Source organism: Myodes glareolus, chromosome X (genome assembly GCF_982192425.1).
Source record: "Myodes glareolus chromosome X, mMyoGla1.1, whole genome shotgun sequence".
Lineage (NCBI taxonomy): Eukaryota > Metazoa > Chordata > Mammalia > Rodentia > Cricetidae > Myodes > Myodes glareolus.
The window spans coordinates 38,238,797-38,310,885 of record NC_142053.1 but is presented as its reverse complement, the minus strand read 5'-3'; positions in this window follow the sequence as shown (position 1 = coordinate 38,310,885).

Here is a 72,089-nt window from a genome sequence, read left to right as displayed (position 1 = left end):
GTTTAGAAGTTCAACATCACTGATGAGTGCTTCCCTGCCTTGTCATAGCATGGAAGGGGCAAAGGGACATGGTAGCATATATACATGAGAAGAAGCATAGGAAACACTTTAAATGAGACAATTCTTATAATAACTCATGGGAACAGAGTTAACTCACTCCTTATCTAGGAATGTTGTTGAATTGAGGACTGACTTTGGAGGGTCACTTTCAAACTATAGCTTGCCCCTAACAAGGCAGCCATCTAGGAGAGAATCATGGGAATTAACATGTGATTTGTCAAGATGATAGAAGCTTATGGTGTCTGATAAAAATCTGGAAGAAGCTTAGTTGGAGATCTGGGATTGTTCCACTTCTCCAGTGGCTTTCGGTCTTTAGAAAGATGATCTCTAGTGCAGCATGGAACTTCCCAGATTACACAAGAGTGAATAAAATTTCTTACACATCTTTCTAATTTCACTTTCTAAGATTCTGTCTACATATAACTGCCTTTTAATTGTTCAAGGTGCCCACTTCCGTTTGTACTGTGATTTCCGTTTCTTGCCATATTTTAAAATATGAAAACAATGTTAAGTGGTAAATATTCTCCTTCATGCACATTAGAAAATTAAAGTTCTAAAGATGAAGTTCCACAAATTGTTGAGTCTAGATTTATGTGAAAGCAGTTATCTTTTTAAAAAAATCATTTTCTGGAGATGTTTAAGTAGTTCTCTTTCTTCCTATGTACTGAAATGGTAAGTATAAATATTCTGATTGGTGATAGGTCCACCTCACCAGCATATATTAATAACTTCTGTTCTTTTGTAAGATTGGGCTATTGTGAATCAATCTCTAAAAGTTGGAGAAATTGACAGAACCAAGGTTCATAAAGTTGAGTTCCAGACCTTGGATTGTGAGGACCACACTGGGGTGCAAACACATTCAAAGTGCCTAGCTGCAAAATAATCTTCCATCCTCCTCTAAGCTGACTTGACTGCAAGCTCACTCAAGTGTTTCCACTTTGTTTTCAAGCTGTTTAATAAATAGTAAACAACTCCAATATCTTAGCTAGTTAGCCAGTTGGAGATGCAGAATGGCATGGGGTGTTGATTAAAATGAGGCGGGTACTTTAAAAACCCAGAGCCAATTGACCTTAACTGTGTTTCTTCCTGCTTTTATATGTCATTTTGGAATCTGCAGGTAAGTGATTTGCTGGCCTTGGCTCTGGAAAGGTTTTATATATTGTTCCTGTGGTCATAATTCTCACCCATTTTCCTTTCATGCTTCTCAGGTAGGGGAATAATTACTGCTTAGGGCTCTTGCTTTTGGAGGTATGATTATGTGATTCACTGAAAAGCCTGGTTTGTCTGTCCTTTCTACTTCCTTCCTCCCTTTCCACTTTTAACGTCTCTTTGTTTAGAATAAAAATCAATTTTTGAATTGATTTCAAATTGCATTTGAATTTGGAAAATTAAAACAGATGAACAGCAAAATAGCATTATTTTTAGAGCTCATAAGACAAAGCTTAGCTAACTTGGGGTTTTGACTATTGGTTCTTATAACAAATGGCTCCTTTAAGATGGCACCAAAGTCAATACTAATGGTTATTATGATTAAGTACAGTTCCCTTGGCGTCCGTTTCCTGCTCTTTGGCTTCCCTCCCCTCACCAGTGCATAAACATGGTTTCTGTAAAGTCAAATGTCCCTGAGATACAAACAGGCCAAGGAGAGAAAGGTTTTTTTTTTAATCTATAATTCCACCTTCATTTCTCTGGGGGTTTTTGTGTTTGTTTGTTTGATTGGTTGGTTGGTGTTTTTTTTTTTTTGTATTTAACAAGTCAATATTCTGGCTTCACTGTGGCCCCACTGAACATGGCTCATGTTCCCCCTGAAAACATCTTCCTTAACTTAACTTATTTCTTTCCCAACCACCACTTCACCTGGGTCTACTGCCATACAAGGTTGGAGCTAAATCTGGTCATTGATAAAATTAAATGCCCACCCTAAAGGGTTACATTTGGTTTGATGCATTATGTATCCTGGACACGATCATCACTGAGTAGACTAAAGATAGGTTTGGAGGTACTTATGATATTCACTTTAGAGAGAAAGCAGGGGTGCTATTAGGAGAGTCTCAAGTAATTGAAATATATTTCTTATTTGTACAAGACTCTTCCATTATTTACTTTACTCATCAATTTGATAAAACACTTAACAGAAGCAACCTAAGGAAGGACAGGTTTGTTTGGGCTCATGCTCTGAGAACGGATACAGTTCATCATGGTAGGAAGGCCAAGGTGGGAGCATGAAACAGCTGGTCATATTTCATCTTCAATCAGAATGCAGAAAGAGATGGATGCTGCTGCTCTGTCTTTTTCTCCAAGTTTTCCTTTTTAATTCAGTCTGAGAACCCCCCTCCCACAAGTTGGTGGAGTGGTCCCACCCACATTCAGGGTGAGTCTTCCCTTCTCAGCTAAGGCTCTTTGTAAATACTCCCACAGACACACCTGGAGGCTTAAATGCTACATGATTCCAAATGAAGTCAAGGTGACAGTGGGGATTAGCATTGTGACTGTTTACATTGCCATGTAGTTTTGCATCTCTTATTTTACATTCTTCTCCAAACAGCATTGCAAATTAGGGAATACAAAGAAATATGAACAAACGAGGTAACTTAACGCTCAAAGAGGTTAACAATTTGTTTAGCAACACGCAGCTAGTAAATGACCTTGCTGAAACTGCACCCAGATTACCTGATTGACTTGAAATTTTCTGTGTTTTCTCTTCTGGTGTGGTAACATTATTATTTATCAGTCCAATTATTGGAGTAGCAACTGGGTCTGGCCCCGTGGTAAATACATCAGTATGGGAAACGAATGTCTCTCTATCTATACTAAATATGGTAAGATGAGTGAACATATATGTTAGGGAGTTGCAAATCCTTGGGGATTCTATGAAAAGAAGATGAGGGGAGGAATTCACAGCGATTCTCTAATAATGTTTCTTGAGGAGCTGATGTTTAGATTGAGGTCCATAAACTAGGAAGGAGAGTAGTAGCAGGGTTGTTATGAGGCGACTGGATCCTATAGAGCATTTGCAGAAGGCTTTGAGATGCGTACTAAGAATGCTGGTTGTTGCTTGGCCCTTTCTAAATTTTGGCCCTCAAAGTCATATTCGGTTTGTGCAGATAATGATAATGCCTGAGGGAAGCCTCAGCAGGAATTGTTAATGTATTGTGTCAGCCATATACACACACTTCGTCCCATGGTGAGGTAGTTTCCCGGTTATAATAAGGCCCTTAAAAAGTTAGACTCATTTTTCTAGGTAGCTTTATAAAGGTTCATGGTTGAAGAAGTGTTTCTTTGTCACTGTTATTACTTTGGGACACTTTAAGAACTAACCACTCCCACCCCACCCTTTTTGGACCTCCCCCGCAGCCATCTTCTCTCTGGTGCGTGTGTGTGTGTGTGTGTGTGTGTGTCTTTGTTTTCTCTATGTTTGTCTATGTTTCCCTTTCTTTAAGTAATAAATGTCTAGCTTTATGTATAGCCTTATGTCCATTTACTCTGCCGTCCACTGCATCCAGCCGCCTGACTCTGCCGCTCACCCAGGGACCCTGCACTGCTTTGGCGGCGGCAGCCTCTGTCCGGCTCGCATGCTGCCCGGGACATCCCATCATGGTATTATTTTTAAAAAAGAACAATAGTCACCATGCTCTGCTTTCAGCTTCACTGGACACTTTCACAAATATGGTGTCTCAAATATAAATCTAGTAGACTGAAACAAACCTATCCCCACTTCTGGACACACAGTTTATAGGGGACACACTGACAAGGAGCCATCAGATTGTTATCATAATCCCGTCCTCTGTGGACATTGTAATCTACATGCACAGACAAGAATAGAAATTTGTCTCAGAACTGGAAAAGAAATAACACCTGGGATTTCTTCAAATATTTCATGCTGATGTGGAGAAAGATCATAAGCTGTAAGCATCCAGGAAAAGAGATGACACTTTCTCAATGGTCAGAAAACGCAAAGGGCTAGAAAGAGAGCAGGAGTTTTTCCTTCAGAGAATGCACATAAGGGAACCCTTCATGAGGGTAGCATTGCTATAGCCCGAATATAGCTCGTTGGATTTTCAAGTGCAGGCTCTGTGTTGCTGCATCTGCAGACTGACTCACAGCCTCCAGTGGTGCAGGGAGACTGATGCACAGCTGCAGCAGCTTTTGTGCTGATAATGCCCCGAGGCAAGGAATGGGAACTGCTCTTGTTTTCTTTTTCACTGAGCCTCCTAAGGCTGTCTGGTGCATTTTTAGATCTGTATTTTCCCTTTCAAGGATGCCCTTAGAATTCAGTTGCAATCATGTTCACTTACATACAAAGCCTTGTGGTGGTAGTGGAAAGACAGACAGATAGACAGATAGCTAGACAGTCACACACACACACACACACACACAGAGAGAGAGAGAGAGAGAGAGAGAGAGACAGACAGACAGACAGACAGACAGACAGACAGACAGACACAGAGACAGAGGGACAGAGACAGACAGAGAGACAGAGAGAGACAGAGGGAATAAAGTGGAAGAATGATGTAGTTGGGTTTTACACAAATTACTTTATTATTGCAAACATTTCTTAAGAATGGCACAAACATTGCCCTCAGTAATAGATTTTGCATGAGCTTAAGAGTGGAGTTGGAATGAACATACATTTGGGTATGAAGAGGGGAGCTTGAGACAACATGGTGACAACAAGTGAAGAAACTTAGAGTACAGCTACCAGTACTACACAATAGGTTTAGAGCTGTCCACCGAAGCTATGGAGGTACTTAAGAAGCAGAAGGCATGTGTATGCTCCGATAAACCATCTGGCACAGTTACAAAGGCACAGTACACAATAAAAACGTTGTCAAAGGATCTCTCAGAATGCCCTGTGATGTAGTGTCTGTTCTTTGTCTTGATCATATGGTACAGTGAAGTCAGGGTTCCTATTGCAGGTCCTTAGTCTTATTGATGAAAGTATTTGAAAACAGACTCAAAAGGAAACTCAACAACCATTCTATTAGTGTTTGAGAAAAAGTGCCCTGGGGAGGCAAACTGTCAATCCTGGCGGTTTCTGGGAGAGGGGGACAGAGAAGAAGGAAGTCCTGCATTCTGAGTGAGGTCAGCAATGGATGTCTGCAAAGAGGTATAGAAAGATGTTGGCCTTCAGAAAAAACAGGAAGAAAGTAAGAATGCTCAACAAGCATGCTTTGAATGTTGACCTGAAAAAGAGATAGGAAGTAGAAAAAGAAAGGTTATGCTTCTAAATTAGAGCTAAGAAAAGCTGACATGCTTAATGGTGAAGATCTGTAAGCAATTGCCTAGAGGAACAGTGGGATGTATAAATGCATTATCCCACTAATGAAATAATCATTCCTCCCATATCCTTAACATCCTTTCAGGCGGATCAACTTTCCTGAGGGGTGGTCTCTTGAACAAGTGATTAACTCTTAAGGAAAGAGACAATTATATATATATTTCTAATATTTGGGGCAGATTAACATGCCATGTCTCCACTTGGGGCCAGATACAGAACACACATCCTATTCTTCTGACCAAGAGGAACTATCCCTTAATGCATTTCAACAGAGCCCTGATATATCCAGCTTTTATGTGGTTAATGGTAAGTGGGATTCAAAGCTCCATCTTCAATGGTCTTCAAGGCTGCTAATGTCTACATAGGTGCCTAACATCTGCAGGAAGACTAGGAAGACTTCTAGGGATGAGGTCAAAGGGTAGGCTTTTCATCTTTAGAGCTGTTAAACAGCAGAAGGGGCTGCCTCATGAGGTGTTGAGCTTCTTCCTAATGGGAATGTTTCAAGGTAGAATACCTTCCCGTTTGAGTGCAACCATCGACACATTCTGTTTCCTGTTCTCCTAGTTAGGATTTGGGAGTTTTTGGCTTTAGACATTTCAACTGATTTTACGTTTGAATGGGCATGTAAGCCACCCATGGTCTTAGCTCAGGCCTGAACAGCACCTTGGATGCACTCACTAGACTAAGGCCCCATGCTCAGGCATGCGGCAGGATGTGTGCCTGGCTAAGAAGAGAGGGTGCTAAAGACTTCACAGACTTGGCTGCTTGAGGGTTGCTCTCAGAAAGTGGTTTCAGACATCTCTCTTCATAGACAGGTGTCAGCCAAATGTGTCGCTGCACCCTGGGAGGTGCTTTTATGCGTGAAGCTCAGGGAAGCAGTAGAACTAAAAGCATTGCCTAAGGGAATGTACCAGAGGTTTGGTTCTGCAAATCTTCCCATTCAGCTAAAGAGAAAGGTCTGATCGAAAGTGGCAGAGGAAAATTAAAAATAAAATTCAAAAGGGGGAAGCAGCCTTAACCATAGCAACCTTCCACCCACTCCATTAAGGCTACAGCCCAGCCCCAACCCTCCAGCGGGGAGTCTGAAGCTCAGGGAACTACTCTGACACTCGCCTAAAGGCTTCGAAACTGAATCTGGGGACCCTTCCCTGGTACCAGCATTGAGTTCCCCAGGCTTGGAAAGATTCTTCTTAATGGTCTCAGAGGACGAGGGCTCTACTGAAAGCAAAAACCACTTCCAAGCCCCTCACAAATCAGGAATGAAATTCATGGAGCTGGACTGAGTTCCATTGAGCAGATGATAAGCTATTACTTAAAGTTCACAGAGGTCTCAGGGGGCGTGGTGAAGAGTGCAGAGAAGCCAAAGAGCTCTGCCTCTTCATGATGTAGTTCATGGCCTAGGTCTAGCTCCCGAGCAGATAGAAAGGAATTATCACAATGATTCATATTCATGGCAGATCCAATTTAGCTTTCCATTGCAAAATTGCCAACAGGAGCCCCAGGGGACTCACTTGGGAGCTAAGATGGGGAATTAAACTCTGAAATCAAGGTCCCAGCTAGGCATGTGACATTTATCAAGAAACTGGTATCCATCTAACTTAAGATGAGGTGTGACCTGACTCATCTCACCAATTTCTACATTCATGGCTCTACCCGGAGTTGAAAATTTGGTTTTCTTCATGCCCCACCTCTTTGGGAGACTGAGTTTAGTATGTGGGTTACTATATGAGATAGGGTAGTTTCTTGTTTGCCTTCAGAAATTTATTTCCATCAATAATGTCCTTGGCAGCCCTTAGCTCAAGGCTTGAACTAGATATGGTCTGGTTTGACTCCAATTCCCCTGACAGGCAATCTTAAAGGACACCAGGATGCCCATGCTCATCATGGGGTTGTTCGACACCAGTGAGGCCTTATCTGCTCAGCTGAGTTCAACTTTCTGTTTTCTTCAAAATAAAGGCCCTTGACATGGTAACCACCTAGGACTAGGTGAGGCTTGCATAGCTCTCTGAACAGAGAATTTCAAGATTTCCTGTGCCTGGAAGACAAACCTGAGCGCAGATGTGATTTTGCTATCTTTTCCTAGGAATTCGAAACCGGAGACTTCTATGTCCCCGATACTCACTCCCACCCCCAGCACCTTCATCATTCTGGGCTCTCCTTCCTTTCTTCTTTTTTTCCCCTTGTTGAAATACGTTTCTAATCTTCCAGGCCTCTCAAATGCATCAGTGTTTCCTGCTTCAGTGTTCCCGGTGGAGTCACTCATTCTGTATTTAATGTATTCCGCACTTTAAATGGGCCTGTTAATTACTCCCTCCTCACACTGAATTTACTAATTTATTGATCAAATTTCTTTTTGTGCATGTGGATTTTATTTTGTATGTGCAAAGAATTTATTTGGATCAATTTTATTGACCCCCCACTCCCACCCCCGCCTCCTGGGATACTTTTCCAAACTTTAATTAAGTCTCTGGGAAGTCTCTTTGCTTAAAGAGGAGCAAGCCTTTAGCTTCCTCCTTTTGTGTGCATTGATAGCATATACGGACTCCAGTCTAAGGGGAGGCGAGCTACTTTCTCCAGGCAGGAGTATATTTTGCAGGGCTATTTGAGTGGAGACCTGAAGCAGGGCCTGTCAAAGGTGTGCTTCTGAGCGGAAGCAGGAGCTCACTTAGTAGAATGTTTAGGGAGAGCCTAGAATGGTGAAGATGCTGGAGATAGAAGGCTGTATCAGAACCATGAGAGCTGTCTGTCTATTCCTTTACTGTACCAAGACAAGACTGCCCATCATCTACATACCAGAATGACCATCTCTACCTCGAAGAAAGTGCCACTATGTAAATAAAGCCATATGGCAATGCCACCATCCACTCTAGGACCTGATCCACTGAACATGCAGGATGCTCTAAGATGATCCTATCCCCACATAGGTACACATGAGATGCTGTATACCGGAAAACAAAACAAAACAAAACTGCATTCCCCAGATCAGTAACTTCAGCATCCCCTAGGACCTTGTTAGAAAAACAAATCCTAAATCTACCCAGTCCTACTGTAAAGTGGGACCCAGCGCTCTCGATGTTACCAAACCCTCCAGGGGATTTTGATGCTTGCTCGAGTGTGAGAACCACAGCTCCAGTTCTGGGCTAGACTATTGAAATTTCGTGCCAATTAGTTCTTGCTGTTGGGAGGCATCCTGTGTTTCGTATGGCACTTAATAGCCTACTAGCCTCTGCTGTCTGGATGCCAGAGGCACCTCTGAGTTGCGACAACCACAAATATCTCCAGACGTTGTCAGATGTTTCAAGGAGGGATAAAATCATCCCTGATTAAAAGCTACACTACTAGAAGTCCCATTTTTAGACTTGTACTTCTTGTTTCCCTTGGAGACTGCACATGTTAGGTAAATATAAGAGTTAGCACCACAGTCTCTAGCTTGTGGCTTTGTATTGGTTTATGCTTCTGTATTTGCTGTCCCATACAGCCTGTTTGGGCTAGGTCGATACTAAGTCCCATACTTGATTTGTTTCGGCAGCCCTTTTAAAGCCCAAGAATTTATGCCTCATTTCTCGACCTATGCACAAAGCTTAAGTTTTCCAGCAGACTATGTTTTCCATATCTCTCAGAGACTCGAGGTCACACCCAGGCTATGAAAGAAGTGGGTGGGAGTATTTGGGAAGCTATCTTGAAGGAGGGAAAGGAGAGACGGAACAGTTTCTGCTTGTTTCCCTATCTTTGCTGAGAATGACTGAGTGTCACAGTCAGGAGAGGCAGGTGAAAGTTACTCTTGGTGCCTGGCATAATTGGCTTAGGCTAAATGAATTGGCCTTCAGACACAAGTTTCTACTGAATAACCTGCTTCTATGTATACCTACTGCCTTCTGGTCCTTTTCTGTTCCAGAGGAAGACTGCATACTCAAATGACGATCTCTGGTTCTCAGAAAGCAGCACTATATAAATAAAGCCAGGATGCAGATTTAGGGAGGCCCTGGGCATATGGCAGTGCCATTGTCAGCTCTTGTACCTGATCCACTGGGAGTGGCTGTCATGGAAACCTCCCTCTCTCTGCCAGAAAAAATCTTATTTTTTTTTTCGTCATGCCAATCTGAAGGATGAAGTGTCTGATCCCAGGCAGTAGTGCCCTTAAACCTACAGGGCGTTTGCCCCTCACCCAGGCCAGGTGGCCAATTAAGAGGCTGCCAGCTGGAAGGCTTTCCATAGTGCCCTTCTCGATAGGCCCTAAAGCATTATTGGAATAAACCAGCAATATACCGCCAGTTGATTCAGGTTTCCATACACAACTTCACAGAACTGGTGACATGTAAATTGGTTCTGCTCCTTCCCAAGTTGACAACATCCTCTAGTGCAAATTAAAAAGAAAAAGCAAACAAACACGACCACCACCAACTTTACAGTCACAGTCAGCTGAAATTCTGACGCCCAATAATGTATGGCACAGTGCTGATAATGGCAACAAAAGATTTATTAACTACACTTTAAAACCTTTTAGTATGACTCTCCAGAAACTGCGATTCAGAAATGTGCAAACGCACAATGGAGAGCAAGAACGAAGAAAAGTGGGCGATGTGTGGCTGAAATAGCTTCAGCTGGTGGAAGTAAATTAATAAACGACTCTACGGTTACTAATAGAAAATCAGCTTGCTGTTTTTATCGTGGTTAAATTATTGTTAAACAAATACTTCAAAACATGCCCAAAGCATCCCCGAGTCTCAGGCCTTCCCTGCACCAGCCTGCAGAGAGCACATAGAAATAAATTGTGTTCGTTGGCTCAGAGAATTAAATCTGCCAGGCCCCTCCTATCTTCTACCTGCCTGCACCACGGTTTGCTGGGTGAGCATCTGTGTTCTCAAATACACTGTTTACTACCTAGTCCCTCCCTTCTCCCTATGCTTTCTTTAGACTTTAGTCTGGTTCCCATAGAAGCTGCCAGTAAGTATTTCTCCATGCTTCCAGCTTTAGAAATGCATCTGTGGCAGCAATGCATCTCAATTCCCAAATCAGGTGTGCATAAAATGTAGCTTTCTTAATTTTCTTTCAGTGGTTGTGGGAAAAGATCATGCTGACTTAGGATTTTTAATTAAGTCTTAGCTATGTATAAGATGCACAATACAGGAAGGAGGTAGAGGAGCCCCAGGGAAGAGGTAGGACCTACTTGCTCCTTACACCCCAGATACTTATACTGAAAACAAAGGTTGCTTTTCATACATACATAAAACCTGACACACCTTTGTCGTTAATCATCTTGTCATACCAGGGTAAGAGCATCCTTGTGACCTTTGGGTAGAAAAGGTGAGACTTCATAACACCCACCAGTGAGTAACTAGTAGACTTGTCAGCAAACTCCTTAAAGGCTGTTTCAAAGAGGTACTGGTATTTTCCATTTGAAATGGAGGTCATTTTGTTTGTGGTGAAACATTAGGGTTTCTTTCATTTTAATGGTAATGCTTCTTTTTAAATTATTGACATATGATATATATATGTTTGCATATGTTATACTCAAAGATATGTTTTCTTTTAGTGTGTTTGTGTGTGTGTGTGTGTGTGTGTGTGTGTGTGTGTGACCATGGAGGTGAGGATAGGATGTCAGATTTCCTGGAGTTATACATGATTGTGAGCCACCTGGTGTGGGTGCTGGGATCTGAACTCAGGGCATCTGCAAGAGTGGCAAGTGCTCTAAATTATTGAGCTCTCTCTCCATCCACTAGTGGGGGAATCTAATTTTCTCTTAATAGTGTATTCTCTGTGATCCCTGATATTTACTTAGAGCTATACATTCTTTACCTTTACATGAACTTACCTACAAATATGCTTTACTAAGGATTGTCTTGTCCAACGTCACTGTAAGAGACACTCGGAGGAGGTGGGCGTGGTGGGAGGCAGGAAGGAAGGGCCTCCCTACCTGGTGATGTAAATTACAATGACAAGCAAGGTGAGAATGGTTAATACGGCTTGGCTAGTATCAGCTCAGTTGTTTCATAGCTCAAATAGTCTTGCAATTAACTGCCCATGTGTTACATTATATCTATTTCTCTGAGTTAGAGATGCCAAGCATGAGCTTGCTTTCTCTTTTACCCTAAAGATAACACAAAGCTTTGGCCTTCTGTTCTGTCCAGGCTGGACTCAAACTTATAGCAGTCCTCCTGCCTCAGTCTCACCATATTTTCCAGCATAGACTTTAAGATCTTAAGATGTATCTGTTTTGATGTGGGAGGCAGGGAAGGAGTGCAGGTAGCATAAATACTGAAAGGAATGACAGATATTCACCCTTGATGCTCAGGCCGCAGTACGTTCTTCACCTTTTAGAGTAAGTGCTGGAGTATAGCTGGAGGACACTTTCGTGGAGGCTGAGTAACAGACGCCAGGGCATTGGAACTCACAGGTTCATTCATAATGTGAAGGGCAGTAGGCCATCTAAGGACTGTTTCATGGCAGAATGCACTTACTTAGTCCTTGCTTCATGTTGTATATTTTACTTTTGTTCCCACTTTGGCACAGCATTGAGGGTGGCAAAGAATATGCATTTGAAATTTGCTTTTTACAGCTTTGGGTGCATGTTGAAAAATTTTTCCCATAAAGTGAAAGCATGGTCGTCTGGTTTCGTGGGAAGAGGAATTCACCCGGGAAGAATGTGCTCCAGGAGCATTTGTTAAAAGCAACAGTAATAGCATTGTCCTGACAGTAGAGGAATGCCTTGGGCCATCCTGAAAAAGGCACATTCCCAAAAGACAGGCATTTCCCACTGCCAGGAAACAGTTAATAAAATCAATTTGCAGGTGGGGGAAGGCCCATCAATTCCAGTCATGTTCAATATCACATTTGGAGTAGCTTCCCTGCATTATAAGCAGAACAAAGCAGGTAGCTTACATATACTGACAAAACACTGTCATGGAAATTTCCAGTGTAAATTAAGCCTTTTTGACTTTTTCCAGCAGCTCTCTCATTTCCCTATGCGTACTTTAAATTCAGCACATTGGCTAAAACTGGACATAAGGCCTTCCAGTCTGTAGGGCTCCTGCTATTTTCTGGGGACCAGAATAGAAGAAGCATCCTCTTCCCACTGAGGCTCCAGGGTGTGCATCTAGCAGGTGGGGCCTAGGTACGGAATGGAGGACTGACATCTATAAGGTAATGATCTGTATGCCTGTATGAGAAACTGTGTGAGCAGCGCTGGCACTTGGAGCATGTCCCTGTGAAGAGTTTCAGTTGTCTGACAGAGATGTATGTTCAGGAGTAAAATACTTCTTAAAAATCAAATAAATGTATAAAAATGGCAGCTCTACAGGTCTTACTTTGTCTGCATTGAAAATAACTTCATAAAATTTGACATTGAATTTATAGCTCTAAATTGATTACACATACCCAATTATATTTATAAGGTTGCCACTAAGAAGATGAATTCTGCCACAAATCACATAAATTTATAGATGTCAAATACACAGTTTCCTTCTTTTTTCCTTTTTATTTTATTTTTGAGACGATAATATACATTTCTCCCTGCCCTTTCCTCCTTCCAAACCTTTCCTTGTACTCCTCTCCACTTTTTAAAATTCATAGTCTCTTTTTTTACTAATTTTTATTGCATACATATAATGCTCATATATACATACATATGTATATATATTCAATATAAACTGCAGTTCATATAATTTACTTGTATGCATATTTTCAGGGTTGGCTCTTTGGCACTGGAAAACCATCTGGTGTGTTCTTTCTTCTTAATACAAAAGTCTAAATACAGTGGCTTGCTTGTTTTAAGCTTCTCTGTATCTAATTGAAATTCTTCCACCCAAGAAAAAATTATCCTGTCGACTTAAGAATGACATTTACCACCAAGATATTTAGGCTTGGAAGCTTGGAGGGCAACTGGATTCATGTCAAAATTCTGAAAGGGTGTCTTGGATCCTGTTTATGATTCTTTTACGTGTGAGTCCTTTACTTCAAGAGGTAAGAGATCACTGAGACATTACACTCCCTGGGTGTATATATACATTATAAAGTTATATACATTATGGATTAACTCTGCAGCTTTTGTTCCTCCTGATAAGATCTTATAATATATTGATGCATTGTTCCTTGCCCTAAAGAACTTGGAAGCAGATGGGATCCAGAGGTATGCTGATACCTTTGCACATTCATATTCTTGAGACTGTTCCTGTCTTAAGGATACTTAATTTTGTGTTGGGGAGCTTTATCTTATTTAAAAACTCAGTTTGGGGAGACGGTTATGAGTGGCTGTTCTCCAAGCCAAAGAGCCACCATCTTGTGGAGTTCAACTGTGTTCTCCTGATAAAGGATCATCTCAACTGGACTGTTTACATGGATGGAGGGATAGAGAAGGTCACAAGACCCTCACCTGAGTGTCCAGCTACTTACTACCATCTGTTGTATAGATCTCTGCCTCAATCGCATGTGACCTCAGGGAGAACCAAAAGTATATAAGCCAGGGAAGACTAGGAAAGGGAGAGCTCCTCTGTCTTACAGGTGGAAGCCCTCATGTTTGCCAGGGAAAGGCTTTGTAGGTGTGGCCTGTTGCAGGCAAGGAGCATCCACGCTCTCATAACTACCCTACCCATGCTCTGGAAGGAAGCCCAATAAACTCATTTGTTCGACAGAGTAAACTTTGGCAGAACTGTGCCCTGGTGTGTTGCTGGGACCTTAGGAGAAACAGTAGATACTATTTATTTCTCCCTCCAGGAAGGAATTTAGCAACAGGGGTGTTTTCATAATTTCCCTTGGTTTCCTAAATGGCTTTCAACTGCTGTATTGAGCATTTTAGTCCCTGTAATCTCCACTGATAGAAAAGATTAATCAATAATGCCTCATGAGTGAGATAAGGTACAAAGCTCCGTAGAAATACATTTTGTCCTTTTCACTTGCTTTTAGCCTCATAAGTTACTCTTTCTTTTTGTGTAGTGTAATGGAAGCCTGGCTGCTTGAATAGTTACTGTACCTCCCTCAATTTTAGGCATTGTTGTTTCTTTGATGTGCAAATTAACCTAACTTTGGCCAATGGAAGTCTTTTCTAATTTTATTTCCACATCCCTCTAACATGATCTGTTAATAACAGGAAGTTTTATTGTTGTTTGGTATAACAAGACTTTCTAGGTTCACCTTGTACCTTTCTGCCCCAGGCATAGAATCTCCCATTTTTCCAATGAGCCTTGACTCCTTTATAGTGGAAACATATTAACAGAGACCAGAAATTGGACACTAGAGGGCACTGTGGGGAGGAATATCACTCCTGGATCATTTCAGTGAACAGAGGTAGAAATATCTGTGATTTTTCTTGTATCTATTGTTATTTCCATTTTACTTCTAATGGAGCAGAATTCTTTTTCTAAATTTTGTATTTATAGCATGGTAAATATGAAAGTCCTTGCTTATTTGGTTTAAAAAGCTATGGGATAAAGCTCAAGATTTTCTATATAGTTCTTTTTTTTCTTAGCTGTACTCCATTAACAATGTACAGTCATTTATTCAAAACGTCTCCCTCTGCATGGCTAAATAAGTATTTATCTGATGGATAGCTTCATTCAACTACTTGCTTTCTATTTGCAAAACTTGTCTGTTAGCACATAGTCTTTTATAATTTTTCAACCCTGGAGACTTTATTGTAGCACACTGTTTTGTTTTGTTTTGTTTTGTTATTTTTTTCTGGTAGAGACAGGATTGAAAGGAGACAAGAGGTTGATTTACCTAGAGATGATGCAAACATTCAGATGCTTACTTGCCAACGCAAGTTTCATATATGATGGGAAAAGATTAATGCATATGAATTCTGACTGAACGGACTATGTCTGATTCCTATTATTTAATTTCCAGTAATTTTAGAATATCATTTGAATTCAGTCAATTATTTTTAAGTCTACTTATTTCTCTTCTTAAAATTTTAGTTTATTGCTCAAATCCTTTTCTTTACATTGCAGCATTCATTTATGCTACATGCCATTGACTAAGGGTCACAGTTTTGAGAACTAAAGTTTAGAGTTTGTAGAATTGTTTTCTAACTTGTATATTTGAATGGAATGACATGGACAGTCTTTAATTTTTTTCTTGGGATGTATAGAAAATTAGAATTGTGTGTAGTTCAGAGAAACAATGACTACATAATGTGGAAGGATTTGCTACAAACTTTTTGATTTGTGGCTCGTGAGTTGGGTTTTCCTTTGTATGTATTCACTAACGACTTTATTGGAATCACATAGATTTCTATTGTAGAATTTTACTTTCTCGGGGGCGTTTGGATGAATGCATTCTTGCTATATGAACTCAGATTTCTAAAAGCCAATTAAAAACATTAGGAAATATAATCCAATTATTTAAATAATAAAGCATAGCAATTACTGGAAGCATATATCTTTAAAAGTTGCCCAGAGACTTCATGTTGATTTTTTTCCTGTAAATTTGAAATGTTTCCAGATGATTTTTCTTCCAGAATTTATAGGGTAATGCTTTTAGAATTATAACAATTTCCACTGAGATCCCATCATTTAGGTCTCATTTACATAAAGCTCTAAGTATTTTCATTTCATTGAAGAAATTCAAACGCTCGTGCAGGTGTAAATATGCCAGACTCTGCTTCTAACTTTGCTACCTATAGGTATTGTACACAGTTGTGTTCTTTAATATTAAACAATTGGAAACATTTCTTATTTTCCTATTGAATGTGCTTTTCAAATACTTATTAAATTTAAAGGCACTCAGTACTAAATTCCAACACAAATGACACATTTTGAAACACGTTTCCAGAAATTAGTATTTTCTACAAAATAGGAGCTTTAAAATGGACTGAATCATGACTATGAACAGATTTCACCTGTATGCTGCAGTTCATGACTGCCGTTTCTGGCACTTCCTGTCTCAGGAAAGAGGGTCACAATTTCTTGGCCCTGAGACTGAGGAAAACCTCTAGGAAGCACAACTTATCTTGACACAAAAGAATACTTGCAAATCTTAAAGTTGTAACAGGAAATATCCCCAACAAAATCATACTGGCAGGCTGTATTCCTACCAGAATTCACAAAACCCTTTGAAACAGAAACAAAGCAAACGAACTAGTAAGTAGCCACAGTCAGCCCATATTTTCTCGTGCTTCGTTGTCCTTCATTGTACTCAGCGCCTTTTGTTCCGAGGAGGGTTGCTGTTTCCTTGACTTCGAAAGTCGGGAGCTCAGGGTGCTTCTTTTGTGAAGACTCAAGGGCTCTTCCATCTTGTAGCTGTCTTGTTGATAAGATTATAAAGTGTCAAAGGCATTGCTTCTTTTATTTCCATAAGTAATCGGAAAAGGGTTCTTTGGCTTTATAATGTGAGCTAAGTCACTTTGTCTTTACGGGAGACTACTGTACTTCTAAGGGCTTCTGTAAGCTTTGGAGACTTACGGGCTGGAATGATTTGCTAGCTAAATCTGTTTATTGCTCTGCTACATACCACTCGTGAGTCAATAAGCAAAGAGTCACTTAATCGAATGAAGGAAAGGGAGAACCCTATTTTTTAAAAAAAGAATCTTCGCTCAACCTATAGAGGATTTTTTTTTTTCGAGACAGGGTTTCTCTGTAGCTTTGGGGCTTGTTCTGGAACTAGCTCTTGTAGAACAGGCTGACCTCAAACTCACAGAGATACATCTGCCTCTGCCTCCTGAGTGCTGGGATGAAAGGCATGTGCTACCACCACCCAGCTCATAGTGTATTTTCCTTAAAAAAATGTTATGATAGACAAAGCTTAAAGGGAGTGAAAGCTGTAGGCGGGAATCACATCTGCAGGTGTTTACTGGCTCCAGAGATTTCTGTATGAAAAGTTTTAGAATGACTCCCACGGTGTGTGTGTGTGTGTGTGTGTGTGTGTGTGTGTGTGTGTGTGTGGTGCATGATGTGTATCCACATACATACATACATACAGAGTGGAATGCTATTAAGCTTTGGAAAGTAAGAAACCCTGTTACTTACAAAAGTATGCTTGAAACTGGAAGTCATGTATTACGTGAAATAATTTAACAATACAGGCACAGAAACACAAGCACCTCATGAGATCCTACTCATGGATAGAATCTGAAAGCGTACTGATCACATAGATATTTAGAGTAGGGAGAAGATGGATTAGGGAAAACATGACCAGTCAGTGCTAAGTAAAGTAGAGTGATATATGTAATGATATTTCGTTTGTATTTTAATAAATTAAGCTTGCCTGAAGATCAGAGAGTAAAACAGCCACACTGATCAGCTTTACAGACCAGGCAGTGGCAACACACACCTTTTATCCCAGTAGGCACACTAGTTTGCCATAGAAACTGGGCAGTAGTGGTGCACGCCTTTACTCCCAGTGCTAGAGAGGACTATAAAACAGAGGAGACAACTCTCAGTATCAGTCTCATTTTGAGATTCCTGGAGGCAGGATTGCCATTTTGGACTGAGGTAGATGTAAGAGCCAGTGGCTGGCTATTTTGCTTTTATGACATTCAGGTTGAATCCTAATTTTTGTCTTTATTAAACACTCTACATATATAGTTAATGGTAATTCATTTTATATTTCAAAATAGCTAGATAAGAGGATTTTAAATGCTTCACCATAAAGAACTGACGAATGAGTGAGGTGATGGAAATGCTTAACTTCACTGATCTCATCATGCCATGATATATAAAAAATATGTATTAAAACATCATATTTTACTTCATATATACACATGAGTATATATATAATGTTTTTATATCAGTTAAACTATTTTTAAAAGAAGAAAGGATAACCTTTTATCCAATTAGCTATTTTAGGGGAGGACTCAGGAAGATTCTTGTGTCTAGATTTAGAAACTGCCTTTAGAATTTGATTGCTTCAAAAGAAGCAAATTTATGGACTTCATTGGCTATTTAGAATAATTTGTGTTTTAGTTGTGTGTGTGCATACATATGCACATGCCACCGCAGACATGTAGAGATCAGAAGACAATTCATGGGAATTGATTCTCTTCTTGTACCATGTGGGAAGAATTGAACTCAAACTGTCAGGCTTGGTGGCAAAAGGCTTTACTGGCTAGCTTAGTCATTTTTCAGTCCCTAACTGGCTTTTTTTCTTAGAGGAGGTGACAGAAAAGGAAAGAGATTTTTTCTGGCCATTTGTAATTTTTAAAGAAAATAAATCAGGGTTTCTACTTCACTTACCAAATGAGGGAGGATGTGCATTGAGACATTTCTGACTTATAGGGGCTAACTCTTTTCCTCTCACCTTTCTCCACTCTTCTCTCTCTTATCCCCTCCCCATCCTCCTCCCTCTGGTTATTGCCAGACCATACCTATAGAGATAAGACAGAAAAATGCCAATCCATGAGATGACAACAGGCACAAAAGATAAACAGAAAAAAGAGAGAGAGAGGACTTCGTTTTTACTTCAAGTTTTAAAAAAATAGTACTAGGGATGAAGTACGGAGTCTTGTCTGTTGGAGGAAGGTCGCTTGTTGGTTCCCAGCTGCTCAGTCCTGAAATAATCACACAGAAAGTATATTATTTAAATCACTGCTTGGGCCATTAGAGTTAGCTTCTTATTGGCTAATTCTTGCATATTAATTTAACCCATTTCTATTATTCTGTGTATCGCCATGTGGCTGTGGCTTACCAGCTTAAGTATCAGCGTCTGTCTGGGGGAGGGGGGCTACATGGCTTCTCCTTAACTCCGCCCTTCTCTTTCCCTGAATTCAGTTTAGTTTTCCCCGTCTACCTCCATTCCCTGTGCAAGCCCAAGAGAGTTTCTTTATTAACCAAAGATATTCACAGCACACAGAGGGGACTCCCGCTCACCTGTTGATATCACTATGCTATAACCACAGCACTTATGTTTTGTGGTCATACTTTGGAAAAATGGTACATTTTAGATTCGTAGCAGAGGGAGGGGAACAGTACAAATCATGTGGAGTAAGAGAAGAGCATGCAGGCTGAGTGATAGACAAGAAGTGAGTCCCAGGAGAAGTTTGTGGGAATATAGACACCTACTTGGCAATGGACCTCAGCAGTTCATGGTAAATCACTTATCACTTAAAAGATATTTTAATACCAGATAGTATTATATCCTAGAATACCAATGATAAGCTGAAAGTTAATGGCATAAAAAAGCCCAAACTATCCAACCTCAAGGCAGTGACATTGTGCCTACACATCCAAAAATATTTAGGTGACCTTGAATATTTAAATTCAAGGGCATTTAGACAAGTGAATTTGTTGGCTGACTAATGTACATTTTATAATTGTCTTAGTTAAGGTTTCTATTGCTGTGATAAGATGCTGTGACCAAAGGAAACTTGGGGAGGAATGGTTTGTTTCATCTTACACTTCCAAGTAACAGTCCGCCACTAATGCTCTCTCCTGGCTTGTTCAGCCTGCTTTCTTAAAGTATCCTGGACCACCAGACCAAGGGTAGCACCACCCACAGTAAACTGAGCCCTCTTACATCCTACATTCTAGTTAAGAAAACACTCTAGAGGCTTGCCTACAGGCTAATCTTAGGGAGACATTTTCTCCATTGAGAGTCCTTCTTCCCCAGTGACTCTAGCTTGTGGTCAAGTTGACATAAGACTGGGCAGCACAATAATTTTCTCAAAAACCCTCAGAAGACCATTCCTATCAGTAAGTCTGTATTTTATTCTTTATTCTAAAATATGAACATAAACACTATTTTACCAGATACATTTCAAAATTTGAGAGAGTCTTTTGGAAATCTAAAGTAACATTTGTGAACATATTACTTGTTCTAAAAAATAAAAAAGAAAGAAAGAATAAAGGCAAAAAGCCAGTATCACAGGGCGGGTGTAGCAGAACAAAATTGAGAAAGCTGCTTTAGAAACTCCTGGCCCACCATGTGGAGAGTGGCATTCAGACAGGCTTAATAGTCCAAAATTCTATTAAAGTCACAAGCATGCACCCTGTGTTTAGTAATTATGGAGTACACTTATGCTAATGAGCCCAGATTTACAGATTAGCAATGCATTTTAACGATTTAATTATAACCCTAAACTGATATATATGGTGCAGAATCGTACACTGGAAGGCTGTTAGTGAATAGAGCTGCTTTGTTTTCTTATTATTTCTAAAGGTGTGCGTTCGCGGATGGGGGAAAGGGAGATTTATATGAGTTCCAGGAATGCTTATGTAATAGATCCCTGGTTTGTAATAAACTAAGTAGAGCAGAAAAACTGCAGCACTGTACAGTCAGCAGAAGGGATTTCCAAGAAGTATACAGTCTATGAACAGATAAACTGAGCAAGGGGCCACCTACTTGCAAATGTCACCCCCCTACTAAGAAACCATCAATGAAGGATTTCACTGAAATTAGTATTTAAACAGTTAACACACAGTAAGCCACTAGGAGTCAAAGAAATTCACTTACATCACTTGCTTATTTAGCACCCACTGTCATGTAGTTGAGAGCAGAGTCTCCAGAGGAGATGGAAAGAAAACTTGACAGGTGTTTAGCAGAGAGGAAAAGATAAAGAGTTGACAATATGAAGCCAGCCGTTTAGGCCTTCCTTGGACTTGGAAATTACAGCAGAAGGGCATTGGGGCCAGGAGAGAGAGGATTACAGACAAACTCTACCTCCTTCCTTCCAAATTTAGCCCTAGTTAGTCTATCATTCACTCCACCAGGAAACCTGGAGCTAGGGAGATAAGCCACTACATTTTTATAACACTTTCTAGCTTTGTAATGAGCTCTGCTCATTATCACTTTTGATTTTCACAAGACCCTGTGAAGTTAGCATAGTCAGGTTTTATTCTATCCACTTGGCAAATATCCTCCTGCGTTTTTATCCTCTTCTCTTTTGTGGCAGATCATTCTTAAGCATGGAAAATGCTCAAAGACTAGGTAAGTATTTACAGAAATAAGCTACCAACTTGAAACAAAAAGGATATTTACTGTTCTACCTCGATTACGTTTAAAATTTTCCCCACTAAGGTATAATAGGCATGCAAAACATAATCACACATACTGAACATACACATGCACACATGAACTTACTTTCAAAATCATCATGCAGTTAAGGTGTATTTAACACTAAAGAAGTACCTTCTCATCCCTTTGTAATCCCTTTTTCTCTGTCATCGCTACTCTAATTCTTTTGTTTTTCTCCTAATTTGTATAACATGTTATTTTTATGATTTCTTAAGGGAAAAACTAAGGTCATTGATCTTTAAATGTCTCTCTTTTTCCATCTAGTTAAAATGCTATGTAAGGTTCCTTTTGAATTCATCCTGATCCATGAGTTACTTAGAAAGGAAGTGTCTTGAATGATTTCCAGATTTTAGGGATTTTTTTTGTAGATAATTTAGTTAATTTTCCACTACAGTAGTCCTTCTTTATTCATGGTTTTGCTTTTTGAAACTTCGTTTAATCCTGGCCAAACACAGTTGGAAGATATTGCATTAAAATCACACAAATAAGTTTTAAGATTCACACCATTATTTGTAATGTGATAAAACCCCTCACAAGGCTACTTTGAATGTAAACTGTCTCTTTGTTTAGCATATTTACACTATACATATGCTACTTAAACTGTTAATGAAGACTGACTCAGTTATCAGATCAACTGTAACTGTATCATAATGCTTGTGTTTATGTAATACTTATTTGAACCTAAAGCATGAGACTAATGATCCCAACAATTTGAATATACTAAAACAGTAACCATAAGGTACTCCCTTTAAGTGAAAACACACACACATACACACATGGTTTGCTGTTCAAAGCTTTAAGAATCTAACTTGGATCATTGGTGTAGTAGTTCCTTCTGTTTGTGTGTTGCTTTCATTGGATAATAAATAAAGAAACTGCCTTGGCCTAGTTGATAGGACAGAACTTAGGTAGGTGGAGTAGACAGAACTGAATGCTGGGAAGAAGGGCAGAGTGGCAGACACCATGGATCTCCTGCCTGAGACGGATGCTGGTTAGAATCTTGCCGGTAAGCCACAGTTACGTGGTAATACACAGATTAATAGAAATGGGTTAAATTAAGGTGTAAGAATTAGCCAATAAGAAGTTGGAAATGACGGGCCAAGCAGTGTTTAAATGAATACAGTTTCTGTGTGATTATTTTGGATGTAAGCTAGCCAGGTGATTAGGACGACAAGCAGCCTGCTCCTCCTGTTAACAGATCACAGAATGCATGCCCAGAGGAAATAGGGTTCTAGTGTACTGATTCATCATTTAGTTGCATTATAGAGAAAGACTATGCTTTCTATTACTTGAATCCATTGAAATATATTGAAATTTGCTAATTATCCATAATATGGTCTTGCTTGGTAAGTATTCTATGTGCACCTCAAAATAATTTGTGCTTTGCTATTGAATGATGTGCTATGTAAATATCAGCTAGATCATATTAGTCTACAGTTATGATGGTTAGTGTTCAACTTGGCAGGGAATTCCTAGACAAGCCTCCAGGTATACACATGAAAGATTATCTTGGGTAGGAAGACTTATCCTACGGCAGGCAGTACTATTTCCAGGGCTTGGGTTCAGGCATAAATAAAAAGGTGATTGTGAGATGAGCCCTGGCATCCATTCCTGTTTTCTGACACTGTAGACACTGTGTGACCAGCTGCTTCCAACTCCTCCCCTGTCATGGTGACTTCCCTGTCATCATGGACTATACCTTCAAACTGTGAGTCAAATTCAACTCTTTAGTTCTTAAGTTGTCTTTGTGAAGTATTTTTGTTGCAGTACTAAGAAAAGTGACAAGACAGTAGTGTTGTTGAAATATATCTGAGTTTTCTGTGCAGTGCTTTTTGTAAGTTATAGAAAGGTGCTCAGAAATTATGGATTTGCCCATTTTCCCTTGTTATGCTATCAATTTTTCTTTTTGTACATTGATACTGTAATACTGGTTCACATATGTTTTTGTTTATAAATCAGCTTGATGATGTGAATTCTTTGTCATTATAAAATGACTGTATTCATGGTAATATGCAATCTAACTTTTTGATATTAATGTGACTAGTGTTGTCATGATATATATTTTCCTATTTTTATACTTCTAACATTTTTATTTTGATACATGATGTATATTCTCTAATAGGCAGTATAGCACTAGGGCTTTTCTATTTGATCTGAAAATCTGTCATTTAATTCATATGTTTACATAATTTACATGTAATGCAAGTATTGATATGGTTAGGTTTAAATAAGTCTGTCATCTGAAATTCACTTTTCATATTTGTCTCATTTTTTTCAGTCCTCATTTCTCATTTTTCTGTGTTCATTTAAATTAATTGAATATCCTTATAATTTAATTTTATTTCTTTTGGTGGCCTGTTGCTGGCTCTTTGTTTCATCATGGAAATCACTTTAGCACTTATAGTAACAGTCTTTAACTTTTCAGGTACAGGGTAAAGAAATTTCACAATAATTTATTACCCCTTCTCTTGTCCCATACTTTGTCTATTCATTGTCTCATACATTTTGCTTGCAAATAAACCTATGATTACGTTTTGATATTTTTATTAGTCCATTATCTTTTAATGTGACATTAAAGTTAAGACAAATGTCTCACATATTTCCATATGTAGTTGTCATTTCTACCGATGCTGATTCATTTGTGTAAGTCCAGGATTCCACATGCCATCAATTCCCTTTTTCTTCTGGTGGTAAAGTCTGCAAGCCACAAATGAAGCCTCCTGAGAAGGAAAGGGGGGAAATAATTGCCAATGCCTCATCTAAAACAATGTGCTTCGTTTTCAGGGATCACTGATTTTTAGGGCTAAGATTCTATATTTGCTCAGGAAGTATGGAAGTGTCTGAGTTGTGTTTAGGAGCACCAAATATAACCACCTTCGTGATGCACAGAAAATAGCGTTGGATGCTTATGATGGAAGAAATAACAAATAGGTATATAGTAACAAGGTACAAGTTTGCCTTCTACTCCAATAATTGGCCTGGAAGAGTTCATCAATCAAACATAATCTCTCCGGGAGCTGTTCATCAGATTGCAATGTGGTAAACCAATCCCAGGAAGTATAATGCAAAGATTTATATTAATTGACCCACTGTGGTAAGTATATATAAAATCTTGGGTATATGGTATTATAAAGAAGAGGACAGAAAAAATGGGGAAAAGACCGATAACATCTTACATACTACTGCAATAGTCTAAATTAGAACTAATGAAGTTTTAATATGGCAGTGGCTATGAAGAATATGGAAATTATTCTGATGAAGATAAAATTAAAATAACTTAGAGACTAACTGAATAAATCTTTTATAAAGCAATCATCTTTAGAAAAGCATAGGCTTCCACTGTGTTTATTTACATTCATTAAAATTAAACCACCTCTCTGGCTTTCTATACATAGTTACTCCCAATTTCAGTTATGCCATCTTCCATGGTAATAGGATTACCAATTTCCTGTTCAAGTTACCCTCATCAACAAAGAAGAACTGCTTTATTGTTAGATGTAGTCTTAGAAGGCAAATTGAGTGACACTTTCTAAGATTCTTTGTGAAAAGAAAATTGGCATAACCCCTTCATTCCCTTTTATTGTCTTCTCCTTCCTATTCAATTGTGGGTAAATGTGAGGGTATCGAGCACTTGATGAAAAAGAGCCAAATGCGAGTTTCAGATTACTCACTTCCAGACTTTCTGTAATAAAGAATTCAGCTACATTGTTTAAACTGCAAATAGTTGGGGTCTATCTTCTAACCTAACAGCTTTAAGTATTGTGTCTAGCTTGCTGCATATTAAGAACAGTCAATAGAACCTCCCATGTGAAACTCAAAATATCAGCCTGGGAAAAGAGAACAATGATCCCCCATAAGTACAGATCTCAACTTCAAAAAACCTTGGAAAGAAACATTTTTTCCTGTTTAATATAGAAGAGTTCCTTGAAATCCTCCAAGATGAACATATAGAAAGTGTTAAATGGTTTGGTGAAGTAATATATTAATATTAGTAGAAACAGGGACTTTATAGTGAGTTACTTAGATAACTTCTATAACCTAATATTTGATGTAATGGGATAAATAACATTTGGGGAAAATTATTCCCTAGACACTTGATGAATATATTAATTTTTGCACATATGGTAGGTAGTACAATGTACCCTATTCCCCAGATGCCTGCATACTAATATCCAATAATCTGTACGAAATTGTTATGTCACGAAACAAGTTTTAGTGATATGAGTGAGTTGAAGACTTTGAGATGTAGAGATGATCTGGTGAGACCTCACATAATTAATTACAAGGGTCTTGATAAGGCAGAAGTGAGAACAGCAGAGTAAGTGAAGGAGGCACGGTAAGAGAACCTGAGATTACTAGAGAAATAAAGGCTTGACGGTTTTGTTTTGTTTTGTTTTTAACTTCTGGCCTTGCAGAAGAGTGAAGTGATGTGAGCCTAAGAGGCCAAAGAAATAGTACAAGTGGCCTCAAGAAGCTGGAAGAAACAAGAACAAAAGTTTCCAGAAGAAGTATAATCCATCCAGTACATTGGTTTTAGGATCTAGAAATTTCCAAATTATGTGATAGTAGATGTCAGTTATTTCAAGTAATAGATTAATGGTAAGAAGTTAAAGGAGCAAAAGCAAGTTAAATTTATCATATGAAAATGATCCTAAGACTAATGATGTAAGTAGTGTATATTTATTATAGGTTTTGCAGACCAAATGTTTGGATATAGTTTTAAAAGGTCCTGAACAAATTTCCTTTAGGTCTTCTGCTGCCATGTGAAAAGTAGCATTCAGATAGACTTAATAGTCCAAAAGTCTACTAAAATCACAAGCATCCAGACCCTATTTAGTAATGACGAACTGTACTTATGCTAATAATCCAAGATTTACAGATTATCAATGCATTTTAATGCTTTAGCTATAGTCTCAAAATAACATATGACATATAAAACTGCATGCCTCAATGTTCTTACAAAGCCACAACAAAGATGTCAGCCACTTGCTGGGAGTGCGAGTCCACACCTGTAATCCTAATACTCAGTAGGAAAACAAATTATTTAAGGCCAGCCTCAGCTATAATAAAGAGTTTGAAGGCAGCCTCAACTACCTAAGATCTCTCGAGTGCTCTTCTTCAGAGTCTTGATTAGCAAGGACCTACTTACAAAGTCATTCACATCCCTGAAAGACTGTATCTCCTACACTCAGGCTTACTGTTCCTTTCTGGTTATAGACTAGATGCTGCTTTTAGTAGCTAGAGGCTAGTGCAGATCCTTGTCATGTGATCTTCTCCACAGACCCTTTTCAGGCAGTGTTTTCATGGTAATGATATCTTATCCACGTTGCTCCATATAACTAGAATGTAGCCAAATCACGAGACAGCCGTCAGTTTTGTTATCTTTGATTTAGATCCAAGTTAGAGGTCACCCGCACACTCAAGTAGAACGGATTTTTCAGGATGTGAACATGAAAACTACCCTATGTTCTGTTCGCCGTCCTTGGTATTTAAAAAGCATAATAATTAATTAGTCCTGTCAGCTGGCGTCTAGTGAGATTTGGAATCAAGCAGTGCTTTGAGCTTGGCAGAGATCGGAAAATAAAGTCCATGAGAACATACATATGTTCTTCAGAATACATGTACTAGAATGTTTGTAGTAATCCTATTTATGAGATCTAATAATAGAAATATAACAATTTTTTCTCAATAGAATTGCTAAATGAATTATACTACTTTGTTTGAATGTAAAATCAGCAGAAGAATTAACATTGCAAAATTGTGTTTAACTATTTGAATGAACATCTAAAATGTAAGACTGATGAGCATAAGAAATTAGAGTGTATAGTACTTGTTTCAGTTAGGGTTTTATTCTTCTGAAGAGATACTATGACCATGATGATAATGGACCATGCTAACTATTATAAGGAAAAACATTGCATTGGACTGGCTTTCAGGTTTAGAGGTTTAGTCCATTATCATTATGGCAGGAAGTATGGAAGTATGCAGTCAGACACGGTGCTGGTGAAGGAGCCTATATTTTGACATTTAGATAGGTAGGCAGCAGGAAGAGAGACTGGCATTGGACCTGACTTGAGCATTTGGAAACTCAAAGCCCACCCCCAGTGACACATTTCCCTCAAGAAGGCTACACCTACTCCAACAAGGCCACACCTCCTAATAGTTCCACTCCCTATGACCCTTTGGGGGTCATTTTCATTCAATTTGCAAACAGAAGGAAGAACAGATAAAAGTCAGTCAATGCTGGTATAAGTTAACATAGTAATTGTCTTTGGGTGATAGAGATTGAATAGGAACTGGTGAACTCTGGAGGGTGGGATGCTAGTAATGTCTTATTTTTGATCTGAGAATCGGTTATATGGACATGTTTAGTTTGTGAAAATGCAGTGAAGGATACTTATGATTTGTGCATTATCTGTTCTCAATATTTCATGTTATAGTTGAAAGCTTTTAAGTACCAGCATTCCCCCAAATAAAACAAAACAAAGAAAGGCTTTGGCTGGCTTAATGGGATCCAGTGAGCTGTCTATTGTTGGCCTAAAGGCAACAAACACTGTAGTTGAGTGGTTCTGCTGGATAATCCATTCAAGAAAGGGAACTGAAATTCCATCCAGAAGCTGCCTGGGGTTGGCACTTGGCATATTGTCAGCCTATATTTAGTATCCAGTGGAGGTGGCCTTGAAAGCAATGCTGTTTATGCTTTCCTCCTTTTTAACAAGGACACTTTTGAAAAAGTAAACCATGCGTGGATGGAAAAAGCTGGACCCCCTTTTACTCATCAGGACCTAAAAGACTAGAAGTATAGAATCAAGGAGTATTCTGTGTCTATGTGAAACCCATCTTGCCTAAATTCCTGAGGGGCTTGCCTTTTTGTGGGCTGGCCATAATCTGTCAGCTGATGGTAGGGGGAAGCAGCAGGGTCTAAAATGGAAGAAAAACCCACAAACACTCTCAGAGTCAATTAGGTGCCCCAGTGGAGCATTCTGGTGTGTGGCTTCAAGTCACTGACTTCATTTTGGCCTTCATGGACCTTTTATTTACTTTTAGGATACCACTTCCCACTGAAGTCCAGAGGAAACAGCAAGCAAATGGCACAAAGCCAGAGCCCTCCACTAGTGAGCTCTTTATCTTCCTTCTACAGAGGCTCAGTGCAGAAGCAGCAACTCGGGCTGTCCCTTAAACAGCTTCATTGTCAAATGCTCAATAGAATTCTCCTTCTGAACAAAGGAAGATACATTTCTTTATCTTGCTAATTAATGCTTAGACTTAAAAAAAAAATGTGTTCAGTCTGCAGCCTAGAGGATGAGCTATCTGAAAAAAAGAAAAAGAGTATTTTCTTTTAGAAAGAAAAAAAAGTTGCTGTCGTCTCTGCTGTATGGATTTTCACATCAGCCAGGGAGCTTGATAAATAGAGATTCAGAAAAAAAAAATTCCACGGGGTGTCGTCTCCTTCAGTCCAGACATTCAGGCTCCATTTCCCATTATCTAGCAGTCCAGTGGGTTGAAATGGAGCAAATGCATATCTTTGTGAGCTACACTAAATCTGTGTTGCGCCAACCACTGTTTAATACGTGCAATGCTTTCTGCCTTCACAGTTATGCACTTTCAAGTCCTGTGCCAAAAGACCAATCATCAAAATATAGTGTGCTGATGGTGAGCAGAAACAAGCACAGAACGCATTCGAACTTTCCATCTCCCAGATCAATTCTAAATTGACCTTGCTGGCTTAGGGAACTTGGTACGTGGACCCGCCAAAGCGTGTATTCCTGAGTAACTCTTTTCTCCTCCCTCTCTTTTCCACCTCCCCCACCACACTCTGTCCGCTGCTTTCTTGCCTGTGCTAGTGTCTTTCCACTGCATTCTGACACATCTCAGCTTAGGATCATTTGACTATCTCACAAGACAAAGAAGGCTAATATTATAGCATAATGAAAAGCATAGAATTTAGTCTAGCAAAAAAAAAAAAGCCTGGGATCTCTGTCACATGCAATTGTGAAGCATCTAGAGCAGTGCTTCTGAGCTTTCCAGAAACTGTGATCCCTTTAGTACAGATCCTCATGTTTTGGTGACCCCACAACCATAACATTATGCTCGTTGCTACTTTATAACTGTAATTTTGCTACGGTTTTGATGCAATGTAAGTATCTGACATGCAGGAGATCTGATACGTGACCCCCAAAGAGGTCATGACCCACAGGTTGAGAACCACTTGTCTAGAGCACGAAGAAAATACTGACTTGAATTCTTTATCTTTATAAGAAGAACTTTGAGAGAGATTGTGAACATAAAGTAATAAATACAAAAGAAAAGAAACCATAAAGCAGAACAAATTTTTCTATTCTGTTCCCTTGGAAAATAGACTTTAGTCTGTTTGAAGTAGGGCCTGTCTTCTGTAGACACTTTGCTTCTGAGACCTAAGATGGTCCCTAGAGTCAACAAATACAGGCTGTATCGACAGGCATTATGCCTTGCCCGGGATTTCAGATCTACCTCCACCTTTAGGTTCAAATTTCTTTTCACCAGATTGCCTTGTCAATCTGACCCGTTGCTGGTTAGATATTAGCAGAGATTCCCCTGTACGCAGCTTTGGTTTAAGCTCTCATGTTGGTTTCCCTCCCAAAAGCCATCTGCTTTGAGGCATGGAGCTTTATGCTCAAGCCCAATAGCTATGACTAACTCCAAAGAGGAAAGTTGAGAGGAACGAGGCACTCTGAAGGAGAAAATACAGCCTATTACCCATAGAATCACCTCAGAGCCTAAACACTCTTGGTCCACCACAGAGGTGCTCTTCTGTGTTTACTAACTGCCTTGGGTCAAGTTTCTCTCTGTAGTTGCTCATAAAATGTTTTGGTTGCTCCAGAAGACTTTTTTAAAAAATGTAATAAAATTTCTTTATTGATACTTTGGGAAGTTCACATCATGTACCCTAATTTTACTTACCACCCAGTCCCCCCATATCCTTCCCTTACCCCTCAGTGCCCCCCCAAAATTTTCAAAATTCAAAACAAAGCAAACAAACAAACCAAACCAAGAACAAACCAAACCAAAAATGCCTCCTAGTTTCTCTTTTGTTCCCACCCTCTAAAACAACTCTTCATTCACCCTCGTGGCATTGGGAGCTGTGCTGTGTCACATAGTGTACATTTTTGTCTAATAATTTTTACTAGCAAATATCTATTTGTTAGTCTGGTTCAAGGTCTCTGATTTCTGGTACATCATCATCACTAAATCCTTACTGAAACTCCTCTGGGATATTTCACAGTCTCCCTGAGGCATGGAAATCCTGTCAGTATTGTTCCACAGGACTAGTCCCTTCAAAAGTTCCAGCAGGTCTTACACGGAGTAGCTGTTAGCGTGGGCCTGGATGGTAGCTGAGTTGGTAAGTCTGGGTCACTGGGGCCACCCACCTCAAGGGAAGGGGCGGAGTCAGCTCCCCTAAGCCCATGCCATTAGGGTGGTTCTCCTTTACCCGTAGTGAGGGGATGGGGCCATCTTTCCCAAATAGAGGCCAGTTCTCCCATGAAGGTTGAGGCCAGTTCTCTCCTGAGTGCTGAGGCCATCTCTCCTGCTGCGATGTCCAGGAAGAGGCAGGGCAAGCTTTCCCAGAGCCAGCAAAGGGCAAGGCCAGCCCAGCATGGCCATGATGGTTCCCATGGTCCCCTGAGGTGACAAGGGTCACAGACAACACTGACCCCTGCTGCAGCTGGACGATGGACCAAGACATCAACAGAGACCCTGGCTGCAGGAGAGACATGCAGAAGATTCTTATTCTACTGCATGCAGATCACTATAACAAACCCTCAGATGCTAAATGACATGTCTATGCTTGTTGGGGTGTCTGGGAGATTCAAGATCAAAGGAACAGAAGATTTAGTGTCTAGCGAGGGCCTGATTTCCTGGTACATAGACTACCATCTTGCTGTGTTCTCATGTGGTGTAAGGAGAGTAAAATCGAGGGGAGAGGAGGACAAAGAAGAGAAAAGGGACAGTTAGGAGACAATAGAGGAGACAGTTTTTCCTTTCCAATAAGAAGAAATAAAGCCCTGGCTTTCCCATCTGCCTTCATTGTGAAGTGATCACCCTGGCACCCTCTCTCCTGTACTTACGTACCCAGCAGACTCACTTCGATTTCTGTTTATGGTGTAATGCCATTCCTGCAAGTTGCATTCTCAGTTCCTGCCTCTGACAAGCATTCAGGGGAGGAGGGCATGGCTCCTTGACCTCTCAGTCAGCTGACACCACTCCCACGAGGCCTTCTTCTGTCAGACATAGTCTAGCTACTCCCACTCAGATTTCTTTGCTCCACAGGCCCAGCCTCCTACTGGAATTCTCCTTAATATGTTCTTTTAAAAACAGTTTTCTAAATCAATAAAATTACCTAGACTCTCTCTATGTCATTAGTCAACATTATTTTTCTCCCCTCTGTACTCACCCTTGCTATTTGGAGTCTCGAGTCATGTTCTGTAAACAGAATTTGGAAGGACTTTAGGGAGATGATTTTAGGGTGCTGGCCCTAACCTAACATCATATAAACATCAGCTCATTAAAGTTAACCAATGTCTCAATGATGTGGTACCGTGAATTCTATTTGCACAGGTAAGGAAACTGGTATCCAGAAAGGTGAAGTATCCCATCTAAGCTTTAAGTGACAGGACCAACCATGAAAGCCAATGCAGCCTGACACTTGATTCCACCTCTTGCCTAACTTTTACTGAGGCTGTTTGGAAGAATCTGACCTGGGTGGCTCTATCTTTTTCCCCATTCTCCCGAGGCAGTTTCTGAAGTTCTGAGCAAGTAAATGGCACTGTCACGTTCCTCCAGGGATTTCTTGGTATTTGTTGTAGGTAGAGATCTTTGTCTATTTTGCCTCATTTGGAGGAATATACGAACTTGGAAAAGTTATCAGAAAGATGAACTTCTGAGTGGGCATCTTCAGGCTCTGTGATTTTTGGGTCAGAGATGGCCTCTGACCTTAAGAATATTCTTTTCCCTGCAAATAATAAGACAGAGAACCAGAGCCTAGCCTAGCCAAGTGTCAGCTGTATTTTAAAGACTTCCATTTTGGAGGAGGCATTTATGAAGTGACATAGGAGGACTGTATTGCTGCTTCCTCTCATACTTCTTAGCTCTCTGCCACTTGGTAATGCTCTAAATTCCCAGGGGTCACTTCTGGGCTCTCTCATGAGATGTCTGTCCTGTCAAATCTTCTATTTCCTGGTGGTTCTACTAGAATGCCCATTGTATTCCCTTGTGACTCTAAGTTTTGTCATTTTCTCACTTGCTTTCTCAATTTCTTTTCAACTCCAAAGACCACATCTGTTATGCAGTCTAGCATGGTACCTCACTTTAATTAGATGTCCCATACATTCTGTTAAGTTGAAGCGAAGTTAAATGGATGAATGCACTTTGAAATTTCAGATTTTTGACACAGGTCACATGGAGTCTGCATTTGACACATGGTAGGTAGACTTTAGGTACAAAAATATTGATTCTTCTTTCTTTATTATACTTTCCTGGTCCCTTCATTTTTCCACTCCAGACCAGAGCATCCTGATATGAGGTAGAGAGTTGGGCTAGAAAAGATAAAGAAATGCTAAAGTGAAACCCTGGCACCGAAGCAATGTGCTTTGAATTGGCTCTATACATTAATAACAGCAGCCAGTGAAAGGGCATTCTTCAGAATGAAAGGAAAGTCCTGAGATTAATAGCACTTGGGTTCCTGATGGATACTACTCTCTCTATTTGGGCCTTGGCAAACAAACACTCTCTGGATTTGTCTGTGATCATGAGTCTGCAGAGATCACATCACAAGAAAAAACACCGAGGAGCTGTCTTTACCCAAGTGGCTGGAACTCCTAAAGATTAGAGTTCATAGTAGTTAGAGACACCCTGAGGATTGCCAAAGTTAAAGATTAAACCTCTGCCAACTGCATGTTAGTCTCCAGGTCCTCAGGGGACTGATAGGCTGCATGGCTAAGCCTACACCTTGATTTTTGTTTATATCTACAGGATGAAAGCCTAGCAGGGAAAAGCCTACTAGAAGAATTGCTGCTTGGGCCCAAACATGCATATTTATTAAACATTTGAAAGCCCCAAAATGCAGTGGCAGTGAGAAGGGCAACTGGAATCTGGCTGTTGACATTATGGACTCTTGAATTGGACACATAAACATTGCTTCGTCCACTCTGAAGAAGCACGAGGGGATTTCTAGTTGGCATTTGCTTTAGAGGTTGAATTGGACAAACTGGCTCACATAGTGTTTGATGAAATGCATGTAATTCAGAGCACTTCTTTATTTCTTTATGCACCACACTGGGCTTAATTTGATGGACAATAGAAAATCCATTCATTGTCATTTTTTTCATTTCCTAGAATATCCTCTATTCTTGTTGCTGCTGCTAAATTAGAAGATGACAGCCTATATATAATCTCTCAAAAGACATATATCACCTTAATAATTACTATACTCATTAATGCTAGTATAATTAATAATAATACAATAATAATACTGGGACTGTTGATCATGGAAAACTTTAGGGAGTGGGAAATAGCTCAGGCAAAAATGTTTACCTTGAAAGCATAAGGACATGAGTTTGATACGGAGAACCCAGGTAAAGAAAATCCAGGCATGGTGGCACCTAATTGAATCCCACTACTAGAAAAGACAATGTAGGCAGATACATGGGCTTGCCAACCTGCCAGACTAGCTTAATCAACTAACCCTACGCAAGACCCTGTCCCAGGCAAACAGTGAACCTCGTGGGGAAAAGTGCCTGAGATTGGCCTCTTGCTTCCACACATATGTGCACATATGCATGCACCCCTCCCAATATGCATACCCACATGAACTTTCACTCCCACACATGTACACATACTCCCATCCTCCCCCATAAAGGAGTGTTTCGTACACATCTGTAACTGCAGCATTTTTTAACTTGAGGCAGGAGTATAAGAAACTGTACTTACAAAGACAAAAAGAAGTCTAATATGCATGTAGAATTAAACATAAGGTAGGAATAGGGCATAAAGACCTTAACGAGCAACCACTCCCTGAGTTGATAAACATTGCTCCCACTCCCAGTGTCTATCAGTATCCTAATTCTTAGGAAGTCTTGAATAAACAACCATTCACCTATGACTGCCTTTTGTTTCTTCTCTCCTGTCTAATTGAGCAAATATCTCTATGCCATACATCCATAGTTTGAATTCCACGGTATCCCTAGGGGAAAAAATTAGATGGAAAATTTTCAATTTATATTTCTCTAGCTTGGCACATAAAAGACTAAAATTTTGAATTTTTAATTTTGGGGCAAATGCAGTGTCCTGTAAAGTCTTGTTTGAGAGTCAACAGATGAAGTAAGAACCACCATCCAAAGGTAGAAAAGATGGTACCAGAGACTGTAATGAACAAAAGCTGGAGAATATGATACCAAGATAGTTTCTATCAGCTATTGTGGTCTTCTTTTCTACTACCTCTTGGTCTTGTGTTTAGGAGGAGTGACATTTAGTGCAAGGGCACTGGGGAAGTGTGGATTATGAAAGCTTTGGAAAAGCCTCTTGCCTGAAATAGGCTTGAAGTGTGGAGGTTGACATTTTAACGAGTACTTTGCCACATGTCCACATTATTTTCATAGATTTTCTAGGTCAATCTGTGTTGTCTCATTCTGCTTTCACTTAATACTCCAGGATCTTAGATGCCATGAATAGAAAGGCTGTGTTCTGCTAGCTATGGTAAAATTAAATGTTTCTGGATCTTTACCACTTTTCTCATTATTTACTGACTTCATTTTTACCAATTCAAGCCAAGGTTGGAAGAGAGATGACAAGGTAAGTAGAAGTGTCAGAGAGGACTCACTCTTAGTATCGTGCTAGAAATATCTGTGCCCTAGATTATTGTGCCTTGGATTTGGGGTTTTTTCCTTACATATAGCTATGACTTATAGCATCACACTTTGATGTAAAGACACATAGCAGAGTGATTACCAGGGATAAGCAAATCAACATATTTCACACCCCATATAATTAATTTGGGTATGTGAGTCAAGTGAATATATGCAAAGTCTACTCTTAGGAAATGCCCACTATATAATACATTATCAACTGTCATCTTTACAGTGTGTGTTGTACCTCTAGACTTATCCTTCATACCTGGAATGCCCTTTGAATTACATCTACTTCTTTGTCTCTAAATAAGCACCTGCCTCTGGTAACCTTTGTCATTTCCTCTGCTTTTGTGTTTTTGGCATGCTTTTTCTTCCTTAAGGTGCCATTGATAATCTTTAGGGTGAAATGTCTTTTGTCTGAAAATAGAATGTTCCTTCACCAATTTTGGTCCTTATATGTTTATATGTCAATTCTTTATTCATAATGTGCTAGTCTTCATCAGTTTACCACACAGATAAATGAGATGTAGTACATTCCTTGACTGCCCAGAGTGAAAGTTCAATTAGATGCCTAATTACTTGATGTACATTTAATCTGACATGGTAATATGTATTTTTTCTTTGCCATTAGTGTTTGGGTTATCTGCACATAGATATTGCTTTAGACCTTTTAAATTACTGATTTATCAGTAGGGAATTTTTATAAGGCTCCAGTTTATCCACAACAGATGGTTTATTAAGTAAAAATCAGCTTTAAAACAAACATGTCACAATTATTTTATTCTGTGCAGCAGTATTCCTACTGTTGATGAACTCCTAATTGGAATTGGGTTCTGGCAAAGAGTGAAAAACAGAGACATACTGTGAGGACAAAATGCCAAAAATAGCACACTGATCAATACAAAGGACCAGAGCCTTCTCACCTTGTGATTCCTTTAGGACCATTTTCTTTCCTTTCTTATAGAAGAGACCATTTGGCCTTAGTACAACCACATCTTGGGGGCCATTAATTGGAAACACATAAGGCTTGCTTTAAGTCACCATTGTGTAAAGAGTTAGAACTTATGATGACTTCTACCCTGGGTATGCTGGAATCAACACAATTTAAAGCTCTACTGCCCTTATTACTTGCCTTCCACTCCAAACCAGTACCCTGAAAGACGTGGGTTATTACATGTCCTGTTATTAGAACATCCCTGCTAAAATGGAAAGAGTCCTGGAGAGGAGTGTTATCAGTGACGATGTTAAAAGGCTAAAATAGTTTCTGATCTAAACAGTAGACATATATTGCCTCACTGAATATTAGAGAATCCGAGTGAACCTGGTATCTGCAAACACCTGGTTTGCAGATAAGAAAATGGAAGCACATAGTGGTTAAGTGACTCACTCAAGTCAGACAAATAATAGGTGGGGGATCTGACATCAGAACACAGTTCTGTTTGATTATAAAGATAATGCTACTTACCTCATATGTATGTGGTCACTAGACTCCAGTACTTACTATACTACATCAGACTAGTCATCATTAGCAGAATAGCAATCACTACCCTGTGTATGTGACTTGATGACACAGAGGACAGAGGAGTTTACGAATAAGGACCTGTGTGTGTGTGTGTGTGTGTGTGTGTGTGTGTGTGTGTGTGATTTAGTTATAAATATAAAAACTATAAATCTAGAGGGAGGTACCTTTTAAAGAACAATACCAGAAAATCTAAAGTCATTCCATTGAGAAGAGGAGCATCACGAAAAAAATCTATGAAATTATGTCCTATTTGTGATGGTTTCTGATAAAGTAGCTTTAATGGTCCAGGCAGCAATAGAAATTTTTCCTTTTAAATGTCCTCACCTTTTGGTTGTTGGTTCAAATGAAACATTTAGTTGGAATAATCCACTGAGGCTGAACACATCCACCAGCCCTTACTGGGGGAAATGATGCAGTCTCTCATCCCACGGTTTGTCACAAGGTAAAAACCCCAAGTGGTTTGCACAAATTATAGCTTCTGAAAAGTAACATTGTCTGTGAGCAAGGGTGCCAGGTACCTTTGGCTTCTAATTAACCATATGGTATGTGTTATTGGGCTGGGCTGCCTCTGCCTAGGGTCTGGTGTGCACTTAATACTGTGGAATTATTTCCTTTCTCAATTAGAAGTATCCTTCTCCAAGGCCTCCTCTGATCCCCTGTTTCTCTGCACAATCCCCCCTACCAGTACCCTAGCTAACACGTGTATTTTCTGCTGTGCTCCTTGCTTTTTTTTAAAAAAACTTTTCTATTATAAACCTTTCCCTCACTCTGAGAATGGAGGACTGTTGTACATTATAAGCATGGATGTTCACAAAGCATCTCACACTTGAGATCCAACCATACTTTTTTTGATGAATGCCTTTTGATTATTTCTTGCTTGCCATATCTGCTAAGATGCTACTTACATTCAAGTTCTTGAAGTCAATATGAGAATGAAACCAAAATTGAGATTCTTAAGAGGCTCCACGATTTTATTTTACAGCCCTGTGCTTTCTGCTCAGTTCTCCTTAGTTTACAGTCCCATCTAGTTGTATTGAATGTGTTCCTTAAGTAGTTTTCAAAGTTTTTCTGCATTGCTACCCTAGTCAAGAATGTCCAAGTCCGTGAGTTCACCTAAGCTTGGAAATGCGCTAAGATTCCCAACTTTCTTTTGCATTTATTTCAGAGTGTGGCAGTCTTAAAAATTCAGTGGTGTAACTAGAAGTCCCGAATGAGCCAATCAAGTGGTTCCTTTAACAAACTGTATATGGGTTTATGAGCATTGATCTATCTGAAGTTTTATTAGAGTAATGTGTACATTCCTGGATCTTACCTTAAATCTGCACAATTGAAATTGCATGGTAATAAAGCAAGTATGAGGCCCAGGAGTTTTTATTTAACAATATGCTTCTAATGATGTGTACAACATTGAAAACTTTATAAAAATACTCGATCAAAAAGAAGCATGATTAAATTTGTTTTATGTGGTGGTGATAATATAGGTATTTCTGTCCTAAAATAAGACTTGTGGAAAACATATCTTTAAAAAGCTGCTACAGAGAGAACAATATTTCCTATTTCCTAACAGTATTTACATGTTAGGAAAGAATTTAAAAGCAATGAGAGAATGAATATAGTTTCTGAAACTCCATCTTCAAACCTCTCTGTGTTCGTTCCATTCTATAAAGATATTTAGAAAAGTCTTATTCCCCTTGAGTACTATGGAATTTGTGCACTCAAATTGAAATTGCCAGAACAAGTCAACAATACTTAGGGTGGTCTTGACTGTAGCTTCAACTCTCACAGCAATATGTTTATGGAAAAGTTTTAGATGTCATGTTGGAAATCTTATATAGTGTGAAAAATGAGACATAGTGATAGACTAATGAACTACTTCATATGGCAAAAAGATAGACTGACCTGCAAACTGTCACTCTGTTTTTGTCTGTAAGAACCTATATTCTAGTTTCACCATTTGTCTTAGTTAGTTTTCTATTGCTATGAAAAAGCACAATGGTCAAAGAAGCTTACAGAAGAAAGCATTTAGTCTGGGGGCTTATGGTTCCAGAAGGCAACAGAATCTATGACTATCATGGTGTTGAATATAGCAGCAAGCAGTCAGGCATGGTTCTAGAGTGGTAGTTGAGAGGTTACATCCTTTTCTGTAAGTAAGAGACAGAGTTAACTAGGAATGATGTGGGCTTTTGAAACCTCAAAGCCCACTCCCAGTGACACACATCCTCCAACAACCCATGCCTCCTAATCCTAATCCTTCTCAAAGAGTTCAACCAAATGTGTACCATACATTCAAATATGTGAGCCTATGTAGGTCACTCGCATTCAAACCACACTGCCTTTACCAGAATCTGCCAACATAGGTCTTGTTCACACCAATATTATGAAGCAGGCTATCTCATACACCCACTGGAGCTGATTTGGAGAGGTCTTGGGAGAGACATCTCTATCAAATTGCAGAAGGAAGAGAGATGGGCAGGGAGAGATAACTGTTTTTATGAAGTTTCAGGCCCACTTTAGGAGATCACTGAGGAAGATCCAGAAACCGAGGAAATGCCACAGCTTCTGGATTTACAGATAGATAACTTAGTCTACATTTAGGATAAGTTTCAAAACACCACATGAAACCATTTGAATCTGTTCTGATTTGTAGGAGAAAGGCCACTTGTTTGTACCTGGCTGCTTAGCCCCGAAATAATTACACAGAAACTGTTATAATTAAATCACTGTTTGGCCCATTAACCCTAGCTTCTTATTGGATAGCTCTTACATATTAATTTAACCCATTTCTATTAATCTGTGTATTACCATGTGGCTGTGGCTTACTGGCTAAAGTTCCAGTGTCTGTCTCTGATGGAGCTACATGGCTTCTCTAATTTCTGCCTTCCTTCTCTCAACATTCAGTTTAGCTTTCCTCACCTACCTCTATTCCCTGCATAGGCCCAAGACAGTTTATTTATTCATTAATGATAATCACAGCATACAGAGGGGAATCCCATATAATCTCCTCTTTTCTACTTAAATAAAAAGGAAGGTTTTAACCTTAACATGGTAAATTTATATATAACAAAACAGGTATCAAGCAAGAATTATAGTTACAATATTTATATCTACTTTATCTTTTATTATAACTAAGGAAAACTATATCTATAAATTCTTCAACTCCATCAAAGACTCCAGAAGGATATAATATTACCTAAGTGAACAGTAAGCACATTGTAAGCAACTTCCAAAGCTCTAGAAATGACAAAGACATCTCTTTGCCTGGGCAGCCACCCAGAGTTCTTCTGTACCATTGTGGCATCCATCTTCAGCCCACGTTGGGCACCAATTTGTCGGGGGAAATTGCTTGTTGGTTCCTGGCTACTCATCCCCAAAATAATCACATGGAAACTATATTATTTAAAACACTACTTGGCCCATTAGCTCTAGATTCTTATTGGCTAACCCTAACATATGAATTTAACTCTTTTCCACTGTTAAGATTCCAATTCAACAGAACTGAAGTAAATCCTGGAAGACATAGTAGTTCACTTTTCTATCTCTTCCACTTCCTGGTTACTACAGAGTGATTAGCTTCCTCTTCCTTCTGATGATGCCAGACCACAAGCCATAAGGTAACATGGCAACCAACCATTGTCTGAAACCTTGAGCATTGTGCACTAAACTAAACTTTTCCCATTTATAAGTGGATCATCTCAGGTATTTTGTTAGAGCAATAGAAAATGAACTCATTAAAGAGGCTACATCTCTTTCAAACTTCTAGAAAATGCTTCTTTGGGTCCATGGACCACATTTGGAGTACCATGATACTAAGGTCAAACCATAGTTTTAAACTTTAAATGGCTGTCTTTAACTCATGGACAACAAATTCTAACGTCTTAACTTGGACAGACCAGCAAGTACAGTAAGTAACTGTAAATGCGCAAAACAACCGGGAATGGAATGAATACAGGCTGCTCTAACCGGTCAAATGCACATTTTCTAACACACAGCATGCTGGCCAAGTGGCCTCCGAACAGCTTCCATTTGAAGCCATGGGTTTGCCCAGCCTATGCTTTTCTAGCTTCACATTTTCAATATTTGTTTTTCTCCTCTACTCACTTCATGGGCTTTCAAATTTCAAGCACATTTCGTTTTATTCTTCCTTTCTCCCCCTTAATTGGCACTACTTGGGTTTTCTTTTTATACATCTTCAGGAGTTATTATTTAAGACTGTGTGTCCTTTGTAACCAACTGTGGTATAAGTCTTCAAAGGCAGGAACTGGACCTTGTTTCTTTGTTTCCTCTCAGTACTACTTAGTGCAGTGTTCAGCTCACAGTGGGCACTTGGTCACTGATGACTAATTGACTCACTGTCAACACTAGGACAGTACTTCAGGAGAGAAGGGAGTTCAGTGCGATAGCTGAGATTGGGCGATAAGGCCCACAGCCTATGTGATCAGCATTACTGTTCTTTCTGGTTTGAAGACAAGCCAGAGGCTTTTTTTCCCTTTAAAGAAACATTGGCTTTTCTCAGTATTAGAATGCAAGCCAGACTTGTTTCACTGCTATTGTTTTGAATTAAGCAGGATGCATTGTATTGCAGCTTCTGGACTTAGTTGATCTGCTATTTTTAGTGTTCTTCATTAAATGGATTGTTGATATGTAAATACACAAGTTGCTATATGAAATTGCCCATTTTTCTTGTGAACTTTCTTTCTGCAGCTCCTGGAAAGGCATTATGCTATTTCCTCCCATTCAAGTATATTTTAAGCACTTGGAGCTAAATTGTGCTAAACCAATTGTCAAAACTTGGGAGTGTATCATAAAAGAAAATTGATAATGATAAAATCAACCCATTTGCAAGTCTCTCATTTATTTCTTTGTATGCAAATGTATCTGCATGTGGCATAGAAATGTGCATGCATTGTATTATAGCTAAAGATTCAGCTGGAGTTAATGGCCATACATAGGGAAGAACTATTAGCAAATTAATTAAAAACCTGTCTTTTATGCTATTCTAGAACTGAGTCAATTGTTAACTTAAAGAGAAACTCATTTTCTCACTGATAATTGTGATTTGTAAAATATGCACTGACCACCAGGAGAGAAGATATATCTGTCCAAATAAATAAGATATTGTAGATGACTAGTCAGGCAGCCCAGTGTAAACCTCAGCAGAATCGAATATCTTTTGATTATGCTTCCCGGCTTCCTCATTGACTCAACAAATGTTGATTGATTAGAGAGCTTTCTATGTGCCAGACACAGTGCTGATAAACAGGGGCTTGTATTAGTACCACAGACAGCCATGGTTCTTGCCTTCTTGAAACTTTAATTTCAAGTTTTAGCATCATTTGTATTTGCATATTCCAGCAATTAGGAAGTTTTAGATGTCATCTTAATGTATTCAAAGAATTTTAGTATTAGACGACACCCTGAAATACTATTGAACTCATGTTTATCTTCTGTGAAAGTTGTGTGGTACAGCAGACAATTTCTGTTCTGCTCATATGTTGTGGGGACTCACTTCTTCTGTGCATACTCACCTGATTATTTTAACCATAAGTACCTGTGACTTGTGGTCAACATAGTTTCTCTGGTATCTGAAGTGCATATAGTATGGGCTAGAGAGTTAACATGATCCCCTCCCATATTTTTTAAGTAGCCTTCAGAAGCAACTAACCTATGCTCATAGGAGCTCATAAGAGTCTGGACTAACAGTCAGCATGGGACCAAAGTAGGCCTTCTGCATGTGACAGTTGTATAGCTCAGTCCACGTGTGGGACTCCTAACAATGGAATCAGATGCTGTCCCTAATGCTTCGGCTGGCTTTTGGGAATCTATTCCTCATACTGGGTTGCCTTGCTCAGTCTTAATACAAGTAGAGGAGCTTAGTCCCATGTCAACTTGATATGCCATGGTTTGTTGATACCCATGGGAGACCAGATTGAGGAGTGTAAAGAAGACTATTCATTGGTTTTCCAGCCGCCCATACCTGAACAATGACACAAAAACTGTATTAATTACAATAGTGTTTGGCCAATGATTAGCTAACTCTTTCATCTTAAATTAATCCATTTCTATTATTCTGTGTATTGCCACAAGGCTGTGACTTATTGGGTATGATTCCAGCATCTGTCTCCTTTGATATCTACATGGCATCTCCCTGACTCTGTCTACTCTCTCTAAATATCTCTGTTTAGATTTCTTGACTGACTATATTCTTCCCTGCCATAGGCCAAGTAGTTTCTTTATTAACCAATGGTAATAAAACATATTCAAAGCATACAGAGGGGAATCCCACAGCAGTGTATGGGAGATGGGGAGAAGGAAAGGGAGGAGAGGTGGGAGAGGAACTGTGGTCAGGATATAAAATAAATAATAAATTTAATTAATAAATAATAAAAAAGGTTTGTGGATAACCCTACCCACAGCTCCCTGAACTATCTCATAGAATTCTCTAATGGGATTGCCAAAAGAGCTCACAGTCAGTACAACCAATAACAACGCTCAGCAATGCACCTGAGGTTATTTTTCTTCTCTCCACTGCCACCTAGATGTTTTCCTGCTGTTCCCTCCTGGAACCATCTCTCTAACACATTGCTTACAATTCCATTATTATCTTATGGTTAGGCTCTGGAGAATCCAGCCTAAGAAATGTGGCAGTTCTTGGCTATTTAAGAACACATGGCAGAATTTTTCATTCAAGGGAAAGACCAGAGCAGATTCATTTTGAGATTTGTACTAGGAGGTATAAGTCCTGAAAAATATTTGATCATGTGTTTTTATTAACCACATAAGTGGAAAAGATTATTTAATCACATGTATTTGAAGATTCCCCTATTTTTAAAAAACTAAAATTCTATTGCAATTTGGATTATACAATTCACCTTTGGGGTTGGTAGTTTTACAGTTTTGTATATTGGATTTTTAAGAAAGTCAGTGGGTGTGTTTATTATTATGACAACTTATTTTCAGATTAGGAAAATTATTCATCTTTTTATCTTTCCTCACTCCTCTCTTTTTTCCTATAACCAGGATCTACATGGAATTGTGTTAGAGGATTGGGCCAGGTGGCTACAACAGAGCCCGGAACTCATCTTCCATTTTGTCAGTTTCATGTTGCCCTCTCCTTGGCACCAGTTTCTCACACTATAGCCTGTGTATGTTTCTGTCTGTCTTGAATGGACGCTTGCCCTTAGTTTTATAGGCCTGATGTTTAGGGTTTCCCATTGTAGCCTCATAAACTCTGTTCATATAGTTCTCTCTGCCTTTTACTAGTGGTGAGTAAGTCAACTGGTTTTTATTAGACTTATAGTGGCCGTGCCTATGAATAATTCAATATGAGAAATGAAAAGAGATAAGCAACAAAACTGTTGGACCACTGTCAGGACCTGAGGGTGGGAGCATAAAGCAGGTACTACTTTATACTTGTACGTATTATGTACATGTCCCCAAGTTTATTTGTTGTTTTCATTCCAACTTCATTTTCTTTTCATCCAAATACTTGTATATGTTAAGATTATCTCAAGGTTAGAGATATAGCTCAATTGGTGGAGAGTAGAGCGGTTTCCCAGTATGCGTGAGGCTCTAGACTCAATTCCCAGTACCATATTAAATAATAAATTAACAATGACACAGCCAATCAAACAAGAAAATGTATTATTCCATTTGTGAGCTTAAAAGTGACCATCTAGAGAATTGAAATGTGTCTTGGGAAAAGAGATGGGAAAAACTTCTATATTAGAAAGGGTCGTAGTGTCTGTATTCAGTTACAAAGAATTTTGGATTTAAAGCTCCCTATTTTCTTCTCCAACTACTTTGCTTGCCTTTCTCTACAAATGTTTTGGTTCACTATGTTTACTTCAACTTTGCACTTCAGATCTGTGTCTTTATTTTCTATCTTATGTACCTACCTAGCTTGCTTTTTGTTATATTTTTCAGATAGTAGGTGTCTTAGTTTCCTTTATATTGCTATGAACAGACCACCAATACCAAGACAACTTATAAAAGAAAGAGTTTGTTAGAACTTACCCTTCCAGAGGGTGAGTTCATGACCATTGAGTTAAAGAACATGGCTGCAGATGAGTAGGCATGGTGCTGGAGGAATAGGTGAGAACTTATATATAATCTGCAGCCACAAAGGAGAGAGAGAGAGAGAGAGAGAGAGAGAGAGAGAGAGAACCAGTAAGACTGTGAGATTTTGAAACCTTTGTACATCCCCTCCAACAAGGTCACACCTCCTAATCTTTTCACAAATAGCTCCACCAACAAGAAACCAGCACTGAAATATATGAGCTTATGGGAGTCCATTTTAATTCGAATTCACCACAGTAGGTATTGAATAGATACTTTTAAAATCTTGACTATATTCCATAATTCTTCTTTTTTTGGCTATTAGCAGCCAAGCACTTGACTCCCAACTGTGATCTTTGTCCTAATTTTAGGTTTTTCTGTAATGTCATAGGACTGGTAAACCTTTCTCTCTGCTTGGGATTTTTTCCCCTTTAACCCAAGCTCTGCTTTGATTTCCTGGGATGCTTGTCTCTTATTTTGCACTGTGACTTATGTGTGCTAAGCTGACAGAATGATGCAGATGACACAGTCAGTATGCTGGGAGTAAGGGATCAAGTTAACAAATATGCGATTCCCCAATTCTGTTTACATTTTCATTTGGAAGAATCATTATGTCTTTGCTTAAGTAAGACCCTATGCATCGAATTGAGTGCAGATGTGAGAGCAAGAAAGTGTTGACTAAGACTGGGTTCCTGCTGTGAAGTGCAAGATGCGTGAAATTCTAGCATATGTGCAGAAATCCAAACCCATCATTTACTGACAGGCAATAATTACTTTAATGAAGTCAGGAGGCTATTTCATACAAACTATTAGACTTAACAATAAAATGATAACCAGAATTCTAATTAATGCATTTTCAAACTGTACTTCCTACTTTCATGCAAAAACATTAGTTGAGTTTTTATGCTGCCATTAGTCCTGTACCAGCTATTTTGCATATGTTCTTTTTCATTTAACTTTTAAAACTCTGAAGGGTATTACTATGATTCCCACTTTTCAGATGAGAACACTGAGGCACACAAGTCAAGACTTTTCTCAAAGTCACACGGGTTAATAAATGGCAGATCTGTATTTCAAACACAGTCTAGCTGGACTCTAGATTCCTGTGTTTCCACTAAGATACAATAAGACCATATGGCTTGTATAGGACATCCATAAAATAAAAGCACTTAAAATGAACATTTGCTAGTATTAATAAGAAATATAACCTCAGATTGGAAGAATTTAAAGTGGGCCTACTCATAAGGAAACTCCAGAGATATGGGTTAGTGTAAGGGAACCAGGAGAAACCACATAGTAATACCAATGGAAAATATTATTTACAAGCTGAAGGGACAAGACAAAGGAGCAGTTTCTGGGATTGAGGAGTGAGTCGCATAGAAGAATTGGATTGGCTTAGGCAGGCAGCTAGATGAGTAACTATGCGACTTTATTTTCTCATTCCTTCTGATCTACTGAGCTCTCTTTGGATCAAATCTACCCAGGAGTCAGTGAGAGAGAACCAAATTGGTAAGGTCAATGTTGGTTGGTTGTACAAAACAGAGTGCAAGAGGAAGGTTAATGTCTCTAGAGATACATCATGTATCAGCAGAATGTTTTCATCTAGCAGTGGACTCTGGTGAGGTGGACGTAGCTTCCACAGTTTTCAGATGAGCAGAAAAAAATACGACCTTTCACCAAGTAGGGTATTTTTGCCTTTTTAAGTGATTATAACAACATTATCCTCTAATATCTCATGAGAATCTGTTAGATAAAACAGTCAATATATTTTATGCTGATGAATTTAAGTCAGAATTATCTTGAAATTTAAATTTACAGAACTGTAAGATTTCTGAAATTGATAGTTGTAACATGGAGGGCCGGCTTGTTGTGGTATCTGTTCCTGCCCGGTACCCCACAACCGGCAAGTTCCAGAGAAAATCAATCACACAGAGATCTCTATAAGTTATAAAGCTTATTGGCCCATTAGGTCAGGCTACTTATTAGTTCTTATAACTTATGCTACCCCATTATCCTTATCTACGTTAGCCACATGGCTCAGTACCTTTTCCAGCGGGGCAGCTTACATCTTTCCTCTCAGGTGGTCTGGGCAAAACTGCGGAGGGAGCTTCCTGCTTTCCAGAATGCTCCCAGTCTTTTTTCTCCACCTCTACTTCCTGTCTGGCGTTCCCGCCTATACTGCCTGCCTGGCCAATCAGCGTTTTATTAAAATATGATTGACAGAATACAGATAATTCCCCCACACCAGATAGTTCTGTAATTATAAATGTTTTTAACATTTTCCCAAACTTCATTTACCATACAACACTTTCCTATATATTATATGCAGTATATATGTGTCTATGTGTATATATAAACATATACAGATACATATACACACATATATAAACACAGATACACACACATATATGTATATATGTCTATATAAAATCTTCAGTTTTAATATATATATATTTTAAAATATATAATATATATGTTTTATATATATATATTCTCCAATGGTTGTATTTGTAGCCTTCTTAGATATTAACCCTGAGATTTACATTTAACTGAAAATTCAAATTCTAAAATTGCCTATACATAGTTTCTCAAAGATTAAAAGTCATTCTTGATTCTTTTTTAATTAGTAAATGACTAAGATTCTTAAACATATGTCCAGTATATTTGTTTATGAAAGTTATGAGTTTTCCTTTTTGAATATTCAACTTTAACAGGGAGACAGAGGTAGAACAGTTAGATAGTAATTGCAATAGGAAGGTGAGCTGTGTCAATATTTTAGACTGGCATAGTACTCATAGGTATCAGTGGGAAAGGTTGATTCCTTAGAATTTGAAGGATGAATGGATTCTTCCTGTTCTGATTGATAGGAGATTAGGGGAGAAAGAATCAAAAATTATTTCTAGGTTGTTGGCCTAAGTTAGTAGTAATGAGTGCCATTCAGACTTGACAATTTAATGGAAAAAGTATAGGGTGAAAAAATTGCCAGAGCAAGGAGGGAGTGGGGCATCCAAAGTTCCATTTTAGATATGTTAAATCAAAAGCATAAATTAGTCATGTGTGTGGAAATGTTAAATAGGGTGTGGGATATCTGAGTCTACAACTACAGTGGAAATTATTGGCTTGGTTTAAAGATTTAAGTGGCAATACAATTTAGGAGGTATTCAATTTTGATGGGAATATAAGTTAGTGTAGTCACAATGGAAGACATTATGAAGGCGCTTCAAGCAAGTGAAAACAGTACTAACATATGATCCATTTATCCCCCTCCAGACTCTAAGGATTCTAAATCAGCATAACACAGAGATAACTTACACCAGCCCACCAATGTTGATTATAACACTGTCTTCAACAGTACAGATTCAGTTTAAATGTTAAATAATAGGTGATAAATGGACAAAGAAAATGGCCCAACTGTGTATTCAGTGGATTTGCCTAGCAAATTGACTTTTCTACCACATGATTCAAATGCTGATTTTGATACTAAGAAATAATGACTTAGAGGAAATATTGAAAAACTTTTGTTCCATAAAGTACCAGATAGTAAATATTTTAGGCTTTCTGGGCCATGTAGTCTCTCTCAGCTTTGTTGCTATAGAAGAAAAGCAGCCACCGACAGAAATGGCTGAGTATGGCCGTGCTCCAGTAAAATTTTATTTATAGGCATGAAATTTGAATTTCATGTAATTATCACATGTCAAAAATATTTTTCTTGTGACTGTTTCCCAAAGATTTTAAAATGTGAAGATCATATTTAACTCATAGCCTGTACAAAGCAGGCTGTGGGCCAGATTTGTCCCGTGGGGTGTAGTTTGCTTACATTTGACCTCTATCTGTAGTCTTTCAAGTGATATGACATATAGGAATATAATAAGAAAGGTTTTCTTAATTAAAATTTTTTCTTCATTCATACTATCTTACCCCATTAAAATGTTCTCCTTTTGTAATTTCTGAGACATATTCTCGTGATGACACAAGTGTAGGACTTTCCATGTACCAAGCACCATTATGTGGCCTTTACAAATATTACAAAACCCATTAGCCCAATATTAGTCTAATAGCTATCTAGTATCACTTTGTCATAGATGGTAAAACTGAGAAATAGAAAAGTTGAGTAACTCACCTAGTTAATAGCTAACAAAATCCAAATTAGTCAGGTTGGTGTCAAAATTTGTGTCTTCTGCTTTTGTGTAGACTAGTCTAGTTTTCCCCATGAACCTCCCATCAAACACACAAACAAACATACACATACAAGCATAAACAAAACCACACTTACATAAAAACATACACACACACACAAACATCCCCTCACATACATATAAACACAGATGTACACATATAAATATATACACACAAATACACACAAAACCACACAAACACATACACATAAAAACAAACATGTCCCTCATCCCCACACACATACACATACGCATATAAACAACCCCACATGTAAACACACCCATACCCAGACATATAAGCACGCATGCCCACACATATAAACACACTCACACCCAAACTCACAACACAAACACACACAAACTCAAATATACACACACCATTGACTTATATGATCATGGAGGCTAAGAAGTACAAAGATCGTCAGTTTGAATGCTAGACACCCAAAGAACTGATGGTATAAGCTCAAGTCTGGAAGTGGGAGCCTGAGATCAATTCACAGTCTACTAGATCTGGAAATGCCCTTATAGATATAGCCACAACAACATTTAAACATATATCTGGGTATGCAAGCTAAAAAGACATCATCATCGCAAGTACCATATATTATCAACTAAACCTTTCTTCTACGCTATTGGGAAATATTACTGCTTTGAAACTGTAGCTTAATTATGTCATTGACATGGTGGTAGACTTCCAATCATTGAAAATTTCTAGGTCTGTTCACAGAGTACCTCAAGCTTTGTTTGGTTCTGAGCTCTTTGTACACTCTGGACTCTTACGTACTTTTGAATCTTCAACTTTAGAAATGTATTATTTGTTTATTTTAACTGAAAAAATTCATACAATGTATTCTGTTCACATTTCCTCTCCATCAGTTCCTCTTGGCTTATCTCCCCCCCCAAATTCATGCCTTTCTTTCTCCCTCTCTTTAAAAATCCAAAACAAACAAACAAACAAACAAAACTTGCCAAACCAAGAAACACACACCCACACAAAAACACAATAATGGATACAAAAATTTTCCCGAGCAAAAGAATAATAACTCAACAACAATAAAAAAGTCCAAACAAAATGAAAGATCCCTGGAGTTGGGAGACTCTCACTCAAGTCTCAGAATAACATGACCCCCACAAGAACTCACGAGAGACTGTTCTTGCTGTAATCACATGAGGTTTATTGACAGGAACCATTGCGCTGGGGCCTAGACTCATATCCCACCAAGCAGGGGTAGAGGAGTTCAATCCCCAGTGGCTGGTATTGTTCTTTAAAAAGAATATGATGATGGGTTGTCTCGGGCGGCTCGCAGAGCAGCTGCTAGTCCGACAAGGATGGCTGTGGGTCCCTGCAAGATCTCCAGGGTGGCAGCGCCATGCGGCCGGGGGAGTAAGGCGGGCAGTTACGGCGGATAGGATAAAAGGCTCAAAGGACATAGTATTAATTAAAGAAGAGGGAGACATTTATTGCTTAAAGAAGAGAAAAACAGAGAGACATAAGAGAAACATAGAGAGAAACAAAGACACATGTGTACACAACAAGAGACAAACACAAGAGAGAGAGAGAGATGGCAAGAGGGAGGTCAGAAGTGGCTGGGGGTGGGCATGGCTAGCTCTTAAAGTGACCGCAAAGGAATAACAGCTGGGAGAAGGGTTATTTAAGGGAAGAAACCACAACCCAAAGTGGGTAGGGAGGGCGTCATTGGAAGATTCCGAAAATACCAGTGATAATCACAAGGGGGTAACTCCCTGTTTCTCGAGATTGTTCTCAAGTCTCAAGATTATAATCTAACTTTGTGGTCAGCCAGTCCTGCAACAAAGTCACTGAACTGGTTAACCTAGATTTTTGGCTCTATTCTTCCTGCTAGGGGGTCTAGATTTATCCTGATATTTCAAAAGCAATGTGTGACAATCTACAAAAATCCCATTGAGTTTCTTTTGTGTTGGCTAGCTCCTGCTGGGCATGGGGCCTACCCTGAATACCCAGTAAAACTCCTTTGGAGTAAACTTATTTTTCTTTTGCAAGTGGGTATCAATTGCTGTTGGCTTTTTGGTTAGGAGTGGGAGCCTGTATATTATTTCGTACCAATCAATTCTGCTAGTTAAACTCATCCTGGTCTTAGGAAATAGGAACGTTGTTGACAAATAAAAACACGTTGAACCAGTTTCTCAACAGCAGCTGGCTTTAAGGAAAAATTACTTTAGAAATCTGTATTTCCTCATTATTTTGCCTAAAGGGAGACATACCTTAAGCCACTTGTTTGTTGATGTTGATCAGTCAGGATTTCTGCTCCTTAAATAAGTGCAATTTCTAATTGTATTTATTTTCTCGTGTGCTGTGTTATGAAAGCAGGGTGAATTTGGGAGTTGAATTTGTTTGAGGTGTATGTACTTTAATTGTTTTCTATAAATCTCTAATTCTATCTGCTGTACCGTCTAAAAAGCTATGCTGGTGGGAGTAAAGAGAACATTTAGTAAGCAAAGGCCAGTGTGGGAGGCTGGGAGTTGGGCTCCTGCTGGGCACTGCTCTCTTCCTTTGCCATTTGCTTTATGGCAGATGGGGAGAGGTGCTTTGTTGCCAGGGTGCAGTCAGAACCCCAGAACTGTAAAGTCAGCAGGAGGAGGCAGGACCAACACTAGAGAATATAATTAGTCTCAGCCTGAGATCTTATCAGCTTTCCAAGCCGATCTCTTTCGGTGTTGGGGTACTGGTGTATTTGAATGGCTCAGGATACAGGATACAGAGGAGCCTCTACCATGCAGCGGCTTTGACATTAGCTGATCTGAAAGAGAAGGAGGTTTTGCTAAAGTCAGAGCAAGGAGAAAGATCATGTTTGCAGAATGGCAAGCAGTGGGACCCTGTCAGGGAATCTGAAATCAGAAGACAGTGACACATCCCGAAATGCTCTGTGTGCCTTGCGTTGGACACACAAACACACACACTGTCCTGTGCAAGGGCACTGCCTACCCCTTGTTCCTGCATCCCAAAGGGAACTGGCTTCTAAAGCACTCACTGGAGGCCTTGACACTAGAGAAGCTGGGGGACAGTGCTCAGAGGTCTGCCCCACAGATCCTACAGACTGTTGTTTGAATAACAAAAAGAGAGCCAGGAAACAATAAAAGCCCAACAATAGGGAGTGGGACAGAAAGGAAGCAAGCACCTGGCCCTGCAGAAGAGAAATGCAGGGCTCGCTCGGCATATAAGCAACTGTGGTTTCTCTAAAAGGGAGCTATTGCTTTAGTTTTCATCTCTCAGAAGGTGTCAGCTTAAGAAAACCTCGTGGCTCCTGTGGGCTGCTTGTTCTCAAAGGGAAATGAATTATTTAGGAATGTGATGAATAGTTCATCAAACCTTCCTCCAACAGGGTTGCTGCTTAGGCCCAGAGTAATTGGCCAGGAGCAGAGGAGGGAGCTGGCCCTAGCCCGGGTAATGCTTTCTTCTCTCTCTGGAGGGGGCCTTGGGTAGGAGGCTGAGGATGACTGCCTGGGGTGGATTTTTTATCTCCAATGGGAAGGACAGCTTCAGAAAGAAAAACAGAGGTCATTTCCAGGACAGACCTGCAGGAGGAGCCAGCGTCCTTCAGTGGAGGAGTCATTGTTGCAAAGGGAGGGCTGTTTTCCGGGAGTGCTCCAAGGAGACTGAGAAGCCGAATCTCCTGTCCTGTAGGGAAGGCAGCAGGTGCTCCCAGGCCATTTTAGCCTCTGCTTTCCTTATTGCAGGCCCTGGGGGCTTTGGTGTCTGTATAAGAAAAGGTTATCTAACAAAAGAGACCTGGGTTGCAGCTTCAAGTCACACAGTCCTGTTTCCAGGTCTGAACTCTCTGATGTCTTAACAGTCTTGCTCTATTTCCCATCTTCTCTTCCTCTCAACCTCCATCTGCCCATTCCTGTACACTCAGTGGAAATGGCCAAAGGGATATGAACTCAGATGCCAGTGTGAAAAGGCTGCATCTTTTCATTATATTTTAGTTTTTGTTTGTTTTTGAAACACATTTAATTCTTTTTTAAATTTTATTTTATTTAATGAACATTTTTTCTCCGTTTCTTTTACATACCATCCACAATTCCCCCCTCCTTTCTCTCCTCATGTTCCCTCCTCCTCCAGACTTCTACTCTCACCCCACCCCCTCTGTCTCCACTGTCTGCACTCAGAAAGGGACAGGCCTCCCATGGGCTTGCACAAAGCGTGGCACATCAAGTTGAGCATGGGGACCCGTTCCCAAAAGTCAGCAAAGCACAAGAAACAGGTTTTGATCTCACTGCTAGGAGCCTTACAAAACAGACAAAGCTACAAGACTGTCACACACATGTGGAGGACCTAGGGAGTCCCATGCAGGTTGCAGATTCCTCTACTGTTTGTTGGTCCTAAGTGTCAAGTTGGGAGCATAGGCCCCTGCCCCTCACATCTATCCAAGCCCCCAGGACTAGTCTGGACTCCAAATACCATCAGGCCAGGTCCTGACCCCTCCATGGGGTATTTAAGTGATCCCCCCCAAAGAGGAACATGTGGTCTCCCTTTCTTCCTTCCCAGGGGTTGTGCGCGGCTTCCTGGCTCCCCCTCGGGGCCACCCGAGAGTGCAGATCTCCCATTAAACCTGAATATTTCTTAATTTGGCTTGTTTTGATTTGGCTTGATTGGGAATTTTGCGTCGGCAGGGAGCTAATATTAGGAAATATTCCTAACACTGAATCCATGTGCTCCCATGAGCTCTGGTCAGCTGTCTCTGTGGGCTCCCTCATTATGACCCTGACCCCCATGGCTCATGCAATCCTTCCTCCCTTTCTTCAGGAGGACTCCAGGAGCTAGACCCTGTGCTCGGCTATAGATCTCTGCTTCTGCTTCCATCTGTTAGTGAATAAAGGTTTTCTGATGACAATTAGGGTAGTCACTACTCTGATAACAGGGAAAGACCTTCACCTCTACTGCTAGGAGTCTAAATTGGGGTCATCCTTGTGGATTCCTGGAAATTTCTCTGGCACCAGTCTTCTCCCTAACCTCTAAATGGTCCCCCCATCAAGATGTCTCTTTTCTTATTCTTCCCTTCAGTCCTGCACCCAACCCACCTCCTTTCATATCCAGCCCACCCATCCTGTTTCCTCAATGAGTTTCCTATCTCCCCACCTCTGCCTCCCCAACTGCCCCAGTTTACCTAGGAGTTCTCTTCTCTTTCCCCTTCTCAGGGAAATCCATGAATCCCTCTTTGGGTCTTCTTTGTTCTCTAACCTCTCTGGGGCTATGGATTGTAGGTTGGTTATCCTGCACTTTACTCCTAATAGCCACTTACAAGTGAGTACATACGGTATTTGTCTTTTTGGGTCTGGGTTACCTCATGAGATTTTTTATAGCTGAGTAACACTTCATTTTACCACATTTTCCTTACCCATTCTTCAGTTGAGGGGCATCTAGGTGTTGTCTGCAGGTTGGGACTATTACAACAATACTGCTTTGAATGTAGCTGAACAGGCATCCTTGTTGTATGATTTGAGTATATGTCTAAAATAGGCATAGCTATGTCTTGAGATAGATTGATTCCCATTTTTTTGAGAAACCTCCATATTTATTTCCAAAGTGGCTTACAAGCTTGCACTTACACCAGCAGTGGAAGAATGTTCCCCTTACTCCACATCCTCTCCAACATCTGTTGTCATCAGTGTTTTTGATCTTAGCCGTTCTAAGCTGTTTAAATAACAATTTCTTTGTATAAACTCCAGAGCCTCAGTTTCCCTATCTGTAAATTGGAAATGATAGTGCATATTAATAGGTATTCTGCCCCTGCCCCCATAATAGGTTTCTCTGTCAACACAGTAAGTCATATCAAGTCAAGCTGAAAAAGCATAACAACAGGTTTATTTGAGCAAAGCAGCTCCCGTGTATGTTTTCCAGGCACAGAGGTTGAGGCTGGAGAACCTGCACCCATAAACAAAAGTAGGGTAACTCTATAGGTTGTATGCGAGGTGTGATGACATGTCTGCCACAGGCTGGGTTTGTGCCCAAGTATGATCAAAATTGAGCACTTTAAGCTGGAACTGGGCTGTTGACAACTTCAAGGGGAGGAAGCTGCATGAGCCTCCAAGAATGCAGAACTGGGTTTTTGATGCCTTTCCCTTGTTCAGAGTGAGTAGGGTTTGGAGAGACAGGAATGGTACTACTCAGACCATGCAGGAGCAAGTTGTAGGTTCCAGCTGAACATATATTTCATAAAGATATTGTGAAAATTAAATATGCAACTTCAGTAAGGTATTTTACTAGTAGTAAACACTTAATAAATGCTAGCTTTTACTGCTACTAATAGTTTGATTATACACGTCATAGGTTACATGAGGAAATGAGTTATAGGGAAATCCGTTCCTCTTTGTTCAAGGGAAATATCCATACGTCCATATCAAACATCCAGTTTTCTTCTAGCACTGGGCAGCTTTCCCTAAAAGTGCTCTTGTTCTGCTAGTGGCTACAATTCTCTTTCTCCTTCTGTTGATTCTGATCATGTTCTTGCTCTCTTGTTTTCGGTCCACCGTGTTCCTTCTGCCTCAGCCTCTGATTCTTGACCATTTTTCCTCCTCCTTCCCCCTTTGCTTTCCTCTACCTCTTCTAGGAGATTGTTTTGAACCATGAGCTGTCAGCTTGCTAAAATACATTCTGTGTTTTGACAGCGTTTCACTTATATAATCAAACCCAGTTGACTACAGCTTCATTAACTCCCATCCATACCTAACCTGACCTCAAACAAAGAGTAATTTAGATATTCATACGCACAAATACAGTAACTGTCCCAGTTGATTTCTGTTCTTCAAAAGATTCAGACAATCATTTAGTAAATTATTTCTAATATGCTGCTCACCATCTCCGTACAAAACAGCTTCAGTCATTTCTCTCAAAGTAATGGATAAAGATTAAAAGACTGACAGGCCTTGATACAAAGTGAGTATTGAACGAACTTGGTCCCTTCCGTGATTTGACATTGCCATTTGTGTGGGAAATGTTCTGAGCAGGAATGCATTCTGCTTCCAGGTAAATTACCCAAGTTGCAATTTGGGGGCCACCGTGAAGCAGAAGCTCTGAAGCTCAGAGGAATTCTTTTGACAGGCATGGTTGGTTGTTCTTTGCTTGGTGCCACAGTGTGTTCAGTGGCTGAGGGGAAACAGGCTTGCTGTTAGCTAAAGAGTTGAGTGGCAGCGCAAGATGCTGCATGGGAGAAAAGAAGCAAGGTGTCTGTGGCCAGGAGGCTTCCAAAGGCCCACTAACAGGTTACAGCCGTATGATCAACCACTCATTTGCTTGCTGTTTATATCTCACATCCCTGTAACTAGGCAATGAAACTACGGGAAGAATTAAACCATGGTCTCTGCTCCCAGGGAGCTTACTGTGTAGTTAGGAAACAGGCATATGAAATGATTCTAAATTAAGAGGCAAATACTGGATATGTCTGGCAAAGTGCTGTAGTGGGTCCTCCACGCCATCTGTCTTTAATTATCAGACCAACTTCATGTGGAAAAATAATTTGATTTGCTTACTTTAGTTGTTCAGGGCCTGAGAACTAAGAATAAAAATAATTAAGCTTTCTATGCTGGACTCATGCCTGACACTTATACATAGCGCCTTGTTTAATACTTACAGTACCTATGTTAGTTTCTGTAGGCTGGTTCAAGAGTAAATGCATCAGGAAATTCAGTTTCTAGTGAAAGATATCCTTCCCACTTGCAGAAGGTTGCCTTATAGCTGTCTACCTCACAAGGCCCTTCTAAGTACCTATTGTGGGTGGGGAGGGAAATTGAGATACCTTCCCATTCTTATAGGACCATGGTTTTGTAGGTTGGGACCTACCCTTATGATCTGACCTAACTGGCCTAATTTTATTTTCCTCTTAAAGACTCTCTCCAGGGATAGGGTTCCCATATGTGCAGTTCTGTTCTGGGCAATAGTCCTGTGTCTGTCTTAGGTGCTGATTTAATCTCCAGTATACTTTTTGTCTCATGTTTCTGTGGCACTTCCCACTCTTCTGGGTGGTACATTTTGATTCAATATAAGATAAAACTTTGATGCCTGAAAAACAGTGTCATCTAAAATGCTACTTTGTCTCCCTGTATATGGATATATGTGAGCGTGTCTGTATAAGGGCTCGCACCCATGTACCAGAGGAGAATGTCAAGTGTCTTACTCTAACACTGTCCACCTTATTCCCTTGAGACAATCATTCACTTAACCTTGAGCTTGTGTTTTGCTTAGGCTGGTAGCCAGTAAGCTCCCATCTCTGTTTCTCCCAGTGCCCGGTTGCCAGCACACATGATCATACCTGGCTTTTTACATAGGTGCTGGAGCTTCAAAACAAGAACCTCATGTTTGAGCAGCGAGCACTCTTTACCATTGAACTAGCTCTGAGGCCTGACATTTTAAAGGAGCAGCATTTGAAGATAAAGCAGTTTCCCTTGATGATTGTGTTAAATGATGATCAGATTCTGTAGAGATCTATACATTCTTGGACTAGGTAGAAAGTCAAATTGGAGCAATAATTTCCAAAAAACAGAAACAAAAACAAAAACAAAAAAACACCACATGAGAGGAGTGAGCTTTAGGATACTAATACCCATGCCTTCCTTTAACCACAGCCACTCCTAGCTCATCTACTGTAATGTAAGACAACACTTACTGAATATTTATCGAGTAGTTTTAGAAACTTCCTGTATATTCTTTATTCAACCATCACAGGAACAGCAAGAGGCAGGTACTGTTATTACCACCACTTTAAAGATGACAAAGACACTAACAGAGGCATGGAGAAGTAATGACATTTGCCCAAACTTATATCTGCAGGATGAATAGAGGAGCTGATATTTTAACTCAGTTCCTTGGTGTAGCTTTCTATTTCCAACAAGCAACATGCATACTGCCCTCTTGATTTTATTATAAATACAGGGATTATTGTTGTGAAGCAGTCGCCTCACAAACTGAAGCATTCAATCCTTCAGGGAAACTCATTCAGTCAGAATATTTCTCAAAATAGCTTCAGGAAGTCCCTGAAACTGACAAGACTCACTAGGACCCCCACCTCTCAGAGTAAGCAATAAGGGAAGTTTAGAGTCAGTCTCAGAGGAGGCAAGCTCCTAAGAAGACTCTGAGATCAGAACTGCTGCCTGGAAAAAGTAGAAACTAGCAGAGCTGCCAGGAAGAGGTTTAGACCAACCAAGCCACTTGGAAGGGACACTTTCCAACCTGTTGAACTGCCTGCAGGCTGTGCAGTGTGCTTCAGGTTCCCAACTTATGTGAGCTATCACTCATTATGGGGTGTGCTTTGGTAATGCATTTGCCTGAGTCATTTCTGCTCCTGTAAGTAAACCCTCACCCACATTACTATAAGTAATTCCAATAAAACTTATAGGTTCATCAAATTGGACTTTGGTGGTATGCATACATTGTTCAGTCACGGGTTCCCTATCTGGGGTGAGTAGATGTGTGTGTTGGGTCTCCTCAGGAAAAGTCTTGTCATACATTGTTAATGCATGAGAGTGAAGCTGATTAATATTTTGACAAATCATTATATGTTCTGGAGCTTTGTTAATTCAATAATTGGTATTTGGTTTGAGTTGGTCAAGAACACCCTGTGATAACTTCTTTTCAACTAAGATGCAACAAGCAATTTATGAAAACTTTGTTTGAACCATGTGATTCATGTATCACATCAAACTCAGTCTTAACTCCAAATGTGTATGGAATATTCGTCAGTCTATTTTCTGTCTGTTTACAGAATATATATATGTTATCTATATACTTGCTCAAGGTCATATAACTAAGAGATGACAGAGGAAGGAGCTCAGGCTTCTTTGGATATAGGATAATGCTTCTGTTGTAGCGTTTTGTTGTATCACATGTTAATGGCACTTCTAACTTCAATTGGTAAATGAATTTGTGTGTTTAATATTTTGGATTCTTAGAACTACCTAGTAATTTTTAAGAATGATTAAATTGTTATTGAACACGGTTAGAGGAAGTCTCACTCATATTTTACGTGCATAATGCAGAGGGTAGAGAAGACTCTTGGGCTGTATGGGCTTGTATGGTAACATTGTGTTTTTCTTAATAATTTTAAATTTTAATTAAAATATAATTATGTCATATCACCCATTTTATTGCCACTCTCCACTTCTCCCCTCATTCCCTCATTACTCTCTTTCAAATTCATGGCCTTTGTTCTTTGAGTTTTATTGTTGCATATATAAACGCCTAGAGATATAAATATAACTCGATGAATCTTTTTAGTGTTGCTTATATGTATGTACATGATTTCAGTGCAGGCCATTAGGAGCACTAATTTTTAAAAATTTGTTCTGAAAACCACAGGAATCCAGTGAATGTCCTTGAAAATGGCCATGCCACAAATTGATAAGCATCTCCTAAATACTAGGCAACTTTGAAAGTTTGAGTGCTCCCATTTCATATAATCTTTATAACACTACATTGAAGAGCTACAATTGCTTCCATCCTCTTCCAGATGATAAGAAGAGAAACTGCAGTAAAACAACAAAAGCTGAGAGAAATGAGATCCTTTGTATATTGCCACATAGGTGAGTAGAAGGTGGAATTAGAGAATTTGAATTCAGTTTTGTTGTTTTTTTCTTTTGTTTTGTTTTTGGCATGAGAGTCTGTGCTTCTTGAGGAATATGCTAGCAAACCTCTCTCCATTTCACTGTAAGCAATGAGGTTACTTTGTAATGAATTCACATAAATATATTTTTATATGTTTTGGGTTAGCTTATAGTCATTGTATAAAGTGATAGCTTCATATGACATCATGAAGTATATATTTATATCTGTATATTACATTCTTTGATCTTATTAACCCTCTGTACTCTTTTTATATCTCCCCTTTCACTTTTAATTGGTTTCCTTCTATTTTCTGCAATAGGCACCTCTCTGGTTCAATTCTGTTAAAAAATGCATTTGTTTTTACCATCTGTATGAGTGTTTTGCCTGCACGTTTGTCTGTGCATCATGTGAATGCAGTTCCTGGATAGGCCAGACGAGGACAACAGATTCCATAGGACTGGAGTTACAGATGACTGTGAGCCAACGTGTAGACCCAAATCACGGTCCTCTCAAAGAGCAGCCAGTGCTGTTAAGCCCTGAGTCATCTCTTCTGCTCTAAGTTCTTGAAAATCTGGATTCCCAAATATGAAAGAATGCATGTGAAATTTCCTTTCAAAACTGGTTTTCTGGTTCTGAATTTTGTCCCTCAGCTCATAGTGCTTAGCTGGACTTCGTAACAGTTGTGCACACTACGTGTAGGTGATTTATTGATCCCACTTACCTTGGATTTAACTGGAATTAAGGTTAATTTAACACAGTGGGAAAAATGGTTGGATATATAAGCCTGAGGAAGGAGCCTCTGGAGAGTGGATCCTCCCTAGTAAACAAAGAGAAAGTCAAAAGCAATGTGACTTGACCATATAAGGAAGCCTCATGATCAGAGTAGAGCTGATGATCACTGCACAGCACATTTGACTATGTCTCAGATTTGTCTCCTAGCCAAGACTGCTATGGATGCCTGTCTCAGTACAAGAGAGATGAAGAGGTACGAAAATTAAGACAGCTAAGAACGCTGGCTCTTATCTAATTCTGTAAGGCACTAAAGCACCAACAGTGCTGCTTATGTCTGTCTCTGACAGCCAACACGGAATGACAAAGTCATTTAGTTAGTAATATGGATTGAACACCCAAGCTGTTCAGAGGCCAGTGTTTGTTTCCTGCTGAGGAAGGAACGTGAATTTTTATCAGAAAGGAAATAAAGAATAAGACAGGAACATGTCCTTTATCAGGAAGTGTCAAAAAGGAAAGGGATGCTCATAATATTAAATAGAGGTTCTAGTAGCCAGAAAACACAGAGGTATGTATTGACCTTGTATAATCCTGTTATTACTAATTCGGTTTTCATATCCCCCAAACAGGAACAATAGCACTTATCATGCTGCAGTGTGCGGTAGATTAACTAAGAAAAGGTATATAAATGGATATAAAATGCTTAGTTCAAACCCTATCTGAGTTGATTTGAATGAGAACGGCCTCCATAGGCTTTTATATTTGAATGTTTGATCCTAAGTTGGTAGATTCTTAGGAAGGATTAGGAGGTATGGCCAGGAGGCCTTGGAAGAGTTGGAAGAGGAGATATGACATTGTAGGAGAAGGAGGAAATGTGTCACTGGGAGTGGGCTTTGACGTTTCAAAGGCCCACACCAGGTCCAGATTCAAAGTCTCTCTCTCTCTCTCTCTCTCTCTGTCTGTTTTCCTCTCTCTTTCTCTCTCTCTCTCTCTCTCTCTCTCTTTCTCTCTCTCTGTCTGTCTGTCTCCATCTTGCTAATGAGATGTAAGCTCTTAACTCCTGCTTTAGTACCATGCTTTTAGTATCATGCTTTAGTGTCATGCTTTCTACCATGATAATCATTTACTAATTATCTAAAATTGTATGCAAGCCCCCAATTAAATCATTTCTGTTATTAGTTGCCTTGGTCATGGTGTCTCTTCATAGCAATATGTTACACTGTCACTCTAGGGCATTGATAAACAGAAGATTCTGTTGGTTATTTGTGGCAGTAGTAGTGGACATATATTATCACTGTTATTTTATAACCATTGCTATCAGAAACTTTAATCCTATCAGTTGGGAGACAGAAACAGGCAGATCTCTGTGAGTTCAATGTCAGCCTTATATACAGAGAGAGTTTTAGGATAGCCAGGGCACTTACACAGAGAAACTCTGTCAGCAAACAATCAATCAAATAAATAATATTATTTATGTAGTTATGCATATGACCAGGGATATTCTGTTTGTGCTTATGTTTTGTTTGTCAATACCAGTTTCAGGAACTTATTTCATGGGTTTTTCTTATTCTAGTTTGAATATAGAATTGTTTTAGAGAAAGGATTTCTATGTCATTAAATTAGATATTTGATATAAAGGAGAATTATAGCCAGTTAGTTTGACCAGAGAGCCTACCTGCCACCAGAAAATCTGATGCAAACTTCCATCTTTGGATTCCAGTTTTTCATTCTGTGGTCTGGAACACAGAAGGGAGACAGTCATTGCAAACAGTATTCTCGAGTGCAATGATATCATTGTTTTCCTTCCTAAAGATGGTTAGTGACTTAGTGCTATAGTTTGGTTGAGTTGATGTCAAAAGATAGGGGAGGTACTAGAGGACAGACGGGTCCAGAAAGCACTATCATAGTTGACATAGTTGAGATTCTGTGGAAGACAAAAATGGTTTTTCTTCAGTACTTTGCAGCAAGCAAACGGTCCCAGACCCCACACTAAAGATGCATTCCTTCACTTTTTTTTTTTTTAAAGCCTGGGCACATTTCAGGACCTATTGAATCTCTGTGCTTCCAATTGATTTACATTTAACACATCAAAACGTTGTTTTGCAAAAGAGATTTGATATACAGGAGGCCACTGAGCTGCTTTTATTAATGTTTCAAAGCATTTTTCTTTGAAAGGATTGAAACATGGGCAGCGCATTATGGTGTTTGCTGCTTCAGAAGGACACGGGGTGCCAGGAGAGCTAGAGGTAGCCTGAGTTGGCCTGGCTCATGGGGTGCGACTGGTAATCTGGGGGAGGCGAGAGATTGAAGATAATTGTGTATGGGATGTAGCTAGAACACTTTCTTTGTGCGTGGTGTCCAGGAAGACATGTGACATCCCAAATAATTGCCTATTAAGGCACAATTCAAGTTATAAAATTCAAAATTAATTTTTCTCCTGCCTTCAGGCTTTATATTTCTCACTCTCTTAACTTTTATTGTCATAAAGCAGTTTTGGTCACAGAGAAGTTGCTTGACTGAAATGTTATTGTGGCCAGGGGATGTAGAGTAGCAGGTGCCTGTTGGAAGAATAACAGTGTAAAAACCATAAAGAGCAACTAGGGTTGAATGAGTATTATTCACAAGCAGCACATAATTCGGCAATCCTAAGGAAAGTGTCTATGTGTAATGTTGAGGAGTGGAAGGTACTTTGGGGAGTGGTAAGTACTTTGAGGAAATAGAGCATATAGTTTTCATCTAAAATCAGTTTTTCTTAAAAAAAAAACTTTAAGTACTGTGTCATTGGAAGAAAGTCTATCTGTAGGTCCTGTTCTCCACAAATAGCTCCTGTTTGCTGAACTTTGTCCAAATTCAACACTGTCAGTGAGGACTGAGAACTACAAAATGACCTGTCAAAATGCACCGAGCCAGTAAATGGCAGCAGGAGACTTGAACTTCAGCTGTCTGACTGCAAAGACTTTAACTCCAGTGCCTTTTTGTTGTTGTCATCACACTGTGCTGCTTCTTTGTGCTGAATCTTATAAATCAGGAAAAATGAGAGGCAGACATGGGAAACTAGTGAAGGAAACACAGAAGAGCACTACATCGACAGAGGAGAGAGTATGACGGAGTGGCCTGGGCATTAGCACGGAGGAAATGCACTCTCGGGGCAAGCCCATTAGCAATTGGAGATGGTTGAGAGAAGGTGGGCTGTGGAATCATCTTTGGACTAGAAATGGCAAACAAAACTAAAGAGTACAGTGCATATAGAAAGACAGGAAGACATCCACCCCTCGGAAGAGTTAAGTGAAGAAGTCCGGAATGAGCAGTTCATCTAAAATCCTCTACACTTGCCATTCGAGTTAGCGTTTTCAAACTGTATCTAGAACTATCTAAGCTAAGAAGTGGAGAGAATATCTGTATTCAGTTTGGGCTTCAGTTCTAAGCACTGCCATGCATGCACACATGCATGTGTGTTTGTGTGTGTGTTCCCAGTGTGCGTAGAGTTTCAAATGAAATACTGCCCAATGTCTAAGATCAGATATTTGACAAACAGGAGAATAAATTGCAATGTACAAAAAAATCTGTTGTCACATAAAAAACTGTATGTATATATATATAATATATATATAAATTTGATAGACAGCTTTTTCTGGGGAAAATTGTGCCATCCACAGGAATCACAGTGCTTATTTAATTGGTGTCTAATTTTTAGCCATAGTTAGAAGTTGATATTATGCACACCTGTAAGGTGCCATTTCAGGCCTCTGCTTTCCTAGCTATATGTGCGATGCTATTTTGGAGGTAGATACTATTTAATAATATCCCTAAAGAAGCAACTTTCATGTTAGTCTAAGGAATAATAATGTTAGTCATTTTACAGATATTATCTTCTTCTATGTATTGTGGTAATGGGTTTACATCACACTCATTAATTGAGGTTTTTATATATTAAGTTTTATTTGATTCCCTAAACCCATAAAGTGACAGAACTTAAGATAATTTCATTTAGTAATTTTTTCCTATTGTTGTATGGATATTTTTCATAAGGCCATTTTTTGGGCCAGTTGTACCTTTGAGATCCTTTCATCTGGCCAGTTCTAATGACTTAGTGGAATTTATAAAATTATTTTACTCCTTCTTATTCATTGCCAGACAGATTTGTTTTCTCCTCCATTCTCCAACCTTCTGATCAGGATACAGGTTGCAGGCATCTTCTTCCTGGGTTCTTACCACCTTTAAATACTCAGATTTGCTCTCTCTTCTTTTCTTTCAATGAGGATAAAACAGTCTGAGAGAGGAAATATTTCATTCTTCAATGAACATGTTGTTTGACACCTCTATTACCTACTATTCACTTTCAACATGCAGGCTCATTGACTTCATTTTCTGCTTTTATTCAGTCATATCCCTCCCCAGGAAATGAATACAGAAATATTTCACTGATGGAACGGGATGGAGAATACTGGCCTTTGTTATATAGGTTGGACTACCAAGATAACAGTAATTTCAGATAACATTACCCTGACCTAAATTTTGTGTGTGACTGGTGAGATGGCAAAGCAGTTAAAAGGACCTGAGTTCATTCCTTGCAACCCATGTGATAGAAAGAGATCACCAACTCCTGAAAGTTGTCTTTTTACCTCTGTGTGTAACCACACACACGGTAAATAGATAAATAAAAACTTTGTGATTTAAAATTGTCACTAGTCGTCATCAGTGCCATTACTTGTATGTATTTTGGGTTCTCAAAGAGCAAGAGTAAGTTTCTCTGGAGTTAATCATATCACCCTTGTTCAAGAATCTGCTAGACAAGAGTAGCAGTTGCCTAAGAACCAGGCAAAGCAGCCTGCAGAGTGGTAGTTGCACACAAAAGTCTTCCTTTATATCCTTTCCCCCATTAGTGTCTAGTTCAGATTGCTCTGCTTTTGATGAATTCCTTTAAAGAGACGCCAAGATGTCATAGTTTAAATATTTGTCCTTCCCAAAATTTGTGCTAAAATCTAATTACCATCGTGACAATGTTGGGAAGTGTCTAGATCATAAAACCTCTATGAATGACTGACCTAATAGTTATCATGAGAATTGACTAGTCTCTTTTTATGCATTATTTCTGTCCTTCTCTCTCTTCTCTCTTTCATCTCCCTTCTTTCACTTTTCTCTCCCTCTGTTCCTCTCCCTGAGTCTTTTTGCAATTGTACAATATGTTTGCTCCTCTATGACATAACACAGAAAGAAAACTTTTGGAGGATTCTAGCACCTTGATCTTAGATAGCTCAGCCTCCAAAACAGTGAATAAATACATAAATATTCATTTTAAATTACCCATCTTGTGGCATTCTGTTATAGCCACATAAAATGAATAAAGGGATACAATAATCCCTTACCACTCTGATGATTCACTATGTTTACTTTCTGGCCTGCTTGACATTTCTAGTTGGGCATCCAGTTATCATTGCGAATATTTTCAAATCTGCTTACCAACTGTGTGTGCACATATAAATGTATTTGCACAAGGAGGTAAGGTCCAGAAGGGATACAGACCACCAGCAGAGAGAAAGAAAAATAATCACTTAGGGCAGCCTAGTGTGTAGGGCAATCAAATACATTCAGTTTCAGAAAACAAGTAAGCACCCAAATTATGCATATAAGAAACAGGAAAAATTGGATTCCTAGAGGGATGAAATAGAAAGCTTGACTTTATTTTCAATAAGAGAAAGGCTTTGGGGAGAAAAGAAACTACAAATGTTAATTTGCTCTTATTGCCCCTCTCTTGCTTTCTTTCCAGCCCACCTCCTCATCCCATGGTGAGAAATAATGACCATGTTCTGCACTTGGAAGATTGGGTAATGAGAGTCATGGTGAGAGGAAATGACTTCCTCAGCTAATTGTCAACAGAGGTTGAAGGACCTACAAGTAGTGGCTCCCAGGGTGCTCTCTTATACTCTTCCAAAGCAGGCTCTGGCAGGTTAACTCAGCTGGTCAGAGCCCTGTGGTAAAAAAGGGAAAGGTAGCAGCTCTAATTCGGGCCAGACAGATCTACTTTGTTACTGTATTACAGACTGAAAGCAGGATATACAGTTCATCTCAGCCCAAGCCCTAACCCAGGCCCCATAAAACCTCAAGTCCTAGACACAGGGTCATATGTAGGTTCCTAACATTGCCCATAGGCTAAGACCCTAATCTTGATCATAGGCTGAACCTATGTCATGCACAGAGCCCTTAAATCTTAGCTATTGATTAAAGCCCTGACCATAGGCTACATGGTTACTGACCCTCATAAATGTGTTATGTGTCATCAAAGGGACCAGGAAAGAAGAAAAAAAATGTTGTAGTGTATCTCTGTTACTTCTAACAAAAGAAACATGCCCTGCTAATAGGACAGGGATAGCCTGTCTTCATGTGACAACAAAAGATTCAAACATGTGTTTATACTGAAAGCACAGGGTGTATCTTTTGGAGAGAGTATGAGAAATGTTGTCCAAGTTTTCAGGCTAGAATAGAAGTGGCCAGATCTCTTTGAAATTGAATCTACCATTCTTTTCATTTGTTAGGCTGACAGCACTGGTATTTGTCTTGGTCCCACTCTTTCTTGTTTAAGATAACAAGGCTAATGGCTGTAAGAGCCATTTTTGAAAAGGGCACACGCAGCACTGAAACCTCTTTATCTTCTGAATCCTTTGCCCCACTTTTGCCAAAGCATCGGAAACTTCCAATACTGCATGTATCCCTGTCATTTTTGACACTTTCAATTCTAGTTTAATTGCAGATCTTACTTGTGAAATGTCACATATGTAAATGCTGAGAATGAAACTACATTTAGGAAAGAAGTCTCCAATAAGTAACCAATGTAAGCTTTGTAGAATTCACAAGTGTCCTTAAGTTGTCTGTGTGAGATTTTTAACTACAACGTGGACCAATGTGATCTACTCTGAAGTCAGTTTCACTTTAGAACTCAAAATAGTTCAATTTCAGTATATCACTATCAACATTTGCATACATACAGGTAGTAAGTCGTTAGCTAACACTAGACACCCCAAAAGCAGACCCATCAAAAGCATGGAAAGTTGGGATGCTTCCCTTTCTTAGGCAGTGGTCAGGTCTAGGTAATTAAATTGAGGTTTGTAGGAAAACTGAACATTTCACATAACACTGACCAGAGACATACATATAGCCTGCTCAAGATTTCTGGGTGGAAGTTTCCCTGTCTTTGCAAATATTCTTCAAACCTACACTTCTCATTTGAAAGGGACCATCAATATGGAACCATGAAACTTAAATTTCTGGAAAGGTTGAAAGAGATCATAAGCAGGTGCCTTCTACTGTTTGACTTCTTACCACATCAGGTGTTACTCAATCTGTAGTAATTTGACCCCTCAACATAAAAGAAAACTCAATTTTACTTTTAGTCCCATTTTCTCTTCTGCATTCCCAAAGTGCCAAAGAATAGGTTGAGCTCACCACTTCTTCCTCACCTATATTGCTATAGCTTGTACATAATGTGCCTGTCAAGGGTTCATGTGTTGGAAGCTTGTTTACCAGCATGGCAGTGTTAAATGTGTTTGGGACCTTTAAGAGGTGAGTCCTACTGGGAGCTCCACAGATATTTCTAGATCTGTTTGCTGTAGCGATTAAAATAGTTCTTGTGATACTCTAGCTGCCCTTTTGAGAAGTAAGTAGCTATACATGAACAAGACTGGTCACTACTTGATCTGCCTGTCTTCCTGTTGTACTATGAATCTCTCCATCTGCCATCAGCTTCTGCCATTGCACTATCTGTCGTGAAGACCCTGAACCTCCAAAATGGGGAATTTGATAAACTTTTCTCTTTTTGTGTGTGGTGTTTTCTGTTTTAATTAATATTTTTTATATAATATATTCTTGTTACTCTAACCCTGCCTTTGCATAACTAGCCCCAAAAGCTTTCCTTTATTCACATTTTTTTGGTTCTGTTCTGTGTTCAGTTCAACCAGGGTTTAACCAGTGTCATTTGTGTAACCATGGAATTGGAACTGTGCATTAGAGCCTGTTGGACTCACTAGTGGGTACATACCTGCTTACTATCTCCCTGTCTCTAGGAATCTTTTAGTTCCCAATAGATCAAGAGTAAGGAGTAGGGTCCTATGAGTTCCTTTGCCATGCAGAGCTGATTGCAACATAGGCCTGACTTGCAAAGATCTAGTAACAGTAGACCAACTGCTCTGGGTTCATGATTGCCATGGCTGTTACACTAAGCAGGTGGTTGGTGTTTGACAGCCTTTCTTATCTTCTAATCCATAAATTCTTTCCAGACCTTCTTTTAAAATGTTCCTTGAGCCTTAAGTAGTTCGTAGAATGTCGTTTTGGGGACTTTAACCCTCTACTATTCCTTGTTCTTGGTATCTTGTATAGTCATGGGTTTCTGCACTTACCTCCATTCACTGCCAAGAGGGTTCTCTGATTAAGAGTTGGAATAACCTTTGTCTGTGGACAGCATAAACATTTAGAAAGCAGTTTGATGCTATTTCTACTTCACTAAATAGCTACAGTAGACATCTTCAGTCATAGATTTTTTTAAAACAATTTTTTATTGGACTTGCTATAATAGGCATGGCTTCTGATTATACAGCGGACCTCAAATCCATTAGGAAGTGGTTGGTATCCCCATAACAGTTATGCCACTGCTATGTCAATGACCATGTTTTGCCTGGTAAGTTGGTATTTTATTTCATAGAGTTCTCAGCTGGGTACAAACACTGATGCTCTCTCACACTCACATCCACACAGTCTATATAGTATTATCTGTCACTATGAGAGTATCATAGTCTTATATGTCACTATCAGGTAGGATGCTTCCAGCTCTGTTCCACCTTCATTTTTCTGTTTCCTACATATGAGGTATGTAGTGTTCTCTGCAATAAGGTCTTATAAAATCATTCTGGTGGACAGCCAAGAGAATGGCAAGGGTCTGAATTGTTTTAAGGGCTTCCATAGCCTCCCTGAACACCTCTATGTAGATTTGATATACTTGACCCTGGAGGGTTTTTGTTTTATTTTTTGTTTTTGACCCATTACCACTAGGACCAGTATTGTCTAACATTGCAGGGGATCTGCCTTCAAACCCTCTTTTATTGTGTTTTAAATGAGTTACCAAATAAAAGCTACCTATGTGGCTTTTTCATGTTCTCTTTGTTTTTATTAATCTTTCCCTGTTGTCTACTGGTCACTCTTATCCCACCTCTTCCCATTTGAATACTAGAGAGAAAAAACTCAAAGTATTTTTTTTCTTTTTATAAGTTATGCAGTCTCAGATATTGAAGTCAGACTAATATATTTAACTTTAAGTTTTATAAATGTTTGAAATACAGACTATATAGCACTCATTTTAAAGGATATGTTAATGACTTTAACATATGTATACACCTGTGTAACCACTGTCAGATTATGATATAGAACATATCCACTAACCAAAAGTTAATTGTCCCTTCCTAGTTAAGCCTCTATTTTTCAGCCCCAGGCAACCAGTTAACTGCTTTTTGTTATGATGGATTAGTTTTTCCCCAGTGTTTCATATTAATAGAACTAATTGAGTATAATGTGTCCTTTAATTATTTTATTTCTATATAATTTGTTGCCTCTCTTATTGAAGCATAATTGACAAATAAAAATTGCATAAATTTAACTTGAACAGTGTGATGACTTGATATATGTATACATTGTGGAATGATTGTCATAATCAAGCTAATTGGCACCTCTATCACCTCACATAATTACTGTTTTTTTTACCATGTGTGGTGAGAGTACTTAAGATTTATTTTCTTAGAATATTTTTAGAATAGAACTTAATTAACTGTAGATACCTTACTTTATATTAGATCCCTCAAGTTTAATCATATTATAAATAAAAGTTTGTGCCCTTTGGACAATTATTTTTGCTTACCCCCTGTTCTTTTCCCTTCACCCAGCCTCTAATGGCTATTCTATTTTCTGAGTTCATTTTTTTCCCATCAAGCACTTCATTTAATTGTATAAATGTGTGCATACATATGTGTGTCTGTCATTTGAGTGTATGTATCTTTGCGTATGCTTATGTGCATGTTGAGAAGGCTGAAGAGGATATTGTATGTCCTGTTTTATTCTCCACATATTTCTTTCAGGCAGATTCTCTCCCTGATTATGGAACTTGTGTGTGTGTGTGTTTTGATGTTGCTGTTTTGTTTTCTGCTAGGCTGGAAGCCAGTAAACCCAGACCCCAGATACTCGCTCTGACTCTCCACCTTGAAAGCTGAGGTTTCAGGCATACACTAACGTTGTTATGTGGATGACAGGGTCTAAACTCTGATCCTCATAATTGCACAGTAATTGTTCTGAACCACGGAGCTGTCTCTCTAACCCTGTGTCTAACAGTTTTATTATTGCATTTGTGCTATCACGAAGTACTTGTTTTTCTGTATTTGGCCTATTTCACTGAAAATGCCCTCCAGATTCATCTAAAATGTTGGAAGCAAATTTCCACACTTTCCAAACCTTCCTACATTTTTTTTCTTTTTTCACCATATAGTTTCTGTATCTTAACCGCTAGAGGTAATATTACAGTGAACATGAAAATATAGATACCTCAAGATACAATTTGAATTTATGTAGTACTGGGATTACTGAATCATGATAATTCTACTTTTAATTTTCTGATGCCACCCCTATACTCTTTTCCAAGTGACTATGCTAATTTGTTAATAAGAACAGGGTACAGGGGAACACTGTTCTTTACATTGTCCTCAACTGTCAAACTAGTTATATCTTAGTTGCTTGATACTATTTAGTAGGTGTGGTATGCTATTGCATTATGTTTTTGATTTACATTTTCTTGATAATTAATATTGTTATATAGTAATTATATATTAAAATATATATGCATTACCTACTAAGTTTTATGAGTCCATATGCACTTTAATATACCCAAATGTTCAAGCATGGATTTTATGCAATTCACACACATTCTCCCAAGTGTCAGTAGATTGTCAGCTGTAGGGTTTTCATTGATACCCTTCATCATGTTGAAGAAGTCTCCCTTTATGACATCCTTGCTAAGAATTACTTTTACAAACCAGAAATAGATGTTTGATTTTTTTCAGATGTGTTCGCTACATCTACAACAACCATTTGTGTTTTATTTTTTGAATCTCCTGGTATGGTGAATTATTTTGATTGATTTTCAAATATTAACTCAACCCTGGAATAATGAGATAAACAATCCTTGTTCATGATGTAGTATTCCTTTTATTTATTGCTGGATTTATCTTAAGTAAGAATGTGTCTGTTTATGGGAAATATTGATCTGCAGTTTTCTTATAATTTGTTGTGTTTTCATAATGGCTGGCTTCACAGAATGAGTTGGACATATTCCTTCTCCAGCATTCTGAAAGAGTGTGTCTTGAATCCTATCATTTTTAACTGTTTGGTGGAATTCCCAATGACACCATATGGGCCTGGAGCTTTCTGTCTCAAAAAGCTTTTTAAAAATTCTAATTTTTAAAATTGATATAATGCTAACTGTGTTATCTATCTCTAAGCATTAATAGTTTCTATTTGAACTACTTTGGTAGTTTTCAAATTTTCATTGATTGTCACATTTATTAGCCAAAGCTATTCATAATATTCTCTTAATATCCTTTAATATTCATAGAATCTATAGCAATATCCTCATTCTCATTTCAGATTATGCTAACTTATTTCAAACAATTTTTTTCCATTGACCCAAGCTACAGGGCTTATTGAGTTTATTTATCTCCTTAAAGAACCTGTTTTGATTTCACTGCTTTTCTCTATTGTTTCCTACTTTCTGTGTGGCAGATTCCCACAATGATATTTATTATTTTCTTTCTGTTGCTTATTTTTTGAATGATATTTGCTCTTCTTT